General features: G+C 47.6%; 1 long non-coding RNA gene and 1 other non-coding gene across 2 annotated transcripts; one reads left to right on the forward strand and one right to left on the reverse strand.

Moving 5' to 3' along the window:
* Positions 1-1,284: 1,284 nt before the first annotated feature.
* LOC127665736 (uncharacterized) lies at positions 1,285-41,142 on the forward strand. The gene is made up of 2 exons (XR_007973489.1): positions 1,285-1,453; positions 40,834-41,142. It is a non-coding gene; the product is annotated as an uncharacterized LOC127665736 (long non-coding RNA).
* Positions 41,143-43,043: 1,901 nt separating this feature from the next.
* On the reverse strand, positions 43,044-43,174 carry LOC127666385 (small nucleolar RNA SNORA17). Its single transcript, XR_007973602.1, has one exon. It is a non-coding gene; the product is annotated as a small nucleolar RNA SNORA17 (small nucleolar RNA).
* Between the last annotated feature and the right edge of the window lie 28,481 nt (positions 43,175-71,655).

Here is a 71,655-nt window from a genome sequence, read left to right on the forward strand (position 1 = left end):
GCATCGAGACTGTTTCTCTCGAGTGATTTGGGTGTCGCCTTCTGAGGCGTGGGGTGCTGGGACACCCTCGGTTTTTGGAGGTCTTACAGGTCAGACATCATTGGATGAAACTAGATCAAGGTTGGTGCCTTGAAAAGTCAGCCAGGACCTTCAGGGGCCAAGAACAGCACTGTCCTCCAAGAAGCCACCTCCTAAAGGGACTCCTCGCCGAAAGAAAGATAGCCCTGAAAGGGTTAACTCAGGAACTTTGGAAAGGTCATGGAACACTTGCCCCTCCCAGAGGGAGAGGCTAAATTACATTCCTCAGACCACAGGGTGGTCCCGTGGCTAGGGAAGGCCTGGAGTCCTTTAGCCACCTACCTCATCCTCGAGCAGCCTGTTGTGGACGGTCGTTCTCTCACCATGTGCGGGGCGACCCCAGCATGCTGGATATTAAATAAGAATCCTCTTGCTTTTTGCATTGATTCCTGTCTCCACCTGGTCCACTTGGGGGGGGATCCCCAGTAAGTTAAGATTCCCCTGAGTCTTACAGCCCAAGGGGGACAGAGTTCCTAGCTCTGTTATGGAAGCATCTTCGCCAATCTCAGACACAGTATGTCAAAGTCTGTTCCTCCTCTGGCTGTGTGACTGTGTAAGACCCCCAAAAACCAAGGGTGCTCCAGCACCCCACGCCCCGGAAGGCGACACCCAAATCACTCGAGAGAAACAGTCTCGATGCAATAACATGAGGATTTCTTTATTCCAGAATTCTGGGTTCCACAGCCGTACACTGCACAGGGTTAGAGGACTGTGGACCAATTAGTTTCCTATTTTCTTGAATGTCTATAGCTGTGTGAACTCCTCCTGCATAGGGATAATGGCGTAAGCAATTTACAAAAGCAAGATAAGCTTAGCCCATTTCCAGTTACCTTGTGGGGCCAGGATCACCTATTCAAGGCCTTTCTGCTAGGTCTAAACAAAGGGCTCTGAAATGTGACCTTTTACCTAGTTTCTAACAAAGTGAGATAGCATTTTAAACTTCTGACTTCTTGGGGTCATTAGAGTTAGGCTGTATTATTTTCGATCCTTTTAACTGCAGTCAAGTTCTCCCTCTGCCTGCCATGTTGTCTTCCTTTCCTGCTAGGTCTGTGGCTCTGGACTCGCCCATGGCTGGCTCAGGGCTCTGCCTGCTACCGTCTCTCCCCGTGGCTTCCTTTTTGGACAGAATCACAAGCAAGGATCTGAAGGCTGGCGAGCACATGAGACAGTCATGTGCCCATCACCATAAGGTCCCGATGAGCAGCAGGCTCTAGAAGGAAGGATGTGGGTCTCTAGCTGTAATGCTGGCTGACCCTGGGCAGATCGCTTCCCTTCTCTGGTCATCCAGGTCCTCGTCAGCTAAAAGAAGCAATGGTGGCCATTGTTCTTCATGATGTCCTGAGTGTGGCCTTTGACTCCAGTGCAGAGCTGCTGGGTGAGTGTGGGGAATGAGAGCGGCCATCTTAGAGCTAAGGAGAAGCCTTTCCGTGCTCTACCGGGATCCCGCAAATCTGGGGCAACGGGATTTCCTCCTACATAGCAGGGAGCCAAGAAATCAGTTTTATTCTCCTCCGTCTCCATCATAAAAAATGAAATTGCCACCTAACCCAAGGGAGTGCTGTGAGGCTTCATGGTATAACGTTGGCAGAGTAATCAGGCCTTGAAGCCACTCTCTGGGATGCTTGCCTGGGCTTCTGGGTGGCGTGGGAACTGAGTGCTGGCCGGGAATTTCCCCTCTATCTGCTCAGTCCTGGCTTCCCCACCAAGGCTCTTGGGCTGCAAAGCTCTCGCTATTGCCCCCATCCTGCCAAAGCTCCTGCTGTATGTGTAGAGCCTAGATCCTGACTGGTCCTTTCCATGCTATCCACCCTGGTTTGGTACCCTCTGTGGGCCAAAGACCTACCCAAGATCCTCTCTTTCTCTGATGCCTATCCATTATAGAATGTCCAGCAGCAGAGACTCAGTTCAGACGCAATCGATCCCCTCTGGCAAAGAGCTCCAGGTATTAACAGCAAAAAGGGATTCAGCATGCATTTATTGTGGGGGGCTTGGTTCTGGAGGAAAGCAGGGTGCATTAGCAAAGGCTGGTACAGCAGAGCCTCAGTAGAAGGGGGGTGCAGGTGCATCCCTGCACAGTTCAGATGCAGTCAGTCACACATACCCCCACAAGACATCCCTTCATCTCTGGGCAGTTTGTGCAGTCTTAGGGTTGTTCTGAAAAAGCAGTGAACACAAGAACAATTGTGCTAACAAGTGGTTATCCCAGCCTCCCCTGTGAAAACCTGAGTGGCATTCAGCTAGTATGGCCCTGTGGGTCCAAGTTCTGCCCGCCTCAGGGGTTTGACTATGCTTAGCCCACGCTGGCACCGAGGTGGGTGCTGGGCTGTAGGGAAGCTAGGAAGCACTGCTCTGGGGCTGGGGAAGCACTCTCTGAGATGTGGGGAAGCCGGAGCTGGTTTAGGGGTCCTCAGACCTTCGACGAGGCTGGGGCCGTGGGGTTCTCTGACTCGTGGGCATCCGGTCGCTGCTGGGAGTCACAGAAGAGCTGAGACTGGAGTTGGGAGTCTGAGGGCTGAGGACAGCATCTCTTGTGGCTGGGAGTGCAGAGAGGCCTTCTATGGGAGAATTAAGCTGCAACTCGATAGCTGACAGCCTTCTTGGCTCCCCATGGAGGATCTTGACCAGAGAGACAGTCCATGTGTCTAAAATGTTTATTGACTCTTCAAGGTAGAAAATGGATGCATACTGTACCTTACCCACTTCTCAAGATGGACCCGAGATTAAATACTGTTTGCAGGGAGGAATGTCTGGGAAGGGAAGTTTATTGGCTAAGCTGTCAGAGCCTCTAGATATGTCATTAGCATGGAGAACTCTGTTCTGGGCCTATGTGACCACAGGTCACCTTTCCTATGTGGGGAGTGTGGCACATGTTCCAGGCCAGGCATCTGGCAGGGATGAGGGAGTGCCTAAGTCTCAGGTGTGTGCCCACTGAGTCTCTGGGTCTCAACCTGCTCGACCTTACCAACTTCCTGGCATGGTTTTACCATCCCACACAGCCCCACCTGTGAACACCGTCTGTGTCGTGTTCAGTTAGCACAGCCCTACTGCATGTCACATTCCGAGGTGGGGATAATGCAGGGGACAGCTAGGTTGGCTTTGACTGGGGTGGTTTGGACTTCTCACCTGCAGACAATTGGGTTTGATACCTGGGGGAATGATGTCATGTATAAGTAAGTTTGACTATAAGTACTAGAGAAACCCTAAGGATCAAATATTTTAAAATGAAACACAAGACTATTCCTTTTTTGTTTGTTTTTGTTTTTGTTTTTTTGATTTTTTGGAGACAGGGTTTCTCTGTATAGCCCGGGCTATCCTGGAACTCATTTCTATAGACCAGGCTGGCCTCAAACTCAGAAATCCGCCTGCCTCTGCCTCCCGAGTGCTGGAATTACAGGCGTGCACCACCACTGCCTGGCTATTCCTTTTTTTTTTTTTTAAAGATTTATTTATTGTATCTACATGAGTACACTGTAGCTGTCTTCAGACACCAGAAGAGAGCATTAGATCCATTTTAGATGATTGTGAGTCACCATGTGGTTGCTGGGGAATTGAACTTAGGACCTCTGGAAGAGCAGACAGTGCTCTTATCCTCTGAGCCATCTCTTCAGCCCAAGACTATTTATTCCTAAAGAAATATCAGAAGACAGATCAAGTCTTTGTCTCCACGGACAGGGACACATAGTTGCCACTTGCCTTCTTTCTTTTCTAAATAGGACTTTATCCCCAAGATTACTTCATAACTCAAATGGCTACTCCAGTTATAACCATCTTCATTCCAGTTATCAGTAAGAATAAAAAGGAAAGATACGTCAATTCCCTTTAAGAAAATGTTCCCAGGGCCCTGTCAAGATGGCTCAGCAGATAAAGGTGTTTGTCAGTAAACCTGCAAACCTGAGTTTGATCCCTAGAAACCATACCGTAGAAGGAAGAGAATTGACTTCTTTGAGTTTGACCCCTAACCTCCACATATAGGCTGCAATAGGTGCCTGAATGCATGTGCACGTGGGCATATGCACACATACACAAATATTTTAAAAGAAAATGCTTGAAGTTGTAATGTAGGCATATATTTTTCTCAGCCTACTTTAATAAGAGTTCAACCTCCTCTCTAGCCCGCCACCCACCAGAGGTAGGTTATTAGGATACGGGGAAGTAGACCTGTTTAGAAATGGTTCTTTGGGGGCAATTTCAATCTTCATTCTTAGCCTAGGTAATTAGCAAACACCAAACACAAATTAGCAGCTGCAGTCCAGTCCACTTGGCAGACACCACACAGGAATCAGCAAGGGCAGTTCAATCCAGAAGAAACCTTGAGGCTAGCCAACCAGCCCAAGTCTGAGGAAGCTGCAGGAGCCTCACAAGAAATTCTTTGGTGAGTTTCTCTCTGTGAAGTCACCACAAGCGAAGCTCAGCAACACAGTGTAAGGCGAACCAATACACGTGTGTCACCAGGGAAGACTAGAGAGGCAGAGCAAAGCAAACCACTTCCCGAGCTCCCACTCTCTGAGGGGTCATATTTATATTCTTTTTGAACATCACACGTCCTTTCACGTGTCTGCTATAGCAAAACATCCTTTCACCTGTGTCTGCTTCAGTGAGACATTCTTTCATGTGCCTGCTTTAGCAAAACATCTTTTCACCTGTGTGTCCCAGCAAACCATCATTTAACATAACTGACTTCCCAAAGGAACCAGAAGTTCCACCTCATTGTACTTATCTATTCATTAGAACTTACTCATATAGCCCCATCTGCTGAAGGAAATTCTGAGCAATCAAAGCCTTATTTAGAATGACCATGAGGTCAGCTAACTATTCTATAGACGACAGGGAGGGCAAATACTGGGTAGCAGCAAACAGTGGCTGCCGGTGGTGCGGCTCTGTGGAGAAGGCTATGCCCTGAGTGCAAGGGCTAAGAGTTGGGCTGTGGTGTATGTCTAACCACTAACCACCCTCTTGGTAATCTCACCTGATGGTGACACCCCCAGTGCACAGGGACATGGGTCCATGATGCTGATGCCTTAGACTGGATGGCCTCTGTTCCTTGCTCAACCTCCAGCCAGAGGTTGTTCACAGTCTACGTTTGCTTTTCCTGGAAGGGGCCTGCTTTGTTCAGGTGCTGATTCACATGGTTCCCAAGGCAGATCTCAGTTCCTGATGCTGCCTGAGTTTCTCTTTTCTAGAATCCTGGTACTGCTCCTTGCACTGGGCTATTAGCCACAAGGGAAACATCTCTCATTCAGACTTTGCTTGAGCTGTGCCCCTGTGGGCAGGGCTGAAACCACCCAGCACAGGAAGCTCCCTTCTCCACTAAGGCAGACCTCATGATAGGTATTTGCAACTCATTTTGCATTCAGTGCTGTGCTGAAACTCTAGAGGCATAGAATCCATCTTTGTCTTCCCTCAGTGAGGACATAGACCAGAGCAGGTACCCTTTGGGGATATTCTGAAGAAACACCAACAAAGGTTATCCCAACTCCAGACTTCCCACTGAACAAGAAGTTCAAATCCAAGATGTGTGCTCTTGGCACCCAGGTGGTGGTTCTAGTGTATTTAGGAGACTGTGACTCAGCTGTGTAATTCTGGGTAGATTTATTTCGAAGCACCAGAAATGTCCCAGCTTACCATCTTTTGAGGGTGGTTCAGCTTCTGGGGCATACTGAAGACCAGGTGGAGGCAGAAAGAAATTGGCTTCAAACAAAAAGAAAAGCCAAGTACCACCCCAGAGTGTAAAGTTATTAGCATTGACTTATTCAAAAACACTCAGCTGGACGCACTGTGAGTTTTAGAAAGTCTTACGTCTAAATCATTTAAGTTACTACAATAAATAAAAGCCCCCAGTTGTCTCTACAGCTGTTTCCCAACAGTGCCTGATAAGGGGTTTTCAGGAACTTTGTAAGGGGCTGTTCTTCAAAAAGTGTCAGGGGAAGCCTGAGGGCCCTGTTAAGTCCTGTTCTGACTCCCAGGCTTACCGTCCCCTTTCTTTGCCTCCTCCTGGGCACAGTCTAGAGGTAAAGTGGGTCTGGATGTCCCTGGGTTTGTACCTTTGCTCCCTGAAAACAGATCTTAATTATGGTCAGGTTCCCCAAACAGCTGGAAGACCCGCTCTACTGTGGGAGGTTCCCCTCCTGCCAAGGGGCCCTGGGCTGCCATGTAACCCCTGTCGTGGCCCCTAGGAGACTTTTTCTATCACATTTGTGCCTACAGGAAATTCCAGGCTTTTCTGGAGACCATCTTAACTACTCACCATCTTGCCCTTTGACCTGTCTGGCCTGGCTCAGTCCTAGACGAGAGTAAAGTAAATAAATATAATTCTGTTTGATCACACACAAAACATTTATCTTTCAGCAAGAAGCTTCCTGAGGAAGCACAGTGGAATGCCTTGGAATGAGAGACTGCTATGTCAGTGTGGCTATGCTGGGTGGAAGCCCAAGGACCATCAAAGGTCCAAGCTTTCTGTAGCTCCCCAAGCTCAGGAGGAAGTGACTGTGGCTACTGAGGCCAGCCAGTTCCCCCCACCCAGGAGGCACAATTTTTCTTAGGTCTGTTGGCCACCATGGGATGGAATTGTGCAGGGATCCCTGCATTTGGTACTGACTGTGGTGTGTTCCCTGCTTTCTCGGGTGCTTGAGGTGAGTAGGGGAATGCCAATGCTCTTTAGGTTTGAAACAGAAACATCACTTCCCTAAGACGCTTGTCACATCCCTTTTATGTCTCTATTCTTGTCTGGCCTTTGGACTCTAGAGGACACCAGAGGTCCCAGACATTCTCTTAGGAAGCTCAGAAAACCCCAAGACCTTCTGAGAAAAGCATTTATTAGCCAGCTGGTGCGAGTCATGAGTTTCTCTCCTAAGAGGTCACACAATAGACACCTACCCTGAGGGTCCCCGGGGCACCTTAAACTCATCACAATGAACACTGACTGCTCACTAACCCCATTTCTCTTTGTTGTTCCATCCCCGGAGCCTTTCTTCCATTGAGTGTCCAAATTATCCACACCTCACCTATGTCTGTCTGATTAGCTGCTATCACAAAATTCTTCTGACGGCAATTGTTAAACAATACATATTCATTGGTCTGAAAGTTCAAGATCAAAGTGTTAGCAGTCAAGATCAAAGTGTTAGCAGACCGGCTGTCTGGCAAGGGCTGGCTCCGCTCTCATAACCTGTCACCTCCCAAGGCCCCACTTGTTCATAGCAGGAGAATGATGAGAATTGGGTCTAACATGTGAACTTTGGATTGGCACAGAGATTCAGGCCCGAGCCGCTGACCTGAATATCACAATCTGGGCCTATTAGCCAGCTCTCCACCATTAGAACAGAATCAGACAGTGAACTTAAAAAAGGAGAGAAACTGCTGGGCAGTGGTGGCGCACGCCTGTAATCCCAGCACTCTGGGAGGCAGAGGCAGGCGGATTTCTGAGTTCGAGGCCAGCCTGGTCTACAGAGTGAGTTCCAGGACAGCCAGGGCTATACAGAGAAACCCTGTCTCCAAAAAAACCAAAACAAGCAAACAAACAAAAAAAAAAAAAAAAAAAAAAAAAAAGGAGAGAAACTGCTCTGGCGCATGGCTTTGAGGGATCCGGTTAATAAATGAGTGGCCTCATTATTTAGGGTCTCTGATGGAGGCCCTGGATCAGAATAGTCAGGAGCACCGAGCATAGCAAAATCCTTTCACTATGAGCCAGGAAACAAATAGCAAGACAGGAAATGGAAGATGCAGAGGTCCCATAGTCCCTTGAAGGCTCGTACCCAGTAACCTAATGATATCCCGTTAGGCCCCACTTCCTAAAGGTTTCCCCACCCCTCAATAGTGTCATCTTAAGGACAATCCTTTAACAATTGGGCTTTTGGGGACACTTATACAAGTCCCCCGACCAGGCAATTCTCTGATGTTCCAGAAATGTTCTTTGTGAAGAAGCTGTTTCATTTGATTCACTTAAACTGATCTCTTGTCTATCATGCATCCTACCATCCCCCCACCATCTATCCCCCTACCTACCATCCACCCACCCGCCCTGCCCTCCCCACCATCTACCCACCCCACCATCTACCCACCCCACCATCCATCCACTCATCCCACCATCCACCTACTCCACCATTCATCTTCCCATCCCACCATCCTCCCATCCCACCATCCTCCCATCCCACCATCCTTCCCCCCCCCCCCCCCCCCCCGCCTGCCCCACCATCCCAGATTCCTTTGACACTATGAGAGGATTCAAGCTGTGTCTATGGGGACAGCAGCCTTTATGACTAGCCCCCACACCTGCAACAGGAGGCACGTTAGGCCGGGCTGAAGCAGGGAGCTCTCATAAGACTATCAATCACATTTCACCACACACGGCAAACATCTGAACCCTTCACAACAAGAAACCCAGGCCACACAATAATGGTTGGCATACAAAGCAGAGCTCTGGGAGGTGGTAAAATCGGGCAAAATGAGCTCAGCGGGCACAATGTATTTTTAGAAAGTGGGGCTCATTCACTTGAGGAGCTTGAAGGACAACTAATCTGTGTTCAGTTGGGAGAATAGAAGCAGGAGCACTCCCCGTGGCCAGAGCACATGCACCACCAGGAGTGTCTGCAGCATCTTCATCCCCGCTGAGACAGTGTTAGGAGAGACGAGGCTAACCCAGAGCTAACCCCAGTCTGTCTGATGCCAGCTTCTGCCCGGGGAGTGTTCCTTATTTCTATCAGCTTCCTTTTAACCAAGGCAGCTAGAGTGCTCACACACCAGTGACAGTGTAGCTTTCGGACAGTGTAGATTTAGCACTTACAGGGTCAGTAAGGTAAGCGTTCCAAGATGTGTTAGCATTCTGGGAAGCGACCATTGGGAATTTCTAGCGACTGCATCTTAAGATACTTGTTGAGATCTCTGAATGAAGAAAAGAAATAAAAGAGGAGGTCGTGACTGCTCCCAGGTGGAGGAGAAAGCTTATTGTAGATACCAGGGAAGAGCACAGCAAAAGGCAGAGGCAGAGTCATCTGAGTCCAGAGTGAACGCGACCCTGAGCCTGCCTCGTGAGGAGAGACAGGAGGGGAGGCCAGGAGACCAAGAAGGAAGAAGGGGAAAAACAGGTTAAGAAAAAGCAGAGGGAGGCAGGGACCGAGTAACCAAAATAGCTGGATTACATAGGGCAACCCAGCCATTCAGGGTAGGGGTCAGGGTATGCCAGCCAGGAGGACCCTGTAATAGGTAGAGCCTGGTGCATGCTGGGAAACCCTGGCAGCAAGGTCTGCTTTGATATGTTAAATAGGCATCTCAGCTGCTTCTCCTGGGTTTGAGACCTAACAATCTTCTTCCTGTTTATCTTCCCACAAACTGGAACTTTGTGGGAACTCCGGAACTGGACCAGGCTGGAAGTCTGGTGGTTGATGCTGCCTCAGTCTTGCAGGAGTGAGTAGTGTGACCTTGTCAAAGTCACACTTCTCACAACTGTCAGTACCACAGGAACTTGGCATCCAGACACATGCCCAAGGGCTCACAGCAACACTGCCTGTGAGCCTGAGAGCCTGAAGGCGATCACGAGGAAGGGAGTAGAGCGCAGTGTCCCTGTGCGCCACAAGCAGACCCTCGCGTCAGGGTGTGCCTGGTCCTCTCATACCCTAAACCAGGGCTGGTGTAAATGGGCAGTAGTGCATGGCGGGTGTGGCGTGCCATTCCTGAGTTTAGGTTACACAAAGACAGGGGCTTCCTCTCCCCCTTTTCTCCATCTCCCTCCCTCATCACTTGTTCTGGGGGAACTGTCTCTGAGCAGCCCTGAAGGAGTCTGCACACGGCAGAACTTAGCTAACTGCCCACAGCCCTGCAAGCGAGCCATCTTATCTGCGACACCAATCTTTAGCCCCAGTAACGCTTCAGATGACATCAGTCCCTGCTCAGCAGCTCAGCTCCAGGGTGGCCAGAGGCCCTGACCAGACCAGCCAGCACAAGCTGGCCGAGGGTTCCCAGTTTCAGAAGCTGGATGAGATAAGGGAGTTTTCATCTGTTCGGTTTTTTTATTTTTGTACACGTCGCTAAATTTGGAGACAGGAGGGGAATTTGTTAAGCAGCAATAGATGATAATACGTCTCAGGCTATAAATTATGCAGTAGCGAAAGCAGAGGAATAAGTCTGTGTGTGCTGATAAGGAACAGGTACTAAAATGTGTTGTTAAGAGAAAATAAATACGAACTGCAGGAAAACACAGATATCTTTTTAATAATCTAAAACCCCATTACTGGTAGAGAGAGGTGGCTCAGTGCTTAAGAACACTGCTTTTCCTGAAGACCTGGGTTCCATTCCTAGTGCCTATGTGGCAGCTCACTGCCACCTGAAATTCAGTTCCAGGGGATCCGACACCTTCAGGCACCAAACATGTGCGTGGTGCACAGATACACATGCAAGCAAAACTCTCCTGCACATAAAATAAGCCTTAAAAATAAATATTTAATCAGCCTTAAAAAGCACTGCTTATTTATGTACACGAATCTACCTGTGGTAAATAGCTCATTTTGTGGTGCCTGTTGCAATATTTGATTAATCCGCTCTATACCTCCTGGCAGTTGTGCACACACTTCTCCCTACTATCCTAGTGTTCTGGATTCCCCAAAGAAAACCACACACACACACAGCCTTATATTTTAAATACCTTAAACAGCTCCATGACTTGGCCTCTCCCTAACTCCATGTGGCTAGCACACACGCCCCTCTGACATCCCTGCGTTAATACTTACTAAATCTAACTTTCATCTCTGCTGCCCTGAGCCCTGCTTGTTGAGGTTTCCTGTCTCATGTGCTTCTTCAAGGTCAACTCAATAGTTTATGGAGAGCCATCTTTGTCTGTGTGGCTTCCAGGAGGTTGTCATCCTCTCTGGGGTTGGACCCTGTTGGGCAGTTCTCCTGGGGCTGCTCCCCCTCCCCCTCCCACTCCCGACCTACGTGTCCGCTGTCTCTCCCTCCTGCATTTCCCTTGGGCTGTCCACCTCCTCATGGCAGAATCCCCTCTTCATCCTTCTTCAGTTCCTTCCTAGGAATCCTAAAAGTCCTGCCTCTGTCTCTTTGCCCAGCCATTGGCTGCTGGTAACTTTATTGACCAGTGAAAACCCAACTGGGGACAGGCTTCCTTTAGTCCTATGTGTGGGGACACTGCCAACAGGTGTTTTGGGGGTAACACAATTAGCACGAGAACACAAGCCGCCGCCGCTACATGTGCCAGCTGTTAACATTAGTTCTTCTCTCAGCAAGAGAAAAAGAATGCAAAAGGGAATTTTAATTTCTGTTCACTGTATTACTATAGAGATGATATATACATAACGAGAAATTTTATCGTGATGATGTCATGTAATTTATATGCAACAGAAACCTTCTTAAAGCAACGAGGTTAGGGTACATGATCACTGGAATCTCTTTGAACTTTGACATCTTATTGTTCTATTAAGGTAACCATGTGACAACAAAGGAAAAGAATGAAATCACATTCATCACGTCTATGGGCAAACGGAGGTTTGGTGAATCAGGCTTTGACAGTGATGCAGGGGAAATGGGTCCTCTCATACCTGCTGCTGAAGAGTGGGTGAAGCATCCCGTAGGGGAGCTGTCTGGGCTGGGGATAGGGTAGTGTACTAAAATGAAACCTCACATCTCCACTCCCACCTGGCGATGGACTACCTCCACTTAAAAGCATTTGCTTTTAAATATAAGAATGTGCTAGAAAAAAAAAATAAAGCTATGTTTCTTAATGGAAAGCCTATGTTGTAAGATTTACTATGCTGTACTCAAGATAGACATGGCCCAGACTTTCAAGAACAAAAACTTTGAAATATCCTATGTGTCCACAAGTTCATGTATTTTCATTTCTGTAAAATACCCAAAGGCTGCTAAAATATTCAAGCTAGGCTTAGCAAGTCACAAACAATGTGGAGAAACAGTTTAAGATTTCTTTAAAGAAAAAAAGCTTATAGCTTAATGTCACATATTACATGCTATCATCAATAGACACTGTCCCATTTTCCAATGTTTTTAGGAATGGAAATGTCTGTAGCTCCGGAGAAGGGGAAAAGCAGAATATTGAAGAATTAATTAATAATTACGAGGGGCCTAGCCTTTAGCTGTGCTGTTGTGATCTGTCAAAATACTGACTGACAAAGCAGCAGTGAGCTGAAAGTAAGAAATGTATACACTATTCATGAAGTCATTAAACATTGATTTAGGAATAGCTGCTTCCCCCACACTAAGAGACGCATAACAGAAGGAGTGAACACATGGGAATTTTAAGAGCTGCCCCTCTCAACTCTGGGTGGCTGGGCATCAGATTTAGAATGGCCTTAGAAAATAACAGCTGGTCCCTCCACAGCAGGGTGGTGTGTGTGTGTGTGTGGGGGGGTGTGTGTCTGGTACAATTAGCACTGGCTGTATTCTTGGCCCCGATGACTTGGCTGACTAGGCAGTTCCAGTGGACAGTCACGGCTGAGGAGCCCTGATGGAGGATGGCCACACTGAAAGACTCTTGTGATGGAGGGACACCAGGCACCCTAATGATGTGGTACCCTGGACTGGATGCTAGAGCAGATGAGGATGCTACTGATGTCCATATGAGGTCTGTGAGCAGCCTGAGTGCATTCCTGTCCACCTCCTGGCTTGGTGGGTGGGTGTGGTCACGGGAAGGAAGCTGTGTGAGAAGAGTGGGACTCTAGGCCTCTCCTGTAACCTGAATCGTCTTTTGCGCTTCGGGTTCTGTGTTTTAAGCCAGCAGGGGTGGATGCTCCTCAGCGTAATGCTCAGGGAACTTCTTGCTTCCTGGGTGAGGTACAAAGTGGAGCTTCAGGCTGGAGAGGGAGTTCAGACAGCCAGCAGGAAGGAACTCACTGAGGCTCGGCCCATCCCGCAGGCTGTCTGGGGATGGAAGATGACTGTAAAACTTGCCCTGTAGGACTCATCTCCCTCAGGAGTCTGGTATTTAGTTCTGGGAGCTATCCCAGAATTAGCTGCTTGTTCTAGAATGAGAGAGAGGGTTGGAGAGGAAAGGGTAGACCTTGGAGTTGAGGAAGTTCAGTTTTTACCCCACAGATGAGGAGGAGGAAGGCTGAAGGACTGGGAGGCTGGGCCTGACCTGCAGGGTATAAGGGTAGAAGTTGGGTCAGTCTAGGGCTCTTTATGTTGCTATGGTTTCGTAGTTGTACTTACCAGACAAGTGTTTGTTGGGGAGGGAGGACTAGCCTATGGTCTGGAGATACCTCTCCCTTTTTGTGGTTCTGGGGATCAAACCCAGGACCTTGGACATGCTAAGCAAACCCCCTCCCACTGTGAGCTGCACCTCAGCCATTTTAATATTTTATCTTTGAGACAGGGTCTTACCAAGTTCCCTTGACTGGCCTTGACCTTGTACTGTAACACTAATATCCTCAGAGTAGTGAGTCCCCTGTCTTAGTTCTCTCAGTAGCTGGAATTATAGACCTATGTCCCCATGGCCAGCTCTCCTCTGTTTTGCTGAGGAAAGTTTCTCATTTTCCATTCTGTATGAGAGATGGGGTCTGGATACTAGTGGGGTCCAGTCTGCCAGCTGCTAGCATTGTACCCTTCCTGAGTTCTGTGCCCACTCTGCCTGGCTTGCCCAGTGATGGCCGATCTGAGTTATTTGGGAGAGCCAAGGCAAGTCTCTTCTCACAAGTGTAAAACGGACACAAAGGACCTTTGTTGCCAGGACATGTCCCTATGAAGTCCAAAATAGGCCCCTAAAATGGTAGTGTTGGTGACAATGTCTTAAACAGAAAGACGCCGACCAGGTAAACAGATGGATTGGAATTGGGCAAACCCACTGACCAGCATTCTATGGGAATCTTATATGGTAGGTTTCTGTTTACCAGGGACCTTGAAAAGGTCAATACCCTAGGCCAGGGAATATAGCTCCTGGTTAGTCCAATCAGTTTGTAATAGTTTAAAGACCCACACCCTGCTGATGGTCATATAAAATCAGCTTGATTTTCTGCCATTTTGCTTCTCTCTGCCCCCTGAGAGATAACCTCAGCAGTTTAATCCCCAGTAAACCTTTCTACCCACAGAGTGGTCCAATTTGGTGGTTTCATTGCACCCTCATTTATATCTGGTGCTAAAAACTGGGAGGGAAACCCTGGGTCCCCATGGGCCCTGCCCTTCCTAACTAAACCAAGCTGCCTTTTGACCCTGTGTAGAGATCATTGCTGGTGCTGGTTCCTGCCACCTACCATATCAACTCTAAATTCTGTAAGACCCGAAAAACGAGGGTGCCCCAGCGCCCCATGCCTCAGAAGGTGACACCCATATCACTCGCGAGAAACGGTCTCGATGCAATAGCAAGAGGATTTTTTATTCCAGAGCTCTGGGGTCCACAGTCATACACCACACAGGGTTAGAGGACTATGGGACCCCCCTGAAACTGAAGTCAGGGGTATTTAAAGGGGAAAAATCACAAAGTAAGGGGTGGAGGACAAAAATCATAAGGAAAGGGGTGGAGGACAAATCATGCATAGAATGGGGAAGTACAGAATGAGGAAGTCAGGAAATAGTTTATGCCTTAAGGAAGGTTAGAGATTATCTGGAGCAAACGTCCTTGGGGCATTCTATACTTAAACACTGGAACTAGAACAGGGTGGGCTATCTTTCTCAAGCTGAAAGCAGAAAAACAAGTTACTCTGTGCTGGGCAAGTTGTTTAGGGGTCTAAAAACATTGAGTTGGGGGTCTCTCAATTCTAGAGACTGCCTCTCCATCCAGGTCTCCCCTTCACAGCATCTACCCACTTGCCTTTCCTTGCCTGATCAGGGAAGTGTCCTCTCAGAGATGCCTACCCTGTCTCTCTCTTTGTTCCTCACTGGTTCAATGAAGCCTGTTCAACAAAAGTTAAACCAGTGTGCCAGGCAGCCTCCCTATGCCCTCCTGGGTGCCCATAACATTGAAAGGGAAGTCTCTCCACTGTAATTTGGGGCATTGCCCTGACAAGCCTTTTGCCCTTTGGTGACATCCTTGGGTTAGACTCTGTCCCACATCACACCCCTTCTCTTCCCTTGGCTTCACTCCTTTGCTAATTCTTTGCTGCAACCTTTTCAAGGGCTTCTCCATCCCTACTTCAAATGAAACATGGGCTTTTCCCATTCAAAATTAGACTTATAGACTCCCCTCACCTGTCTTCTTAAATGTTTTTGCCTCTGCAAACTCAACATTGAGGCTTACTGCCTGGCTTTTCACTGCGTTATGGCTTGGCCTTGATACAAGCTTGACATTTAGTCTTAATGACCAGGAAATGGGACATTTGATCTCCAAATCTTCACAGACTGTAACAACTTCTGCCACAGCACAAGACAATGAACTGAAAATCTCTTATCTCTCAGCTCTGCTTGCTCTCCTCTTCTAAAAACCCCTTATGGCTAAGCTTTCTCTACTGTCTTGTCCCCACTCAGATCTCTGGGTTCAGTCTTACTGAAATCCAAATGTCTTTTGGGAATGGGTAATGTTGAGGAAATTGTCACGTGCTGTTTTACTCTACTAAAAAGTTGGCTCTGGAAATGGGATTTGGCCTGCCTATTCTAGGCCCAAACATGTTTGCTTAAAGCAGTAGTTCTCAATCTTCCTAGTGCTGTGTCCCTTTAATTCAGTTCTTCATGTTGTGGTGACTCCCAGCCATAAAATTATTTTTCTTGCTATTTCATAACTGTAGTTTTGTTACTGTTATGAATCACAATGCAAATATTTTTGGAGATAGAAGTTTGTCAAAGGGATTCAAGAGGTGTGTCCCCCCTGGGATTCAAGAGGTGTGTCCCCACAGGGGGTTGATTCCCAGCCAATGCACCAAATGTAAGACTCTGAAGAGCCTTAGCTACTGGGGACCCTCTGAATGAACCATGCAGAGCAGGGGATAGATGCAAAAGCAAGAGGAGTTTATCGTTCCAGCGCGCTGGGGCTTTGGAAAATTACACCAGGCCCCAGAGCACGTAGTAATCCCTCCTCCTTCTGGAAGGGAGAGGCTGATTACATTTCTCAGAAAAACTGCCAGGCAGAGTGACCATTGACCACTTGCAGATATGAGAAACCCTTACTATTTCATTCCCTAAGAACCAATCAGTTTAAGGGTCGCACTGTTATGCCAATCACATTGTGCCTAGTTGCTGTTGCTCTATTATGTCCCTGGAAACTGTATAAAGACTCACCAAACAAGCTGCCCAGGGTTTTCCTTTGGGTACAGGACAGCCCCAGCACGCTGGAACAATAAACTCCTCTTGCTTTTGCATCAATCCCTGGCTCCACATGGTTCACTGAGAGGGTCCCCAGTAGCTAAAGCTCTTCAGAGTCTTACATTTGGTGCATTGGCTGGGAATTGCCCCCCCCCCCCTCCATAGGGACACACCAGAGAGTGGTGAATCAGAGGTAAGGCTGGAGCAGGTACCGTGATTTTTGTTTGTCTCACTGTTGGTCAGAGTCTGAGACTGTAGGCCTATTTGAACTTTTGGTTTTCTTGCAAGTGTCTGAAGGACTCAGAGTTCTTGTGTCTGGTACAGTTATTCATGGTGGACAGACATGCCTTAGTGCTGTAACCATGGGGAGTCTGAAGGGTGCTTCAGCCCCACCCCCACCCTAGAGAGAGTTGAGAGGACTCTGCTCCTTCTGGAAACAGCAAGACAGTATTGGCGGGAGCCAAGTCTTGCCATAACCTGGTTTCTGCACTCATGAAAGGGGCAACCTGGGCTGGAGAGGTGAGTCAGCGGGTAAGAGCACCAACTGCTCTTCTGAAGATCCTGAGTTCAAATCCCAGCAACCACATGGTGGCTCACAACCACTTGTAACGAGATCTGACGCCCTCTTCTGGTGTGTCTGAAGACAGATAGAGTGTACTCACATATAATAAGTAAATAAATCTTTAAAAAAATTATAAAATTTATATATAAAAAAGAAAGGGGCAACCTATGTGTTGATTGTCTTTCTCTGTGTTCTTGGACTTGGACTGATGACATTTTTGGACATTTCACAGACTGAATCTACCCTGTTAAACATCCTAGTTAACCACTAGAGGAGAAAACTGGTCAGTGGTAGTAAAGAAGGTAAAGTTAGTTACCCTCTGCTTCTCTGAATGGCCCACCTTTAGAGTAGGGTGGCCACCCATAGGAACGTTCAACTTGGAGATGACCAAAGCAGTAGAAGAAAAGTTTTTAGGCCAGGATCCCTCAGGCACCCAGACCAAGTGCCCTATATAGTTACCTGGAAGAATCTGGTAGAGGACACACCCCCCTTTCATGGATAAAAGCCTTTCTTTCCCCAAGACCCACCTTACAGGTTCTGGCCATCAGGAAAAAGGAAACATGGGAAGAGGGATCTGGACCTGAGAAGAAGTTGATCCTCCAAGATCCTTCAACAGGAGACTTGTTGCTCTAAGACCCTGTTCCTCTATATCCCCCTACCCTTGCCCCCATGACCCTGCCAGCGCCAGCACCAGCTCTGGGATCCTTAGCCCATGTGGGACCGAGGCCATTGCAACCTCCTTTACCTGAGGGAGGAGCAGGAGGAGACCCCCAACTTTCCAGTATCACCATGGGGACCCTAAGTCTGAGAGCCACTTCCTCTGATACCATGGTGGCTCTCCTGCTGAGGGCATATGGGCCTCTAGAAAAGTGCGATCAGGCTACACAATATTGGCCCTTCTCTTCAGCCAACTTATGCAACTGGAAGGCCCCCCCCCACCCTCCCACCCACTTCCCACCCCCCACCTCCCACCCCCCACCTCCCACCTTTCAGATAACCCCAAGGAGACTATTTTATTTACTTACCACCAGGAATGATATCCAACAACTCATGAGAGTGCTCTTCACAACCGGTGAGAGAGGATAATGCAGGAAGCCAGACAAATGTCTCCTCAGACACGGGGGCACCATTGACTGACCAGGTTGTTGTCGACAGCAAACTTTCCCTGACTAGACCTGACTGGGACTTTAATACAGCAGAAGGAAAGGGGCACCTGAAGGTCCACCACCAGACTCTGTTGAGGCCGCAAGGCGAACTCCAAATTTGACCAAGGTATATGAGATTACACAGGAATCAGATGAGTCACGTGCTGCATTTCTAGAGTGACTCATGGAGACATTCCATCAGTATACAACCTATGACCCTAGTAGTGAGGAGCACAAAGCTACTGTGACTGTGGCTTTTATAGACCAGGCTAGTAGAGAAATCAGGAAAAAGCTTCAGAGGCTAGAGGGACAACAGGGTAAGTTGTTGAGGGATTTAGTGCAGGTTGCTGAGAGAGGCTATCATAACAGGGAGACCGGAGGAGGAGAAGGAGCAGAGAAAGAGAAAGGAAGAAGATGAAAGGGAAATGAAAAAAAGAAAAGTGTCAGGGAAGGAATTTATACAGAATCTTGGCTACAATAGTTAGGGAAAGCAGAGAAAAGAGACAGAAAACCCCTTGAAAAGGACCATTGCACATACTGAAAGGAAAGAGGCCACTGGGCCTGAGAGGGCCCAACAAACAGAAGCTGCGGCGGGAAAGCACCCCCAAAAGGCGAAGGTGTTATCCCTGGGAGAAGACAGCATCTAGGAAGGATGGGGTTCAGATCCTTTCCTGGAGCCCAGGGTAACTCTGACAATGGAGGGGAAAACCACTCAATTCTTGATGGATATAGGGGCTCAACACTTGGTCCTCCTACAAGTCGATGGCCCCGTTTCCAAGAAAAGAATATTGGGTAAAAGGAGCCACTGGCACCAAAACGTATTCATAGACTACCTGAAGAACAGTGGACCTAGAGATGGGCCTGGTATCCCATTCATTTATGGTCATCCCAGACTGTCCCTGCCTGTTAGGGAAGATTTACTCTCCCAGATGGAGGCTCAGATACGCTTCCTGCCTGATAAGCCACAACTAGCTGTCCCAAAAGGAGAGCCCACAGGTGGAGAAAAGACCTGTCCAACTGACCCCTGCCAAGAGCCAAGGCTACCTTCACTACAGGCGGGAGCAGTTTTCTCCATGCTGGTCAGAGACGAGCGGGTGTCGTCATGGTGGATGGTACAAATGCCATCTGGGTGAAACCTCTCCACCCCCTCCCCCGGCACATCGGCACAGAAAGCAGAGCTAAGTGTCCTCATCAAGGCCTTGGAACTTGGGGCCAGCAACAAAATTTGTTAGGGTTAGGGTTAGGGTTAGGGTTAGGGTTAGGGTTAGGGTTAGGGTTAGGGTTAGAGGACTGCTCATATCAGAGGGAAAAGAAATGAAAAATGAACAGGAAATCTTGGATCTCTTATGAAGCCGGCAACTTTGAGTACTATTGATTGACCAGGACAACAGAAAGGAAAGACTCAGTGGCCCAAGGCAATACCATGCAGATCAAGTGGCTCAAGAAGTGGTTATGCAGGAGCCTATCCGGGTTATGTGTCTACAAGGGACACTTGCAGGGAAATGGGACTGGACTAAGGGATGGCCTCCCATATATGTGTGTGTGTGTGTGTGTGTGTGTGTGTGTGATTTGATTTGGTTTTTTGGAGACAGGGTTTCTCTGTATAGCCCTGGCTGTCCTGGAACTCACTCTGTAGACCAGGCTGGCCTCGAACTCAGAAATCTGCCTGCCTTTGCCTCCCAGAGTACTGGGATTACAGGCGTGCACCACCATCACCCGGCTGGCCTCACTTATAATATGCTGAAGAAGAGCTCAGATTGATAGCCACCCTACCAACTATTACCTAGAGAAGGAAGTGACAATGTCACACACAAGAAGAAAAAACTATACTCCCCAGAAAGCAAGCAAAAGACTTACAAAGGCAAATGCACAGATGGACTCATTTAGGGGCTAAAAGTTTGTCCAGGCAGTCAAGGAACCTAAAGTATATATAATGGACCTCAGGTTTTGGACCTCAGGTTTTAGAACTGTGTAAAATATGTCAGCAAGTGAATGCTTATGCAGTCAAGAGTAAACAGGGCAAAACACATAGGGTAGAACGGCCTGGAGTATATTGGGAGGTCAATCTTACAGAAGTTAAGCCAGGAAAATATGGTTACAAACACTTTCTAGTGTTTGTAGATGCTTTCTCTGGATGGGTTGAGGGTTTCCCCACCAAGCAGGAAACAACTACCATGGTAGCCAAGAATGTATTAGAGAAAATTTTCCTAGGTTCAGAGTGCCCAAGGTAATTTGATCAGATGATGGTCCTGTTTTTGTTTCTAAAGTTAAGTCAGGGATTGGCAGAGATATTGGGGACTAATTGGAAGCTCCATTGTGCATACCGTCCCCAGAGATCAGGACAGATAGAGAAAATGCGCAGAATCCTAAAAGAGACCTTAACTAAATTGTCCTTGGAGACTGGTGCTGACTGGGTGGTGCTCCTGCCCCTGGCCTCATTCTGAGCCCAGAGCACCGCATACCATTTTAGCCTGAGCCCATTTGAGACACTGTTTGGTACCCCAACTTCCCTTGGTGTCTACTGGGCCCTCCCTGGAGGTATCACAACTCACTGATAAGAATGTCTTCTTGAGACTCCAAGCCCTTCAGTCAATACAACATGAGATTTGGTCCAAACTGTCTGCTTTAAATGCTCCAGGGATGCCAGAGACCCCTCACAGCTTCCAGACTAGTGACTGAGTCTACATAAGGAAGCATTGGGCACTGGAACCCTGGGGAAGGGACCCTTCCTGGTGCTGCTAACCATTCCCATAATCCTCAAGGTGGATGGTATTGTGGCTGGGGTGCACACTTGGCATGTGAAACCTGCAGACACCCTGCTCCCCAGAGACCCCCGCTGGATGGTGCAGAAGTCAGACAGTCTGATCAAGCTCAAGATCACTCAACCTTGATCATGACCGCCTGGTGGTATCTTTGGATTTTGGTTCCTTCCCTGCATCCTATGTGCCTGTTGACCAAAACTTTTACAGCACTCACTGTCTCCATTCTGTTGGCTTTGGGCATGGCTGGGGCAGCCACCAGGACCTCTGCTTTGGTCTTTCAAGGGAAAAATCAAGGGCAGCCATTGATTTAGATATAGAGAGAATAGAAACTTCCAGATCACCTTCAAGAATCATTGACTTCATTATCAGAAGTAGTGCTACAGAAAAGGTAGGGATTAGACTTAACTTCTCCTCCAGCAAGGAGGGCTGTTGCTGCCTTAGCTGAGGAGCGTTGCTTTTATCTAGAACATTCTGGGGTGAGAGAAGGGCTAGGCAAGCAGAAAAGAGAAAGAGACCAAGCCCAAGGTTGGTTTGAATCCTGGATTAACAATTCTCCTTAGTTCACCACCTGATTTCCTCTCTGTTAGGTCCCTTAATCATCTTGGTTTTACTTCTGACTTTTGGCCCCTACACTTTGAATCACTTGGTCGCTTTTGTTAAGGAACACATAGGTACAGTACAGTTAATGATCTTAAAGCAGAAATATAAAGAATTAAATACAGAAGACCAGGAGTATGAGCTATCAGAATACTAGCAATAGCTTCAGGATTGAAGCACGCACAAAGAATGAAGAGGTCAGCTCAGGACCTTTGGAAAATTCCACCAGGCCCCAGAGCACAGAGGCACCGCTGTGCTCCTGGAAGGGAGAGGCTGATTACCGTTGGCCACCTGCAGATATGGGAAGCCCTTACTACCTCATTCCCTAAGGACCAATCAGTTTAAAGGTCACCCTGTTCTGCCAATCATATTATGCCTAGTTGCTGTTGCTCTAGTCCGTCCCTGGAAACTGTATAAAAACTTGCAGAACTTGCTGCCCAGCGCGCTGGAACAATAAACTCCTCTTGCTTCTGCATTGATCCGCGGCTCCTCATGGTTCACTCAGGGGGTCCCCGGTAGCTAAGACTCATCAGCGTCTTACAGAATTACAAGAAACACTGGTCTAAAGCTTTCATCTAAAACCTGTTTTGGATCAGGCTGGCCACCTGAGTCTGTGACTGGGAGAAAGATAACAAAACTGAACAGCTCAGAAAAGATACTGCTTAAGAATAGCTAAGAGGTGAACTATTCCCATAGAAGTTACTGATGGGCGGGAGTGGGGGCGTTGGGGGAGCGGTGGCGGCACACGCCTGTAATCCCAGCACTCTGGGAGGCAGAGGCAGGTGGATTTCTGAGTTCGAGGCAAGCCTGGTCTACAGAGTGAGTTCCAGGGCTTTACAGAGAAACCCTGTCTCGAAAAAAAAAAAAAAAAACCCAAATCCAAAAAAACCAAACAAACAAACAAAAAAAGAAGTTACCGATGGTTAGATGTATCGCTTGGCTCTCGGAACACTACTCCTTTTTCTTGGTTTTGTTTACTCTACTTGAAAGGTTTTTTGAAATGTAACTATTGTTTTCTCAGGACTTGTGAGACCATCAGCATGCTCTTTTTTGGTTTTTGTTTTGGTTTTGTTTTGTTTTGTTTTGTTTTTAAACCAATACAATCCCAAGCAAAGTTAATTTAAACCTTGTAACAAAAATGTTCCACTTTGGTGATTTCATCACCATACCCTAGCTTATAGTTCCCAAGTTGGTACTGTGCCTCTCTCCCCTTTGCCAGAAACCCCGCCCCATTCTGAGTCGGAGGATCCACCTGCTCGCTCAGCTCTGTTCTTCTCACCTGGGGTTGGCGTGGGGAAGAGAAGGCAGGGGGAGATTACATTTAGGCGCACAGTGAAGGTCTCTGACATATCTTTCTTGGGGAGAGGAATCCATGCTGCTGGCACAGGATTGGAACAGGGGTGCTCTAGGTAGCCTGAGTGTGGTTCCTAACTCTGCAGAGAACCCCTGTGCTCCTTCCCTCACTCCGGTTTGTTTCAAATGGCTTTAATAAGTAGCCAAGGTGGAGGACCCCTGGATGGAAGTGAATGGGAAAGGAACATTGTGGCAAGTGGGTGGAATTAATTATGTTTGCTAAGTTAAGGTACTGTCTAGAAAAGCAAGTGGCTGCTTTGCAGGGCTGCCCATTGTTAGCTGATTGGATTCAAATTTCTTTGTAACAAAGGCTCTGTATTTTCTATGTTGTGCTCTCCATGGCTACTTCTGTGGGGTGCAGGGGACACTGTCTGAGTTAGACCTGGATCCCCCGTACAGCCTGTATGGAAGGGGCTATCCCTGTGGAAGAGGCTCCCACTTTAAAGAAAGGGGTTCTGTTGTAGGGATGTCAGGATATTAAAGGCTGAAAGGCTAGCTACACTTAGCATGGTCTGATTCAGAGCACAAATTATTTCTATTCTGGGCTACTCCTTGCATTTCTCTATGATTGGACTCAGTCCATCTCTCCCATGCTAAGCAGAAATGAACATGAACTTTGATGACAGACTGTGAGGATCATTGCTGTGCCCAAAGAAGACACATGAATGGCCAAAGGTGCATGAAAAATGATCAGTGTCCCTAATCAGAGAAATATAGAGATCAGAACCATAATGAGATACTGTAACAAAATGCCCGAGAATGGGTACTTTATAAATTGCAGAGGTTTATTTATTAAAGTTCTAGAGGTTGGTAAGGTCAAGGTCAGGGGACCTGCATCCTGCACATGACTTCTTGGTGTATCATTCCCTGGGGAAGTTGGAAGAAGAAAGTGCAGGGCAAGGCTACTCATCCTTTCCTCAGAAACACACTTGTGATGCTAATCTACTCTTACTATAGTGAAATTAATCTTCGTGAAAGAGGTGGTCAGCTTGATGCAGTGGGAAGAGATGTAGGGAGCTCTCAGGAGGGAATGGTTTGGTAGGAGAAGCAGACAAGCCTGTTAACAATGTCTCATCATGAGTTCACAGGAAACCTGCACTCATCCCAGGGACTCTCTGCCTCTAGGTGGGGGTAGGGGGGGACAGGTCATCTGTTTAGCCTGGAGGTGGGGGTGGGGACTCCCATTCCGGAGCCTCTGAGAGCCAAGCTTGTGTAATCAACTGGTTGTGGTATGGTGTAGGAGATATCTGAATCCGCAGGGATAAATAACTGTCCGTTTCCCTGTCGACCTTGAGACTTTATGATTTTGTAATTCTAAGTGTTGTAAGGAACTTAACAAGGAAATTACTTCCATCCTATTCCAATGATAGTGTCTTGCCTTTCAGCTTCCTAGAGGGAAAGGAGTTTAAAAAATGCTGCGCCCTTGGAATAGATGATGCGATCCGGGCACTCTCATTCCGGGTCAGTTCTCTTAAGCACCATTGTAATTATGACTGAGCAGATGCTCCATCGCGCTGCCTGATAAGTTTGCCGAATTTATCTCTCTCGAGCAGGCGTCCTGGGACGACTGAACACAGAATGTCATTTTGATGCATATTCTTTTTTTGTTTGCTGAACACTTTTTGAGTTTTCTGTTGCAGAAGTTACATTTTCCCTGTTGACTCTGGGTTATTGAAAGTGCTGTGTGGGTTTTTTTTTTTTTTTTAAGAGATTTGTGTTTCATCCTTACATCTCAGAAACAGCTTTGCCAACTCTGCAGCAGGAAGTGGGAGGAGACGTTCTGGATGGTTCTGCCACCAAAGGTACCACCGATCTCTACCTGATTACAGGAGGATGCCCGCCTAAGCACTGGGCACACTATGTGTCCTAGAATAATAGAGAGGGGACAGGTTGTCCAGTGTTGTGACCTTGCTCCATGCTGGCAGGCAGCTGGAGATGTCCTAGCCTGGTTCTCAGGGTGGTGTTTTCAGTAAGGCTTACATCAGAAGTCACGAGATCTCTGAGCAGTCTGCAGATCTAGGGTCGTTCCACCTACTTGCTCCAACTTCTTCCACTGTGATGACATCCATTTGGGGACCAGTGAGCATGCGTCAGCCTGCGAACATGACCTACAGCCCCAATTTTAAGAAATCTTTCTCGTAGAAAGTCTTCTATCTTGAGCAAGCAGCTCATGACATCGTCCCAACATTCTGAACTATTTCCATGCGGAGCAAGGCCTCGTGTTATAATTCAACGCAACATGTATGGCTTTACCCTCCCTCTGCCTGGCACCAGCAGGCTAGGGGAACAGCAACACTGCAGTAGTCCACATATCAGGGGAACAAACGAACAGTGTCCTTAGTGCAAGGGATCCTTAGCCTGTTTAATAAGCAGGTGCTGGTGCTGCAGCACAGGACGACAAAGACTAGCAAGAACCTTCATTCAGTCACTCTTAAGTAGGGAGTCAGAAGGCTGGAGAGATGGCTCAGTGGTTAAGAGTCCCGACTGCTCTTCCAAAGGTCCTGAGTTCAAATTCCAGCAACCACATGGTGGCTCACAACCATCTGTAATGAGATCTGACATACTCTTCTGATGCATCTGAAGTGTACTTAGATATAATAATAAATAAATCTTAAAAAAAAAAAGTAGGGAGTCAGAGAGAGCTGCTCGCTTCTGGCCCAAGTTACTCTTTGCACTGGCCATCAATTATATTACACAAGAAGCTATGGCAAGGAGGGTCATGAGTTCAAAGCCTACCTGAGCTAAAGAGTTCAGCCTGGGCAAGTTATTTGAAATTTTTGTCTCAAAAAACAAACAAATAGACTGGGGACATGACTCAGTTACAGAGTACTTTCCTAATACACCTGAAGTTCCCCAGTCCTACAACAAACTAAAAAAAAATATTGTCTTGATCATGTGTTCCATCTGAAAATATTGGTATTAAAATTATAATCTATATATTGTTACTATTCTCAGCTATTTCCATAGTGGATGTCCTGGTTTGATAAGATACCTACATTCTATAGACTTCTTTAACCACAGCAGAAAAAGAAGCTGTAGTGAAAGAGAGAGGAAAGAGTTCCGGCAGACTCATGTCCTGGCTAGAAGGTGCTAGGACAGTCAGGAAGCCCAACACTTCTCTCTGGTTTATACCATTGTTAAGATGTCCCACCAACTTAAAACACCACAGTTCTTCGAGGGAATGGGAATTTATTCCCAAATGGGCATTGAGCAGATGGATAGTGGAAGGGTCAGCTTACTTACCATAGAGCTCAGGGAGAAAATGGACCACAGGAAAAAACACGCTGCACACACCTGGACAGGATGTAACCAAGGAGACCACGCGTGGAGAGCTGAGTGTAAGTGTGGAAGAGGGGTGATCAGCATGGGGAGGGATCCAACAGCTATGTCACGGAGCTGAGATGGTCACCTGGGATGAGTGACTTGTGTGTGGGGGTGTGGTAGTTAGACTGTGAGGGTGCAAACAGCTCCTGCTGCTGTGGCCCTGGCCTTCAGGCCCACTCAGGAACAAGAAACAAGAACTGTCCTGTCTAAGGAGGGGAGCCAGGATGAGAACCTGCTTCAGTTGTGTCCTTGGAGGGTCACACCTTCAGTAACAGTGTAGGTTAGGAAACAAAATGAAATAAAACTACCTGTCTGCTAGCTCATCAAGATAATAGGAACGCAGATATTTCCTCTGCTGGACCCTTGGTGAGCCAGCTGTCTCACACAGGTTAAGGTTAAATCTATATAACATAGAAGGATGGAGACTTACAAGTCAAAGCCTTCATATAAAAGGGGGCCCAGGCTCTTATCAGTTTGATTTGTCCTGAAAGTGAAAGTCGTCATCCTTTGCTGAAGGAAGGACTTCTCCAGAATCTAGGATGAGAGGAGCCGCACAGAGGGCATGAGTCACAGCAGAGATGAGAACACTGTCCACCAGGTGCAAGAGATGATGGAGGCCTGCGAGGACCAGGACCAGGGAACCTGGAAGCTGGGGCATGGGGAGGTAGAGCAAGAATGTGAGCTTGCGGGGCGGTGGTGGCGCACGCCCTTAATCCCAGCACTTGGGAGGCAGAGGCAGGCGGATTTCTGAGTTCAAGGCCAGTCTGGTCTACAGAGTGAGTTCCAGGACAGCCAGGGCTACACAGAGAAACCCTGTCTTGGAAAAAAAAAAAAAAGAATGTGAGCTTGTCTAAATTTAGTAAAGAATGAGCTCATGAATGGTATGTATACAAGGTTGCTCATAAAAGAAAGCAAAGCAAACACGAGAAAAACCTGGACACAACCCCTGTGCCTGTTTGGAGAGCTGATTAAAACACCAGAGCAAACCAACAGTGAAGAGACATCCTATGTTCGCTAATATAAACCGTGGGGTGTCTCAGTAATTAAAAACAACTTTTATATACTTAGTCATTTGATTAAAGAAGTGTGTGTATGTAAGCGTGTGTGAAAACAATTTATATTTGTGTGTACAGCAACTGAACAATACTTGGAAAACTAATACACGTTGCTGGGTAGGTCATAAGCCTGGAGGAAGAGAGAGTCACTGGGCCTGGCTTGAGTGTTTGAAACTCCAAAGTACATCCACAGAGGCACACTTCCTCCAACAAGGCCACACCTCCTAACAGTGCCACTCCTAGGTGATCAAGCATTCAAATCTATGAGCCTATGGGCACTGTTGTTATTCAATCACCACACACAATGAGATACACTTCACATCTACTAGAGTGTCTAGAATTAAAAGTCAGGCTAAAGTTCAGAATAAATAAATAAATAGACAAATAAAAACCAGCTGATGATACATTGATTGTTATCATAGTCTGGAAAGGAAGGCATGGTATTGGACAGAAATGGGGGAATATTACCTGGTATACAATGGATTTGGGGGTGACAAAATTTTCCTACAAACTGATTGTGGTGAGGATCACACCATTCTACTAACATCTTAAAACCATTGAATTATACCTATTAAATAGATGGATTTTATTCTATATACATTTCTCTCAGAAACTTTTATCTTACAAATTGGCCTGAAAGATATGACCATTGGTTCAATCATGGTATAAAAGTAGCCAATCAACCAATTTCTGATTGAATCTAACACCTACTTCAGAAGCTCGTGTAATGTAAGACCTTCCTCAGAAGCTCATGTCTAATTCTGTAATGTGAGCCTAGAACCCATATCAGGGGAGCTCATAAGTCTAGGGCAGGGGGAGGCAAACCTACTGCTATTTATTTGCTAAATAGAGTATCAAACGGCCCTTTCAATAGTTATTTTATACCTATAGATTAGCACACCTCTCAGTCCTTATCATAAAAGCTACTTTTTGAAGTAGATGGCAATAAAACAGAGATTCATGGCTAACTAGAAAGGATGTGAAGAATAAGAGACTGTGGAGTGCTTGGCCCTAAAGAAGATACCTGCATCACATCTTTTCCCACAAAGTTCAGAGATCATCCCAGCCTTTAGAAGGCAGAGAGGCACAAGAATCTCTGTCAGATTGAGCCCAGCCTGGTCTACAAAGTGAGTTCCATGTCAACCAGAGCTACATAGAGAAAACCCAACCAACTAACCAACCAATCAACCAACCAACCACTAGCCAGCCAACCAACCAACCAAAGAACTGTCAGAGACAGAAGTTGTGAAAAACTATTACAAACCAGTGTTTTGGGGACAAGAGAGAGATTGCACACATGAACTTACAGCAGCTGAGATTATATGCATAAGACCTGCATAAGATCAAGTCAGACAAAATTCCAGCATGAATAAGGGAAGTGCTCATGACATCCCACTCAGAGCTGAGAAGCTATTGGTAGTTGATTGCTGCTGGGGGAGGGGTCAGTTTTCAGGGACCTGGCCTCTGGTAGGTGTATCGTGTGCCAATGGATGCCCTACAGCCACATGCATATTGACAACACTATTTGTGGTGGTTTGAATAGCTTTGGCCCCCCAGAGACTTGTGTGTTTGAATGCTTGAACCATGGGGAGTAGCACTATGAGGAGGTGTGGTCTTGTTGGAGTAGATGTGGCCTTGTTGGAGAAAGTGTGTTTCTGTGTAGGTGAACTTTGGAGGATCCTATGCTCAAACTCTGCCCAGTGTGGAACCAGATCTTTCTCCTGGCTGATTGTGGAAAGCAGTGTTCTTCTGACTGCCTTTGAATCAAGATGTAGAACTCTGGGCTCCTCTAGAACCATGTCTGTTTGCATGCTGCCATGCTTCCCATCATGATGATAATGAACTTAACCTCTAAAAATGTAAGCCAGCCCTAATTAAAAATTAGCCTAAGACACTATTGGACTCAAAAAACAAAAAACAAACCAACAAAAAACAAAAAAACAAAAAACAAAAAAGACTATGTGTGAGTAAGAAGTGGTAGAGGGTATGGGAAGGCTTGGAAGGGAAGAAGTCATGGGTAGGTTTGCTCAAAACACATGTATACATGTATAAAATTCTCTAAATAAAAAAAATTGTTTTAAAAAATGGCCCAAAAATTAATGACACAAGTCTCTAATTCAAGAAACCAGAAAAAGTACAAAGGAGGATATGTAAGAAATAGGAAAAAGAAATTAATAAAGGCAAGGGTATAAATAATGAAGTAGAAATGAGACACAAGAGTGATCTTTGGAAAAATTAATAAAACAGACTTGCCTGTGGTAAGACTGCTCAAGAAAACACGAGAGACAACCCAAAGGACTCTCCCCTGGAATCTCACCTCACCTCAGGCAGGGTATTGCCAATAATGCAAAGCAAGCACGGAATTATTGAAACAAATGTGTGTTCTGTTATCTGAAATCTGAGAGGCTTCTAAGCCTTTTGAACATGGATCAGCTTAATGTAGAGAAATACTGAAGGTGTAGAACCAGAATTAATGAGGCCACGGGAGAAGCAGGAAATAGCTGTGGCCTCCTGGGCTGGCCTGGATAGAGCAACAAGAAGGATTTGGCCACAGGAAAACTCTGCTGGACACGGAAGAGAGGTGCACGAGGATGGACCTAAGTGGATGGCTTAGATGCCACTTTCCTAAGGTCATAGCATTGCTGACGCAGGGATTTCACAGCCACAGCCTCCTCTTCTCTGGCTTGCCCTGCCTCGTGGTCACCATCCAGCATCATTAATGGCTTTTCCCTCCAGTATGCTTCCTGATGTCCTTTTTGTTGAGAATGTTGGTCCAGATGATGTGTCTGGCTCTTTACAATCCCAAGGCTCATGAGTTCCTATTATCTTATTGCCTCATAGCTGCAAGAGATGCGGCAGGTATGGAGTCTTTTGTAGCAATCAGATGGCCCACAACTCAAGTGTCTGGAAATAATCTTGGGTGGCAGTTCTTATGTTGTTTCCTGGAGATTCTCAGGAATCTGTAAGAGGTAAAAGTCAGGATGTCAGCCATGATGCCAGGATGCCATCCTGTGAAGTTCTTCCTGTAGCTGTGTTCCATGTGCCAGAAAGACACAAATCTAAGCAATGTTTGAATTTCTCTCACTATCTAAGCTGTTGTCAGAAAACAGGCATCAGGACAGGCTGTCTGTGTCTGAGGTCCTCGTTGAGGCTCAGGACCAAGAAGGCATCCATCATGGGCTAAGGATTACCCTTAGTTACCATAAGTGGTGGCACTCAGGGCTGGGCTGTGTCTGCTCTACATCTCTGACACAATAGTCACTCAACACTAGTCACCTCAATACCATTTAAAGAGTCTCAGAAATTAGGTGTGATGATACATGCGTACTTCCTAGACTTGGAGGCAGAGGCAGAGGCAGAGGCAGAGGCAGAGGCAGAGGCAGAGGCAGAGGCAGAGGCAGAGGCAGAGGCAGAGGCAGAGGCAGGCAGTTTTCTGTAAGTTTGAAGCCTGGCTGGTCTATATATTGATTTTGAGGCCTGGCTAGTCTTTATACTAAGTTCTAGGACATCCAAGGCTGCATAGTGAAACCCTGTCTCAAAAAATAAAAAAAGAGTTTCAGAAGGATGTGGGCAAATCTCAGATGTGGCTTTGGACAGAAGTTTTGAGTTTTCTGGGGTTATATCAAGTTCTTAATCCTGAGCAAGTCTTATGGCAAAAAAGACAATCGGGAGACAAACAGGAGAGGTATTTGCATACAAGAGAAGAAAAGGCCACCATTTTCAGGTCTACCTGATGATGAATTGCAGCTAAATGGACAGAGAAGAATTAATGGTATTTGGGGAATGAGAACTAGAGAAAGGAAGAGCTTAGTCAGGGCCGCAGTGGAAGTGGCAGGTGGGAGAAGGGAGAGATTCATGTGGCTGGCAGGGCTGGAACCCTAACAATGTGAGGACCAATGTGAGAGCACCCTTACCCAAGGAGTGAGCCCCCTCAGTGAGCTTGTGAGGCCCCCACACAGGTCTCTAGAGTCTCCACAATATTCTTGGAATGGGAAGGGAGAGAATGGGTTGTATGATATTGACAGTCCATTCCAAGATGCATCAACGGCTCCGTTTTAGCTGCTCAAACTCATTATATAGACCAGCCAGGCCTCAAACTTACAGAAAACTGCCTGATTCTGTCTCTGTCTCTGCCTCCTCTGCCTCTGCCTCTGCCTCTGCCTCTGCCTCTGCCTCTGCCTCCTGAGTGTTGGGAAGTATGTGTGCACCATCACGCCTGACTTGAGACAGGAAGTGGCCACCCAGGCTGGGCTGGCCAGAGGAGCATCTTTAAGTCCCTGCAGCCAACCCTGCAAACAACCGTGCTACAGCTGTGTTTGGGGCAATCTGTCTGGAGTGAAGCATCAGAGTACTTAAAACTGCTCTGTGATCCCAGGAGCTTTGGACGAAAGATACCATCAGGAGACAAGGCTTGGCACCAAGGCCTGGTGGGCTCAATGATTGGACCTACCACACAGTCTGTTAGCTTGGCTCTGTTTCTTGTAAACACTGCTGTGAGCAAAAAAGCACACTGATGAATTGTCCCATTCATTTCCTGCTGGAGATCCTATCTGAAAGCACCCTGGAGATGTAGCTGGTTCTCACCATGCCTTTCCTCCCGCGAAGATGCAGAGAGCCATGGGCAAGGAACAGTTTGGTAAGACAAATCCTGTTTTCCATAGATTTTTCTTAAGTATATCTCTTACCGTGCGTAGCCATAGAATATAAGACATCAGACCAATTTAATACCACATCATTTCCTAGCACACATATTTTGGTTGATCTGAGAGACTATACTTAAAAGTTCTGACTATGACCACAGTCGCCATGATGGCTCCAGCCCGGGGTTGTAGAATAGCAGCTGATTCAGATCTGTAAAGCTGCCTGGGATGCCTTTCCTGCTGTGCTGAGCATTGCAGCTAGGAGGCTAGGAGGGGTCTGGGAATCCGGAGAGAGGAAAGAGGGTACATCTCGGCTTTGCCAGCAGCCCTGAGGTAAGATAACATCACATATCAACCAGCCCACAGAAATGATTAATAGGGCTTAATACTGCTTTCAGCTATCTGACCTATGAGAATCTGTCATTAAGCACAGCCAGCTATAGCGTCGTCTCTTAACTGGGGCTGGGTAAGGCTGTGGCTGAGCAAATCTGGCTGAGAGTCTAAGTTGAAGAGAGCACCAGAGCGAGGAGGTAGGGACTTTGATCCACAGTCCACGGTGACCCTGAGTTTGGGTATATGGGTGGTTGCTGGCATGGTCATGTGCTTCCTGGTCACACAATGGTCGGGGTACCCACTGAGAGGCAGGCACTCTCTCCTTCCACTGATTCTCTGAGGCAGGAGATGGACCTGCATTGCAGAGCCCTTGGCATTTTCCTGGGAGGCTGGACACAGAAACAGAGGGAAGGATCTCTATCATGGTCTCGATACCTTTGGGGTGATCCAGCTGCGCTGGGCAGCCTGTCCTCCATCAGTCTTCCCGGGCCAAGTGAAGCTGTCTGTGTCTGGTCAGTTCCCAGATCTCTCTGTAGCCCAAGTGACTTCTTTGCTCTCTCTCTCTCTCTCTCTCTCTCTCTCTCTCTCTCTCTCTCTCTCTCCATTCTTCATCACCGTAGCTGTCCACTTCCTGTGACCCCTTGTATCAATGACAGGATGTGTATCTGGTCCCTCTGCCTGTACTGGCCATCTCACCTCCATGTTGTTCGCACATGGTAAGGTCAGCAAATGTTTGCCCAGTGTGTTAGTTGCTTTTCTGTTACTGTGAGGAGATACCATGACCAAAAGCAACTTAGGAAAGATGGGTTTGTTTTAGCTTACTGCCATGCCACTCTCTCAAACCAAACCTTCCAAAACTGACAGAGGGGCATGGGCCCCTGAAAGCTATATGCTAGCTTTCGGAATTAGCAGCAGCCAGGGAAAGGGGACCTTGGAGTGCCAACTAACTTTGGCCGCTTCTTTAGTTCTTTGGAAGATGTACTGGATACACATGACCAGAGCAACTTCCCTGCTGTGTCTGAGTGAAGAGTGGGCATCCATCTAGAGAGGCTGGTACTGGAGACTGAGAGACTAGAGATGTAGCCTGGCTGGGCTGCCTCTAGAGGATCCTTCTTGAACCTTGTTTCTCCCTTGCAGCCCTTGACTGTCTCCCAGGTCACCATCATCTGGCTCCAACATGCCAGGTATCCTCCCTGCCATTTCTCTATTCTAAGTCATCTCTGCCCAACTCTTTGCTGGACCCAAATAGACTGAAACTCCAGTATCTGCAAAAACTCTTCTATCGTTGAAGTGAATTGTCTCAGGGAATGACAGGGCTTGGAAAGGCATGACTTTTACTTATCTACTGAATATATGGATGGGTGGTGTCTTATTAGAGTTTTCTTTTGTGAAGAGACACCATGACCAAGGCAATTCTTACAAGGACAGCATTTAACTGGGACTGGCTTGTAGGTTCAGAGGTTCAGTCCATTATCATTGAAGTGAGAACATGGGTAGCATCCCAGCAGACATGGTACAGAAGGTGCTGAGAGTTCTACATTTTCATCTGAAGGCCATTAGGAGATGTCTGTCTCCCACATGGCTAGGAGGAGGGTCTCAAAGCCCATGCCCACAATGACACAAGCCCACATCTACTCTAACAAGGCCACATCTCCCAATAGTGCCACTCCCTGGGCCAAGCATATACAAACCATCACAGGTGGTAATATGTGAAAAGCTTACATGTGTCTCAGTAATGTATACCAGAACTCTACCACCCAAACAAGACTTGGGGCATTCCCCACCCACCTTCACTTCACTGCTTCCTAGATTGTTTACACGTACATACATGCATTCATTCATGTGTTACTTTGTTCATTCATTCATTTATTCATTCAATCACATATTAGTTGACTTGCTCTTTTAATGAAAGATTTATTTTACCAACGAGTATGTGTTTGCCTAAGGAGGCCAGAAGGGCACATTGGATCCCTTGGAACTGTAGTTAAAGACCTTTGTGAACCTTTTGTTGGAGCAGCTGGGATCCAAATTCCAGTCTTCAGGTAGAGCTGTAAGGGCTCTTAACTTGTGAGACATTGCTCCAGCTGCAAGTTTTGCTTTTATCTAAAAATTATTATTATCATTATTGTTGGGATCAACGGGCAGTGGCAGCTCCAGAAAGACCACACCGGGCCAAACAATTCCACGTGAGGTTCATTGAGAGGGGAAAGGGCAAAGGTGGCAGCAGAAAGAAAAGACAGGAAGAGAGAGGGGCATTCCTCTTATATATATGGAATGTAAACCCAGTGGATTCTGGGAATATGGAGGCCGTTGTCATGGCAACAGGTCCTAGTACCAACACTCTTCCCTTATTATTATAAAGAGAAGAAAAAAGAGGAGGGGAAGCCGATGAGGAATGAGGGCGCCGCAGCAACAATGTTGTGATCATAAAAAGAGAAATAGGCCTAAGACTATGTTCTACGGCACTGTGGGGGAAGGGGGTCACTCAGCGGGCCCATGCTGAGACATCCCTTCCCCCTGGGGGACCAGACACACGACATATAGCATAGAATAGAGTTTATTTAGGGCATGGGGAGGGGTGTTAAGGGAGTAGTAGAAGCAGAGAAAGGCAGAGAGAGGGAGAGAGTAGAGAAGTAGAGGCTGGCCATTACCATGTGGAGACACGTAGGAAGGGGAAGGGGGAAGGGGGAAGGGGAAAGGGGGAAGGGGAAGAGAAGAGCCCAAGAGGGCAAGAGAGAAGCTAAGAGAGTAAGAGGGGCAAGAGAGAGAGGAGGGGCAAGCAGCCCCTTTTATAGTGGGCCAGGCCTACCTGGCTGTTGCCAGGTAACTGTGGGGAGGGGCATACCTGGCTGTTGCCAGGTAACTATGGGGTGGGGCTTAGATAGACTCCTAATAATTATTATCATTATTTGTTGTGTGTGTGTGTGTGTGTGTGTGTGTGTGTGCAAGGTACACTTGGTAGTAGAGGTATGTAAAGGTGCCTACCTGGTGTTCACACACGTGAGTGTGCACATATTTATAGACCTAAAGTTGATACTGGATGTCTCTCCTTGATTGTTCTTCATTTTTGTTTGTTTTGTTTTGTTTTTTTGAGAGGCGATCTCTCACTGAACTTGAAGCTCCTTTTGGCTAAGTGGGTGGCCAGTGAGCCTTCGGGTCCTACCTGTTTCTCTCCTTACCCCTCAGTGCCGTGGGCTGTCACTTGGCCCCAGGGACAGCTTTTTTATGTGGATTCTCGGGATCCAAACTCAGGCCTTGTGCATCAGGTGCCTTTTGGAGTGAGTTACCCCTGGAGCCTCATTTCTGACACAGTTTTGATGAAGCCAGTTGCCCGTGCCCTCCTGATTTAATTTGATAAATTCATGGGTGGCCAGTTTTCATTTGCACAAATAAGTTATTTTTTTTTCAGCCTGTGTCTCACTGTTTGCTCTAGACATTTGGACAAACAAGATACAGAATTATTCTGCACACAGAGTGGGCAAACTGCTGCTTGGCAAAATGGAGTCCCCTAAGGCAAGGCGTAGCCTGAGGAATGCTGGGCTACACGGTATGGAATAACTGGGACCAGGCACTGTCTGCTGCGTCAGTTGGTCAGTTCACTCAGTGAAGATGCTAGATCGTCCTCCTGAGGCTGGCTGGGAGAGACTGCTATTCGTTTGCTGTTCCATGCGCAGTTGCTACATGTGGGCTGTCATTTTGAGGCTTTGTGTGTGTTCTTAGTTCAGTCAGGAGGGGGAGATACAGACAGACAATGGACAACGGACCAGTCCAGTGCCTTTTGGGCGAGCGCTTGTAGCAGAAAGTGATGAGGAAGAGAGATGTGTCCATTGGAAGTTTCTGAGGTTGCAGTGTAAGAGTTTTCTTACAAATACAGAGTCCCTCTCCTCTAGAAGAGATCCTTGTGCTCTCCTGTCCTCGGACCTGGGTTTGTGTCACATTCCTCATTTCTAGAAGCCACATGGTTGCAGCAGTCATCGAAACTTTTTGGCCTTCAGCTTCCTCTTGTTCGAAACGGGGCAGTTTTATACTTCCTCTCAGGTCTGTTAGAAGATTCAATAACCTGATGATGGTGAAGCACAATTTGTGGGAAACAGTTATGCACTCTGAACAGCTGGGAGTTGGTGGCTGGTCAGGTGACTTTTGGGTGTGTGTATGGTGGCTCCTAAAATATGTCCATGTCCTGGTTCCCTGGAACATGTGGGTGTGACATTATTTGTATCAAGGACCTTTCAAGATGTAATTGAGACAAGGTCATCGAGGATTAATGGGGGGGGGGGCTGTAACATCAACCGTTGCCCTATGCAGACAAAAGAGAAGATGCTGAGAAGGGAGCATGCTCTTTTTGACGACAGTCGCTGAGATGTAGTAGCACAGCCACAAGCCAAGGGATGCATGCAGACGCAGCCCCGGGAGTCCGAGGAAACAAGGAATGATTTTCTCCCACAGCTTTAAGGAGCATGGCCTGGTAAATGTCTTTTGCCGTAAAACCATCCCTTTGCCCTTTGTCATGGCAGCCCTGACAAAGGGATGCAGTTTGTTACCTGCCATCCTGGCTTGTTTTATGTCAACTTGACACAAGCTAGAATCATCAGGGAGGAGGGAGCCTCAACTGAGAAAATGCCTCCATAGCATCTGGCTATAAAGTATTTTTGAAATTAATGATTGATGGGGGAGGGCCTAGCCCATTGTAGGTAGTGCCATCCCTAGGCTGGTGGTCCTGGGTTCTGTAAGAAAACATGCTGAATAAGCCAGTAAGCAGCCTCCGCTCATGGCTGCTGCATCAGCTCCTGACTCCAGGTTCCTGTTTTTCCTGTCCTGACTTCCTTCAATGACAGACTACAGTGTGGATGTGTAAGCCCAATAAACCCTTTCCTCTCTAACTTGTTTGTGGTCATGGTGGTTCATCATTCGAGGAACCCTAAGACACCTGTTTTCTTTTATTAGAGTTTGATGAATAGAAGTACTTTAATTAATGTCTGGAATATCTCTGCACTTCATTTGCCAGCTTATGAACTTCTTTACACGGGATCTCTACTTCTCCTCTCCCCCAAGCTTTTAAAATGTATGAGACAATTGTCAGGCAGCTAATGGCATGATGTTTGGCACAACAAACTGATGTCAGATGACATCATATTGGGGTTTGTCACAAGCTCTGTCTTGATCTTTTTCTACAGAAGTGGGGCATAGTTAGTTCCCTGGGCCCCCGGTAAATTAAAAATGGCGGACCATCTTTAATGAGAGCTTCCCATGGTGCCAAGGGGCGGGGGAAGCATCAAGCAAAAAAAGACTTTGGGAATAATCAGAGTGTGTTCTGCAGATTCTGGTTATGATGAGACAATGTGAAAGCCCGGGTCAGCTCGACCCTAAGGAAAAGTATGGGTTTCCTCAGCTGGGCTGTGCCCCCAGAGAGAACTGTCTTCGCCCCTAGTGATAGGAAAGAGAGTTTGGGCCAGGGTTGAGGCCAGGATAGCTGCTGCCTTCATGAACAGAGAGTTTTGTCAAAATGAAAACAAGCCAATTATCTCATGGTCTAATTTCTAGGAAGGAGACTCTTGCATTCTTGTCAGCTACAAGAGTCGTCCTGGCCATCTCCTTCTCTGACTCTCCCCACCCTCACTCCATCCTTCCAGTTATAGCAGCAGTGTCTGAGGACTGTGAGTGGTGCCACCTCCTCTTGCCTGTGCTGCCATTGTCTAAAAGCCTAGCTCCACCTGGGCCAGAGGGAGGGATCTTGCTGGGCTGTGAGAGCCGGTTTAGGATTCAGGCTGAGCTCTTGGCAAATCGAAGGAAGGCCGCACCATCTTGACCATGCTGCCCTTCCCACCACAGCACGCGGCTTGAAAGGCCTGCTCGCTTTTGAGCAAAACCACTCAAACCACTCTCACAAAACCATGGGCAAAACCACTCTCTGGAATCAGAGAGAGTTGTAAGGTGCATAGATCATGATATAACAGTGTATGTGTGTGTGTGTGTGTGTGTGTGTGTGTGTGTAACCATGAAAGTTGCTAGACGTCTGAGCTTGGAGAAAGATTTCATCCATGCCTGAAGGATCAAGAAAGCCTACCTGGATGCCTTTTTTGTTCCTTCAAAATAATATTTGTTGTGCTTTTGGGTTTGTGCCAGTCACTGTAGAAAGTACCAGCAAAATAGCTGCAGACAAAACAACTTAGCGGCTTCTCCTCTTAGAGCATGCCCACTAGAGGCGAGACAGGCAATCAACAGATGATTTTATGATAATGGTGGGCTACAAATTACGGAGCACCGCTGTCAGAGTCAGTAACTAGATCCTGTATCTGTGGCTCTGCCTCTGCCTCAATTCTGCCCTGCTGGCTGTGGTCCCCACCTCCACTATGTGCAGCTGCAAGAAGTTGTTTTGGTGCTTGGTGTTTTTTGTTCTCTCTGTGTGTGTGTGTGTGTGTGTGTGTGTTTTCAAGACAGAGTTTCTCTGTGTAACAGAGCCCTTCTGTCCTGAATTTGCTTTGTAAACCAGGCTGGCCTCAAACTCACAAAGATGCAATCTGCCTCTGCCTTCCAAGTGCTGGGATTAAAGGCATGCACCACCACCCCCGGATGCAAGAAATCTTAAAAACAGCATTCACACCTCCAACTTTACTTTTCTTGTCCCAAATCACCTTGGCTCTTCTTGATCCTTTGTTTTTCTGGGTTAAATCTAGAACCAGTCATGAAAGTCATATGTTATGGCATGTGTGGTGGTCTGAAGGAGAATGGCCCCATAGGCTCATAGGTTTGAATTCTGTCAATCACCAGGCAGTGGCACTCTTTGAAAGGATTGGGAGGTGTGGCCTTGTTGGAGTAGGTGTGGCCTTGTTGGAGTAGGTGTGGCCTTGTTGGAGTAGGTGTGGCCTTGTTGGAGTAGGTGTGGCCTTGTTGGAGTAGGTGTGGCCTTGTTGGAGTAAGTATTTTACTGGTAGTGGGCTTTGAGGTTTTAAGGGTCCAAGCTGGGCGGGCCCTTGCTCTTCCTGTTGCCTGTGAATCTGGATGTAGAACTTCAGCTCCTCCAGCACCATGTCCCCCTCCTACCACCATGCTCCTGGCCATGATGACAACGAACTAAACCTCTGAAACTGTCATTAAAACCTAGGTGCCATGGTCATGGTGTCTCTCACAGCAATAGGACACTGACTAAGACCGAAGGGAAGTCCAAGAAACCAATGTTTTTTTTATAAATGAAGTACTTTTCATCAAGACAGACCCAAATGTTAGTTTGGTAGCAGGTGGAGGATGAGAGGGGGTGAATGCTCACCTCAGGTTTTGTTTGTAGCTGTAACGATCCACCCAGGACACTGCAGTCGTGTCTAGCAAGTTTGAGAGAAGAAGGAACAGCTCCACATCTGGCTAGATGGGGAGAATGTCTGTTGCCTCCGAGGCTGTAAACGTCCTGCTGTGCTTGGAGCCAGCGAGAATCTGCCTGACAGCAGTGGCACACTGCCATACTCTGTCCTGGCTTTTTTCTGGACATGCTGGACATGCATGGGTCAGGGGCGAACTGGGGATTAGTAGCCAATGTGTGGTTGGCGGCTGGCACTCACTTGGACCCCATAAGACAGAATTCAATCACTGGCCATGCCTCATGGCAAGGGGGCTGGAATATGTATATCACCTATGTCCCTAGAGGATGCACAAACACTATCACTTCTGCCACACTGGGAGCTCTCTTCCCGTGTAAAGATGAATGGTGACTAGCCTGGGTCATCAGAGGAGGGAGGCTGAGTCTAGAAAACGCAAGCTTCTGTCTGAGAAGCACTGGATGCCATCAGTCTTTGGCCATACACTTGGGCTGTTCCCCTCCCCCTTCTCACATAGCCCAGGATGCATGGCATGGAGGTGATCCTACAGACAAGCTCTAGATACAGTGCCCTCTCCCCTCATTTTGGGAGGGTCAAGGAGGACATCTCACTCTTATTCACCGCAAAAAGACACGTAGTAGAAGCCTCTCTTTACTATGAATGGTGGTGAATGCAAAGACTCATGGTTGCCCAAGATACTGAGAACAAGGGAGGGCTGAGGGGTTGTCTATAAAGATGCGGTTTTTTAAAACATTTTTATTGTTTCTTTGTGAATTTTTCATCATGCACACCAAAACCACTCATCCCCCTCCCCTCATACCCACCCTTCACCTTGCAAACTCCACAGCCCAACAGAGAGAAAAAAAATCTTGTTGTGGAAGCTGTAGTTGGTCCCATATTCCCATTTGTTTATTTGGTTGGTTTTTTTTGTTTTTCGAGACAGGGTTTCTCTGTGTAGCCCTGGCTGTCCTGGAACTCACTCTGTAGACCAGGCTGGCCTCAAACTCAGAAATCCACCTGCCTCTGCCTCCCAGAGTGCTGGGATTACAGGCGTGCGCCACCACTGCCCAGCTCATACACCCGTTTGTTAACACTTCTTTGCTTGCAAATGTTCTAATGACTTGTTGGTCTGGTCCGAGGCCTCTGGCTTCTGCTACTCAATTAATATGGAACCTCACAGGGACTCCTCTAGGATATCCTGAAGTGGAAATTTCTTGTTTCTTTGGAAACTCCGTTGTGTCATGTGATGTTTGTTTTGCTGAAGTAGACATGTGAGAGAATGTTTTGCTAAGAGCAGACACATGTCTTTCTGGAAGCTGCCTTGTGGAAGGTCATGTGATGTTTTGCTGGAGTGGGTGCTTAAGAGGGCATGTGATACTTAGCATATAAATGTAACCACGCAGTGAGATGACATTCTTGCATTGGTTCGCCTTGCAATGCTTTGCTGGGCTTCACTGATGGTCTTCGATAATCTTTGCTTGTCCTGACTTTGTAGAGAGAAATGCACCAAGGAACTTCTGGAGGTCCTCCAGCTGCTTCTTGCCACTTCTACTGATGCATGCTGATTTGGTGGAGCCTTGTGGTTTCTTCTGGATCAAGCTGCTGCTGCTGCTTTGTGTTTGGTGACACTGTTGAACTGGATTGCTGATATCCTGACAGTGAAGATTGGAGTTGCCCCAAAGAACTACTTCTAAACAAGTCCACAACCTCTATTTCCTATTAACCTTTTCTTTCTGGTGCATGGATTAGAAAAGAGGCTGAAGCATTTAAAGAACCTTTATTAAAGTAGGTTTGAAAAACCTAAGCCTACAATATCCTGTTGTTGCCCTGTGTCATGGAGACTTTATAGTTTTGAATCTGTAGGACCAGCCCCTTTATGTACTTCAGCAATTCACTGATGGAGCAGATGTTGGGGTGGGTCAACCAAAGCCCTGGATCTGGGCCTGAGATGTATCTGAGCTGGTCGGCCTGCAGGCTCTCACATTCTCATGCCCTTGGGGCTGGCTCACCAGCAAGCCTGCAGTTGCAGAGCTGGCTCTACTGTGCTGCCCAGGTGAGGTACAGTATCCCACCGCCCCGAGTGTTGCTGATGATGAGGGACAGGGCCAGCTCTCTCACTCTCATAACCCTGGGACCAGCTCCCCTGCCTACCATAGATGGCATAGAACCAGGGAGGGAAGGAAGGCATCTCTCCCTCATCTGTGCCACTGTCCAACAGACAAGAGGTATGGCTATCTTGCCTGCGATCATGCCCTTGGGGCCGGCTCATCTGCAACCCTCAGATCTAGGGCCAGGTCTGCTGTGCTGCCCAGGGGAGGAGCAGGGCTCTCTCTCCCAAGTGCTGCATCAGGTAAGAGGGAGGGCTGACTCTCCTGCTCTCATGACCCCAGGGCCATCTCTTCCACCTGCTCTAGGTGGCAAGGGATAAGGGTAAGAAAGGGTATCTCTCCCTCACCATGCTGCCTCACAGCAGACAAGTTGTGGGGCCAGCTCTCCCACGCTCACACCCTTGGGCCTGGCTCACTTGTATCCCCACCCCCATCCTCCCACCTCTGTTAGGGTCAGCTCTACTGTACAGGGCTTGCTGTTTAGCACCTTGCTGCAGCAGCTGAGGGGCAGACCAGCTCTCCTGCTCTTTATCCAGCCAGCTTTCCCAGCTGCTGTCTGTGGCAAAGACATAAGGCAGGGGAGGGGATCTCTCCCTCACTGATGCTACTGCACAGCAGACAAGAGGCAGGACCAGCTCTCCCGTGCTCATGCCTTTGGGGCTGGCTCACCTGCAACCCCCACTCAGGGCCATGTGGTGAGAGGCAAGTGGGGAGGAGGTTATCTCTTTCCCATCCACACCACCTCACAGATGAGTGGCAGGGCCCACTCTCCCATGCTCATGTCTTCAGGGCAGGCTCACCCATAACTCCTGAACTGTGTGGCCCTCACTCTAAGTACTGCAGCTGGATTGTGGTAGGGTCATCTCTCCTGCTCTCATGCCTCCAGGGCCAGTTCTCCCATGATGCCCAGGTGAGTGGTGGGACCAGTTCTGCATATCCTTCAGACATTGACAGCCCAGACTTTGGATGTTCACCTGGCCTTTGATGGTGACAGACCACAGGGTCTTGGACCCAGACATGGCCCACTGTGGCAGCATAGGCCAGGGCCCTACATAGTCTCAGGTGGCATCACTGGGTACTCACATCAAGCTGTTCCTCACTACCCTTGAGTCTCCAGTTCTGCCTCTATTCATTGTCCCCACATCCTTCAGTTTCTTTTTCTCTTCCATTTCTCCACAACTTTCTTGCTCCTCTTAGTGGTGCCTGGGGTTTCTGAATGTCTGGGGACCTCTCTGGCGTGGTCTCAGGAGTGCTATGCTTAGTTCATGTATTGTGGCACTGGGCAGGGGTCATCTTGGGCATGGTCTGCCCTCTAAGGCCTGTGTGGCATCAGATTGGTGGTCATCTCAGGTTAACTCCCTGTCGGGCCACCATGACACCGGTTTGGTGGTTGTTTCAGGCTCACTCCTTGCCAGGCCTGCCCAAGTGGCCCCTTTTGACAGTTGTAGGTCTGAGGCTAACTCCCACCCAGGGCTCATGATCACAGGTGAGGTTCTTCTATTCCCTGGCTTGCTCCCCATCCTGGAAACCCATGCGGGCCTTCCTGGAGGGCCATCTCAGGCTCCTTGGAGGGCCATCTCAGGCTCACTTTTTCAGGAGCGTTAGGTTACTAATCATTCAGATGTTCACAGGTCAGAACCCGAGCACAGACATAGCCTCTCTCCTCTCTGCCACCTACTGACGCACATGTGACACAGCAGCCACACCTGCAATGCCTCTAGGGCCAGAGGCTATAAAGATATTTACAGCACCCATTCTAAGGCTAAGTGGACACTGTGGAGAAGGGACAGGAACTTTGTAAGAGACCAAAGATAGGGCGAAGGCTGTGAATTGTCATCCTCTGAGCGTGAGGTAACCATTGTGATTAAGAATTCACAACCGTGGTACCTGCACCGGCCCCATACAAGATTGGCCCTGGGAACATTCCGTCATGGAAGTAGGAGGAGCTTATAGGATCTTGTGGGGCCATACCCCTCACTGCTGAACTATTGTCTCGGAAAGCTTTGGGGGTGGGGTCACTGTCTTCATATATACACTGAGGATTATACCAGGCTCTAATGAACAGATCCAAACTCATGGTCACACAGATGGCTCTGGTTTAACCCAGTGGGTCACAAACCAAACAACAGACAGTTATGTAGGAAACAAATTTGTAGGGAGGAGTTGGGATAGATGGGGTAGTAGGAGGATGGGAGGTGAGACTGGTTAACCTGCCTCCTATGCATGTGTGGAATTGCCCAAGAACATAATTAAGAGAGGAAAGAAAGAAGAAGAAGAAAGTAGTTTATCCCTAATATCTCAGGCTACCTGATTTGCATAAATGAGCACAAATTTCCCTTCCTCTCACAAGGACAAAATGTGGTCATTCTATGAGTAGAAAATGGACCGTTTACAGCCCATAATCACGTATTCACTGGGGAAAATGTACTAAAATGTACTAAAAAATCATTCCTCTGTTCGTTGACTTCAGTGCCATTTTTCTGTAGTCCTTGTGTAATTACTACGATCTTGCAGTAATGGTATTAAGAATAAACGGGCCACTATTTCTCAACTGTGACACAAAGTCAAGTATGGAAAGTGCCTCATTAGGTCGGGCAAGGACAGGGAGGGGACCTGTTGCCTGGGGAAGGCTGGTGGTGCTTGGGTCCCTTTGCTGACTTATCTGGAGTGAAGGGGTGCAGGGCCCGGGGGTGGGGTGCTCTTCCAGCTCTTGCCCTCCTCATCTACCCGCCCACCATCTCAGCGGGCATGCCCCCTAGGCTTGACCGTCTCAGGAGCTCCAGCCGCACCGACATCCCTCCTTCTCTTGGTAAAATAGGTCATGATGTGCCTGGCCGTTAGAAGGCCTACCAGGGGACAAGGGCTGGGTCTGGAGAAAGCGATATACTGAATGAACATTCTAGAACTTTTCTAACTAGATTCTCAATCCCAGCCTTTTTGCTCTCCTAGATGGCTCTGAGGGGGATCTCTGTTCTTTCTTTCTTTTTTTTTCTAGAATATTTTAAATGAAAGAGACTGTTTCAAAAGAGCAGATCTGTGGCTAATTTGAACTACCTGTGCCTGCTGCTAGCACAGCTGTTCCCGAGGTCCTTAAATTATTCATAAGGAACAGGATAGGCTTGCTGTGGGGTTTGGGGACAGGAAGACTGCATACATCTGTTTAGGTTATACACTGTGAAATCCTGGGAGGTGTCACTCAACCAGACTTCAGTGTGTACCACCCACTCAGACTTAGGCGGGCGGTCCTGCTGTAGAAGCCTGGACGTGTCTAAAGCAACAAGGAGGGGGATGAGCTCCCCCGTCCCCCAGGCTGCTGCTGCTGGGCTCTATGTATTCCAGTCATGAAGGCGTGCTCCACACATCTGCTGTTTACAGATAATGGTGGTTGGATGTCAACCTGGACCTCATCGCTGAGTTTATAGCCTGAGCAAAGCCATGTACCTTTCCTGAGGACGGTGTGTGTGTGTGTGTGTGTGTGTGTGTGTGAGTGTGTGTGTGTGTGTAAATATACACTGAGGGCCTTGATAGGCAAGAGGTTTTTAGTGGATGTGGAGGCCCCGGGAGGGAATGTTGAGGACTGGTACTGTGAGTCTATGTTCAGAGTTTGTAGACAGAGCACGGTTCCAAACTCAAGCTGGACAGTCTCGTGCAAGCTGGCGATCAGACGAACGCTTTCACTCAAGATGATGATACATTGTACCCTCCCTCGTAGCAGGCACTATGCCAGGACAACATCAGCTGATGTTCACCGGAACCCTTTGAAGAAGATACTTCTAGGATCCTCATTTTAGAGAGAAGGAAGCCAATGTCTGAGATAGTTGGGGTTTAACCAAGATCTCACAGCTAGCACACATGGGGCTGGGCTTCAGACCCTGTGCTAAAACTTGTTATCAAACACTGTGCTCTTTCCCTGAGCCACAAGCCTGGCGGTTTGTGTTTGAACTAAAGAACTGATCTTGGAGGCGGAGAGATGGGTTCACAGACCTCTCCCCAGACACCCCAATTTAACCATATCTTGTGATTCCTCAACAGCCATTTCTGTCTGTCCTGTTTCCTTCTACCCCCAGCTCCAGATTAGTTTTCATGTCACACTCTTCCTTTCCACCGAGACTGGTTTTTACTGGGTGAGAGGAGAAAGATTTTGCAAATCCATAATGGTTTTATATTCACCAATTCTTGGGCTTTCCTTTCAGGTTGCTGTCAAGGTCATTATCTCCAAGAAATACTGTCTCCGGTCACTCATTGCCCTGTGCTGACTGAGTAGCTCTTTTGCCCCAAACCTTAGGATGCAAACTGGAATGAACCATGGGTCCTACCCTTAGAGTGCTCACAGCCTGACTGGGGAGACACATCAATGAATTGGACAGTTATAGGACAGAACAGGTGACCCTTAGAATGAGGCGCTCTGGCTTCATACATAAATTGGTCCTTTGAAAATTAGGGTGACAAGTCTGGGATGGAGCCCGACTATTAGTTTCTGGGAGCTGCCGGCTGTGTCTGATGCAGAGAACTATCCTTGGGCGTCTGTGCAATCCTGATGCTTTGAGAGGTGGATGCATGGGCTTGGGAGGCTGGGTGGGAACGCAGGGAGGAATGAGGTCTGGAGAGGATGTTCTGCTGGAAGGCCAGAGGAAATGGACATCCTCCTGGAATGACTTACTCAGGGGGACAGGACGGGTCTTGTTCTACCCCAGATACATGTTTTGTCTGCTCTGCCTTGATGTGCTCCGAACAAGTCGTTTGCTCCTGGGAAATGTGGGCGATCGGCTCAGAGTTGAGCTAAAATCAATTCTAGCTTCCTGATTCACATCCAAAGCAATCGACTCTGGAGCCCAGGGCAGGGGCGGGGTGTGGAGGTAGGGGCTGGGGGGTGGGCGGGGGCAGGGTGTCCAAGAATTCAAGTCTGTCAGTTCGCAAATGAAGAAGCACGAGACGAAGGTCAGAGTGACAGGTGGGTGACTAATTTTCCAAGAACACATAGTCAGTGCCCAGAGTCCAGGCTCAGCCCTTCCCATGAGGCTCTGCGCTGTACTGTTCCAGAACGCTCCACTCCAATACAAGCGATGGAAATCTCTTCTGTGGAATTGTGCTGCAGGAGTCCTGCCTTTCATGGCCCCGAACTGCCGCCAGAATGAGACAAACAGCTCACGGCAGAAGAATTCGGAGCCCTTCCACCAGGAAGTAGAAAGACTGAAAATTAATTATTCCTAGTCTGCCAAATTATCCGGGAGGGAAATTAAGAAGTCTTAGTAATTAACCATCAGGAGTTCACAGTAAACACCGAGTCAGTCTCTCCCCTCTCTCTTTCTCTCTTAAATCGTTAGCGATTGATTCTGAGCACTTCATCTTCCCTGGTGGCTCCAACACAAAATGTAAAGAGTCCTCACACAGGCCTCATATGGTCATACCCATATATGCCCGGGGAGCACACACACACACACACACACACACACACACAGTTTGCACAGTTTCACGTGCCTGCATATCCTCTTTGGTCTTCAAACGTGCTCAGGGAGAAAGCTCTAATAGCAGGTGCTGGACAGAGTATTGTTCAACAGATGCCCGTGCAAAACTCCGAAGAGCAAGCATCATTCTCTGCAAGATGAAACAGAATCCCTCTGAAAAAGAAGGCCCACCTTTGCCCCCAGAGGATTAACTGGATTTTCCTCCGCTGCCATTTTAATTAATACAAGGCACAGTCGGCAGATGGAAGGCTGTGGTTGGAGTGTCATGAATGCAGAATTTCAAATATGTCAACAAGCCTTCATGGACACTGTGATCAGAGTGTTTTGGTTAAATAAACAGGTGCAGCAAGACACGCCAATGGGCACTGAGTGTTTCTGAAGCTCATCCACCTGGAGACGACCTCCTGGCCCTGGCGCCCTTGGCCATCAGCCAGGATAGTTCTGTAAGGACAATGGGGTTAAAAGGCTCTGGCTGCCCATGGCCAGCTCTTCCCATGAGTGAATTCACTGTCTGTGGCCCTCAGAGGGTCCTTTGCCCTGAGGTTTCACCCCCATTACCTTCTCTCCTGCAGGTGAGTTCTATAGCCAGTCGCTGAACTTCTGGAAGGACAGGGCGGGTCTTCTGAGGCCAAAAGCAGAAGAGTTTGCGGACAGAAAGTGCTTGCCCTTCAAGAAGCCCTCCATTAAAGCTAAGAAGATAGACCTAAACTCAGGAAACTCCAGTTCTTGCCAGTTGAAGGCTTTTCTGTGCTTCAAACTCCACAGAGTCAGAGAAGGCCCAGACAGATCCAATAATAATATTGGTGTTCCGATTATGACCCTAAGTTCTCTGAGGAGGGCGTAATCTCTGGAGAAATGGGGAAAGTTCAGCTTAGGGGGATCTTTGGGCCAGGTCTTAGAGGGAGGGAGAGATATCAAAAGAGACACTGAACAGAGGAGCCAGTGGAAGGGCAGGTACATCCGGGAACAGGGAGTGTGTCTGCATAGAGGACCAATAGCTGGTCTGGCAGGGTGTCAGCGTCTCACAGTGAATGGAACAGGTGTAATAGAACAGGCGAAGTTCAAGCATCCATCTAGGGGCCAGAGCAAAGGGTGTGCGGATCCTACAAAGCCTTGAACTGCCTGTGGAGTTGAGGGGTCTTACTATGTCAGAACAATTAGAAGTTGAGAAAGGTCACCTCAGCCGGGCGGTGGTGGCGCACGCCTTTAAACCCAGCACTTGGGAGGCAGAGGCAGGTGGATTTCTGAGTTTGAGGCCAGCCTGGTCTACAGAGTGAGTTCCAGGACAGCCAGGGCTACACAGAGAAACCCTGTGTCGAAAAAACAAAACAACAAAACAAAACAAAACAAAACAAAAAAACCCCAAAAAACCAAAACCAAAACCAAACCAAAAACAAAAAAGAAAAAAGGAAAAAAAGAAAGGTCACTTCATCGAAACCAGCTTTGGCTTATCTGATTAGCAGGAACATGGCGGAGTGGAGGTTCTGGGGAAGAGGAGTAGTGTTATGCCAAGGACCATGTCCTGTCTCAGCAACTCTGCTGATGTCACCAAACCTCACTTCGATATTCTGTTGATATCTGCGGATCCTGGGGGCCATAACAAGAGGTCAATGTGCTTCTTAATAGATGTTGGGAGTTAGCGCATGATGTTCCAGAGAACTTTTTGAAAAGCTGAGGATTTTTCTTAGGCCTTTGAACTAGGAAGACTTCATCTAAATATCTGGCTGGTTTTAATCTTGAAACAGATTCCATTTCACCCCTAGCTCTGGAAGCTCAGCAGGAAAACAATGGCCCCCTTCTCTTGGAGTGCGCACTGCTTTATCACACGACTCAGTGTAGTTTCATTTTAGTCTCTCAATTTGTTCCTTGCTCCTCATCAGTTTCCCCCACTGGAGTTTTTAAAACCTCAAGTAAGCTACCAGGAATCACATCACCACGGGTCAGAGCATTAGAAAAAGTGAAAGCCTGAACGTCACGGGCACTCGTGGTAGCGGACATGAGAATCCATAGGCTCTGGATGTGAATCCTTAGTCCCTGCTTGGCAGTGTGGTTTGGGAAGAACTAGGTAGTGTGGCCTTGTTGGAGGAGGGGCGTCATTGGAGGTGTGTTTTGAGGCCACCTCAATTCCCAGTTAGTTCTCTCTGCCTTCCGCTTGTAGATCTGGAAGTGAGAGAGCAAGAGTGAGGGAGGGGGCGGGGAGGGGGAGGGAGGAGAGGGAGCAGGAGGAGAGAAGGGGAAAAAGGGGAGGGGGGAGAGGGAGAGGGGAAGGACGAGGAAAAGGGGGAGGGGAGGGAGGGGAGGGGAAGGGAGGAGAGGGAGCAGGAGGAGGGAAGGGGAAAAAGGGGAGGGGGGGAGAGGGAGAGGGGGAGGGGAAGGAAGAGGAAAAGGGGGAGGGGAGGGAGGGGAGGGGAAGGGAGGAGAGGGAGCAGGAGGGAAGGGGAAAAAGGGGAGGGGGGAGAGGGAGAGAGGGAGGGGAAGGAAGAGGAAAAGGGGGCAGGGTAGGGAGGAGGAGAGGGAAAGGAGGAGGGGAAGGAAGAGGAAAGGGGGTGGGGAGGGAGGTGAGGGAGCGGGAAAGAGGGAGGGGGAGGAAGAGAGGGAGGATGAAAGAAGGGGGAGCAGGAGGGAGAGGGGAGTTCAAAAGAGCCTGGTGAAATGGCAGGGCTACAGAGGAATGAGAAGCTGGGGGAGGGAAGGCCATGGGCTGGAGAGATTTAGGATTGGATTCAGGGTGAGAAGAGCAGAGAGGACACACACACACACACACACACCACCTGTGATGTACTGTGAGCCTGGAGACCAGTGTGTTCTTTGCTATGCTCCTAGGCATGCCATTTAGCTGTGTCCCGGTTTTTTTTTTTTTTTTTTATCTAAACAACAACAACAAAGAAAATGAAAAGCAGCCCATTTTCATTAGGTCTTTGTGATGTTCAGTTTTAGTGAGTGAGTGGTCTGCACTGATGAAGAGTCAAGATGGGTGGGGTGGGGTGGGGGTGGGCGGACACACACTCTATTTCTTTATCCAGAAGAGGTGCTAGGGAGGGGTGCTGCCTAAGATGTTTAGAAATAAGGTGGAGAGGTGGAGTATGAGTCTGTGTGTGTGTGTGTGTGTGTGTGTGTGTGTGATAGCGTCTGTCCACCGTTGACATCCTGGCCAGTGAATCAGCCCCTAGAACTCATCTGGAAACTGTAACCAACAGCAGGTATCACCCACTCCCCGGGGATCCTCAGCTGGGGAAGTAGGAGGGGCAGCGCTGGCTTAAAGCAATGAATCTTCCCTCCTTCTTTCAGAGTTATTAAAAACAAATTAGATTCTGCCCATTCACTTCAAGGCCAGCAACCAGCCTTCCACTGGTGTGCTTTGAGCTCTCTGCCTCGGAGACCTCTAGTTCTTGGGTTTCATAGTGTTCAGTTTGATGTGGCTGTTTGTGCTAGTGCTGGTGTGGACAGACAACCGTGTGAGTCTCTGTTGGCCTTGGGTATCCAGCCCAGCTCCTCTGCTCCGCCTCCTCACTGCCTGCGCTGGGCTGGGGTTCCAGCTAGTGCAGCTTGGCGCCTCTCAGATCTCACTTTGTGCACAGAGCCAAGAACATGAAGGTCTGGCTAGGCTCTGGAGATCCTGAAAACACTCCTTTGCATCCCTGAGCTCTGGGCTGAGCTGCCACCTCCTGGGGAAGCCTCCAGCTTCATGATAAGGTATAGAATTACTCACTTTCTGTGTGTGTCCTCCAGGGAAGGGTTAAGCTCCTGGAAGATTGTAGGGTGGGGCCTGCCACGTCACCCCTCACTCACAAATGAGGTCAGTACCCGGGAGACCATACTGCTCAACAAACACACTCCGATATGTGAGCAAAGGACTAGCAGAAGTAGTTGAAGCTATTATTAAGCATCTATTTTACTTCTTTGAATTAGACAGAGTAACCTAGGGGTGAGCTGGGGGTGGAGCTGGGGAAGAACTTTTTCCCTGTCATTAATTCCCTTTGTGTGGGTGACTACAAGGCCTGTGGCCTTAGGCTGTTAGGGAAGAGACCATAGAGACTGAGATCACAGCCTACACTGAGCAGGGAGCTGGGTAGGCAGCAGGACACAGTATGGGGCGTGAGTCACTTTATACATATGATCACGAGGCAAACATAGTTTGCAGTGTGTATGCAAGTATTTAAATCTGCAGTTTTATTTCTTTTTTTTTCTTGGTTTTTTGGATTTGGTTTTTTCGAGACAGGGTTTCTCTGTATAGGCCTGGTTGTCCTGGAACTCACCCTGTAGAGCAGGCTGGCCTCAAACTCAGAAATCTGCCTGTCTCTGCCTTCCAGAGTGCTGGGATTACAAGCATGCGCCACCACTGCCCAGCTACAGTTTTATTTCTAATCATTATAAAGCAAATGAAATAGAAAGAAATTTGAGGGGCCAAAAACAAATATGAAAACCTCTGCTATTGATGGTAAAGCAAATTGAAACACAAATTAGAAACCATCTCTACCCATCCCAGCACAAAGCAGATGGCCGGATTGTTCCTGCCCTGGTGTGGTTGGGATGCTCTCGTGGGCAAATGGTGGGAAGGAAATCAGTAAGAGTTTCCAATCAGATCCAGCATGCCAAAAAATGTTTCCAGGGGCTCAAGAGACAGCTCAGTGGTTAAGCATGCTTGTGGCACATTCAGAGGATCTGGGCTTGGATCCCAGCACCCATGTCAGGTGGCTTGCAACTGCTTGGAACTCCAGTTTCTAGGGGCTCTGATGCCCTCTTCTGGCCCCCAAAGGGAGTTGCTTGCTCATGCTTGGGCAACACACACACACACACACACACACACACACACACACACAATCTTAAAAAAGAAAAACCCAATCAGGCAGGCGGCTCTGCTCTCCTTCCCACCATGGGGGCTCTAGAGAGGAGCAGGGTCTCCCGCATCAGGGAGAACAGGGAAGGTGCACGTGGGAGTTCTGAGTTTGTTTCTGGCTGCCGGAGGTCTTCCTGGTTGGTACAGTCTTCACTTGGGGCCATCCAATTATTGATCACCCAACAAAACTCCAGATCTTGCTAGGGACTACTTCTGCCCTACCTGAACGGTGTTTATTGTGTTCTTTAGCTCGTTTCTAGGAATTAAATTAAATAAAGAAGGAAGGCTGCTAAGACTTAGGAAGTTAATGAGGCAAGGCTTGGGACACTCACAACTTATAAGATTTACACACCCCCTTCCCAGGGTTATATGTAGCAAGTGACTGCGAGTGAGCAGGTGTTTCTCTTCAGCGGAGTTGCCTACAAGCTGGCCTTTCTCTGGGATGTAGCTTTTGTCAGTTGTCGTCTTTGCGGGCATGTGCCTTTTAGTGATGTCATCACCTTTGTGCAGTAAAGAAACCACCCACCAAAATGGCTGCTCTGTGGTTAGAGGAAAGGTATTTTATTTTATTATTTTATTTATTGTGGATAAGAGAGGAAAAAAATATCCAGAGGCATCTGGAAGAGCCCAGAGCAGAGAGAAAAGGAAGGAGACATGGCCAGCCTTAGGGAAGCAGGGGTGAAGTGGGGGAGGTGGGGGTGGATGGTCATAAAGAGGATAAATAGCTGTAGGGGAGGGGCCTGGCTGTTTAGGGTGGAAGAGATATAGAATGAGTATTTATGAATAGGTATTGAGGGAGCCTGGAGGCCAGCATTGGCTTTGTTTTGCAAACCACGGGGATATGTCAATGCAGAGTCAGTTGCCCCTTTCTGGCAGGGAGGAACCCATTTCACACATTCTTGGGGGGGGATGCTGGTTGTAGACAATAGGAGGAGGTTCTGTCACTAAGGTCTTGTTCCCCAATTGGTTCTTGACTTGTCAATGAAGAAGGCCAATGTGTATGCGTGTGTGTGTGTGTGTGTGTGTGTGTGTGTGTGTGTGCAATTGTTGGACAGAAGGTTCTGGTGGGACTTCCAGGTCCCTAGAGGAAAAGGAGATGTAGGGAAAGAGAGGGGAACTTTTCTGCTATGCTTTGGAACAAGAAGAAGGCAGCAGTCATGTAAGGTCTTGGGGCAGCTAGGGCCTGCAGCCTCCACTATGGGTGTTGGCCAAGGATGTGGTATGTATGTGTGTGTGTGTTGGGGGGGGCGGGAGTCTAGCTGATGTAAGTCACTAAGTTTAGGGCAGAGGGAGAGATGAAGATAATAAATTGATAAGGCCACAAATTTTCGGGGGTAATGAAAGTGTGTGTGTGTTTTATCCAAGGATTCAAGGGTCGTGGGAGTGAACTAGTAACACGGCCCCTCCAGAAGCAAAGGCAGGAAGGGAAGAGAAGCCGGTCAGTGCTGACAGATCCTGGAGCCAAGCCAGGAGGAGCAAGAGGGAGCCGGGAAGGACTGGTAGCGAGGTGGTCATGTTCCAGGGTGAAGGAGGTGGCGGTGTGCGTTTATTTATTTATTTTTTTAAAAAAGATTTTATTTATTTTATGTATATAAGTACACTGTAACTGTCTTCAGACACACCAGAAGAGGGCATCGGATCTCATTACATGTGGTTGCTGGGAATCGAATTCAGGACCTCAGGAAGAAGAGTCAATGCTCTTAACCACTGAACCATCTCTCCAGCCGGGGTTGTATGCTTTTAAAACCACATGCAACAGTAGATATGTTTAGCCATACTTCTGTGTTAGAGTTTCTGTTGCTGTGAAGAGTCACCATGACCATGGCAACTCTTATAAAGGAAACCATCTAACTGGGGCTGGCTCACAGTTCAGAGGTTTAGTCCATTAGTCCCATGGCAGGAAACACAGCGCATGGATACAGGCAGAGGTGGTGCTGGAGAAGGAGTTAGACTTCCACATCTGGATCTGCAGGCAGCGGGAAGTAGCTTGAGCTTCTGAGACCTCAAAGCCCGCCCCCACAGCGACACACTTCCTCCAGCAAGGCTACACCTCTTAATACCACCACTCCCTATGGGTCAAGCATTCAAACACACATCTATGGGGGCCATTCCTATCCAAACCATCTGTAGTTCACACCATCTATAGACCAGCTTGAGCTGAGACAAGACTGTCATTTCTGGACATACACACACTTCCTGAGACCTAACGGTACCCTATCTGGGGTAAATACACATTAGTTCATGTCTTCCAGGAAAAGGTCACCCAAAAATCGATAAGTTTAAAAAGAACTTAAAAATCCCAGTTCTATGTAACTAATATAATAGAAGCTTGACAACATGGACTAGCCAAACATTTGATCTAGAAAGTCCTTGTCTCAAGAGACAGGGTGGAAAGAGCTGGAAAAGAGAACGTAGTGGTATCAACCCAATCTGCCACCTTGCTTTACAAAAATAAAATCCAAATAAGCTACACATTTTATTCTTTCAGATAGTGGTATTGCTTTTATTTTTCTTTCTTTGTAATTTTCTAGAATCTTTAAATAAAATTTTAAGAAACCATAGTTGTTAATTTTGAGATGTGTGTGAGAAAAACTAGCTCCACAAATTTGAGCTAAATTTGAAGCAAGCTTTAAAGTCCAAATCTGAAGCAAGTCCACTCTGGATGGACTCTGATCAGGGTCACTCCCTGGAATCTCAGTGAGTGGCAATGACTCACTTGTTACAAGGGTGTCTAAAGGACAAAACTACACAGCCACAGTATTTCCCATGTAGCTTAGCTATTTTCCAAAAACTGCCACTCCCAGCATTCCAGGAAGTTACCGGTCCTTGGGCAGATAGGGATTACAGGTTGACTGGCTTTTATATAATAAGGGCTGGTGCGACGGCTCAGTGATAAAGGTGCTTGCGGCCAAGACTGATAACCTGAGTTCAAGCCTTGGAACCTACAGGGTAGAAGGAGAAAACCAAGCCCTGAGAGTTGTCCTCTGATTTCCACACATGTCTAGGCATGCGTGAATATGGAGAGCATCTGTGTATACACGCGCAAATACATGTAAAACAAAACAATATGCTCATTGCAGAAAATTGTAAATTACAGAAAGACATAAAGACAGAAATTAAAAGTCCCTGTAGCTATTGTGGTACCTTTCCCAGTCTGATGTAATGACACTCAGAAAAAGCTAAGGACCATACACACCATCGAATTTTTGTGTTCTGCTTTTGTGGCTCAATAGAATGTTCTAGTTTTCCATCCACACAACGGGTTTTGAGCAACTTCCTTTTTACTAGCTGCATAGCCATCCATCCTGTGGTGATGTCATTATTGGTCTTACAGGTTTCCAGTTTTTACTGTTATTCACAACACATTTAGTTTTCATTTTCTGCATGGGAAGCTGTCCTCGTGCTTGGGGGTGACAAAACAAGTGTCCCCTGTGTTTTCCACTGGGTCTGCAATGAGGTGGGTTAGGAATGTGAAGGAAATACAGTTGCAAGGGTCGAGGACTTAGGGACTAGTTACTTTCTATAACCTGGAAGGCCCTAGTGATACAATCCGTGGTGAGTCTGCAAGCCTCCCACAGCCTTTATCCACTCCGGGCAGACAGACCTTCACAAGCCTATGTGATGTGTTGGGACAAGGATGTGGAGCAATTGGACACACAGGCCTGGTCTGGATAGAAGACATAGCATTGCTGCAAGAAACATGAACTGCTGTGCTGCCTTGAAGGCTTGGTCTGTGGTGCTGCTGCAGGAGACTGCTGAACCTTCAGGGGCGGGGCCTAGTGGGAAGAAGTTAGGTCATAGGAGGTGTGTCCTGTAAAGGGGACAGGAGAGCACTCACCTTATCTTTCCTCTCATTGCTTCCCAGTGGCCATGAGCTGATCGGGCCTGCTATGCCATCTCCTGCCACCACGGACTAGCATTAGAGGCCCAAATGCAGCAGAGCCAGTGAGCTCGGACTGCATCCTTTGAAACATGAGCCCCCAAATAAACAACTTCTCCCTCCCCCCTCCTCCCCCTCCTCCTCCTCCCCCTCCTCTTCCTCCTCCTCCTCCTCCTCTTCATTGCTTTTCTCAGTTTGACCCCAGTGGCTGCTCTCCCCCCCCCCCCCGCCCCCCGCCCCCGCCCCCGCCCCAGCCAGCTGCAGGAGGCCTGTGGAGGGAGCGTGCCCATGCAGTGGGCAGCTGCGAAGGTTGAAGAGGTTACTGGGACCTGCAGAGGTGTCCTTGCTTCCCTTCGTTTTGTTTTTATTGCCAGCTTTATTAAGGTCTGTTTCACAGATCATAAAACCCAGCTATTTAAAGTGTATAATTCAGTGGTTTTAGTAACTTTGCGGGGTGGTGGGCTCCCCCTGCACCACAGAATTTCAGAGCTTCAGGGTGACCCCAAAGGAGAGCCACATGCGCATTCCAGTTACCCACCCCACCCCCACGCCCTTCCCTAGGCACCCACTTGCTGGCCGGATGGTAGGTTACATTCTAAAGGCAGCAAACCTCAGATCAAGGGAACAAGCAGGAAAATTGCAAGGCCTGGGTTTTTTTCCCTAGTAATAGAGTTTGCTATCCCAAAGGCTGAACAGCCAGAGGCTCTGCACCTATTAGGTACGCAGGGGTTCTGCACCTATTAGGGACACAGCTTCTACCTGTGTCCGGTAAAGCATTTCTTTCCTTTGGCTCTTGATGGATGCCTTTCTAATTTCCTCCAGCACCTACCCCATCTAACTGGACGTAGCTGCTGTCTCTGGCTTTGAAAAACACCAGCTGTTGGTTCTCTGGCTGGATGCAGGAATCCCACCAGGGTCTTGCTAAGAACCCAGCGGCCTGCCAGGGAGCTGCAGAGGGTGTGGTGTGACCTTGTTATTTCTATGATTTCTGCCCAATTTAGTCCTAATGATTTTCATGCTCAAAATGAGGAAGGCGTGGCTGTGGGTGTGTCTGTAGGTGTGGTTATAGGTATGTGGGTGTGGCTGTAGGTTTGTCCGGGTGGCAGACATCATGTGCTGGGATCAAGGCCCAGCATGGCACTGAAAGAGGCCAGATCTCAGCAGTGTTCAGCCTGACAGTCTCTATGCACTAGGGCAGGAGATGCTGGTGATGAGATTCTTCAAGATAATATTAAAAAAAAAATTTTTTTTTTCAAATAACACAAGGCCAGTGTAGAAAACTGCACAAAATTAAAGTCAGCTCTGAGGCCTCCCTTGCTGCAGCCCAGGCTTCCTGCCTTTTCCTTTTGTCGTCTGACTTCTGCAGGACTCTGGTGGCAGAGAAGGCATTTGGGAGCCTGGGGTGCCACCTGCTCTCACTGGTCTGGGCTGTCACCCTGGCTGCTTCTGGGATTTAGACCCAGTTGTTTAACCCGCTCTCTAATTTCCCTCTGACCACGGGCCAGGCTTGGCCTACAGGATGGTCCTTCTGTCTGCCACATCATCTGCTGTGTGAAGGCAGGGCCAGCCTAGAGCGATTAACACCGAGAGCTACTCCGGAGCGTCTGGGTAGCAGGTTGCGGCACGTCTCAGGGTAATTGAATTTTGTACAGAAGCTATCTCATTAATCATAAATTAATGACTCTTCCAACTGAGGCAATTAAGAAGACCTAGGATTAAATAGAGTCGTATATTCATTTCACATCTGTCTAATTACCCTGAAGTTCACGGAGCCTGAGAGAATGGGAAAAATAGGCTCTAGTCTTCTCCTTTCTACTCGACGGTGTTCTCTAGGATGGACTTCAGCCCAAAGGGGAATTCAGCCCAAAGCACAAATGCCTTTCTGTGGCCCGCACAATGATGTTAACCCAACAGGTTAACGTAGAGGTCACCTACCCTGGAATCCCCTAATGTACTTTAAATCAGGCCTGTAATCTCACTAGGATGTCTTTCTATTGGTAATGGGAGACCCCAGCATGCTGGACTTTCAGCAGAATAAAACACCCTGCGCTTACATACTATTTGAGTCCAGGTATCATTCTTCAGCGAATCATGGGTCATTACAATAGATCCCAGGGGAAGGCTTCAAAAGCTGCTTGTGGTCATGTCCGCGACATGTCCAGGTCACTGGAGGGCAAAGGTTACTCTCAATGAGCATGAAGTAGCATTGTATCAAAGGTCTGTGGGAGAATGGCTTTGTCAGGGATAGGGTATTGTTACCAAAGAGGGACTAAGAGGGCTCCTGAGAGCTCAGAACAATGGGTGTCTACTCCAGATGCTGTGTCTGTGCCCAGTCACCAGAGCAGGACTTCGTATAAAGAACTGTTAAGGAAAGTTAGCTAGGTCTCCTAAAGGTCAGACAGAGCCCAAATGCGGACGGACAGGCAATTAGAAGCAGCTATGGATGAGGGGAGAGGAGGGCATTTCTTCTAGCTCAGACCCATGAGCAGAGGGCACCAGTCAGCTGTTGCTGTTGGAGGTTCAGGGATTGGGGAGGGGGGGAGGGGGTTGTGGGTGGGAGAGGTTGTAGGAAGGTAGGAGATGCAACTGAAACTGCGGGTGGGGGTGGGGTGGGGGTGGAAGATGCCACTGAAGCTGCGAGGTGAAAAATAAAGCCTGGGATGAGGCCCCAAGAAGCAGGAAGCCTACCGGAAGGAGACAGCAGACAAACAGGAAGAAGCAGATCCCGCCTCCCGCCTCCCACCTCCCGCCTGGCTGCCTCCCTCTGGCGCCCCCTGTTGCAGAGACGAACACAGTCGGCTGTCAAAGAGCAAGTATGGACATGAGGAAGTTGGTCTTCCGGTTCCTCCTTCAGGCTTCTGGCGTGTGTAACCCCCAGAGGAAGTAGTTTATGGGACATCCTGAGGTTAAGGTTGGGGACATGCTGGAGTTTCCTGTGTACCCCTCCCAGAGGCTGGTACTCTGCCCTGGCAGAGCACTGGTGAGTATGAAGGAGGGACTGATGTGGTAGAAGCCTACATGGGCAACGGCAGCCTTCTCTGAACAGCCTGTGGGGTTCCTGTCCCATAGCCCCTAGGGCTGTGATTCTGGGCCTGTGGACCCGCATCGGGGCAAGGAAGGAGGTATTGAAACTTTAGCTTGGACTACCCAACACGGGTTCGGCTCCAACTCAGCAAATCAGCGAATACACTCAAACTCCCTTCCTGTACTCACCTGTTTTTCTGAGTGAGTCACCAACAAGAATTACACTCTACCATATAAGGGCACTGTGTGGCACTGGGGAGGTCATTGAACCTCAGAGTCTCTGTTTCCTCAGAATGCCTTCTTGGTCCCTTGATTCCTGTGTAAGAAACAGGATGAGACTTTGGGCCTCTTTATCTTTGACCCACCATCCGCACCCTTCTTGCAGGAGTGATATTTCAGCATTGTGTGTCATGATTTTGCTTTGAGGGCAATCAATATCAGAGGCAGAGTCACTGGTTTAACTTGGAAACAAAACAAAACAAAACAAAACAACAACAAAACAACAACAAAACAAAACCTGAAGACCCAGGACGATTGGGACTTGCTGGACAGAAGATGGTGGACAGCTGAGGCTGTGGCTGGGTCCCTGGGAGTGCAGGCAGAGAACAAAGGGGGAGAGAAGAGGAGGGTGTGGGGCCTCTTCACATCTACCTGAAGGAGGCCAAAGACCAGGTGTGCACAAAGCCCTGGGCTCCTGATGAATTCCAGAGCAAGTGAGTCTTTGAAGAGACTCCTTAGTCAAGCCTCCTAACCTCTGGCTATTTCAGGGCCTGGTAGCGGGGATAGGAGATAGTATACCTCATGAGGAAACGGATTAGGGTGGCACATGTACTTAAGAAGCAGCTCTGAGCTCCTTTGCTGAGGTGCCCATATATCCACAGTATGGATTCATGTGCAAGACGTTGACTGCCTTCCTGGCTAAACTCAAGTTCTTGCAAGTTGACCCAAGTCTGGTGGTACTTAGAGAATAAGCCCTGTGGGTATCTGAGGACCACAGACAATTTCAGTGAGTGTCAGAAGGGCTTGTCTTCCCATGGCCCAGACCACCATGGTGTGTTTTGGGGGCACTGGTGAGCTGTAAACAGATTTCCCAGAGGCAAGCAGAGGGGATCCGAGCACAGACTTGGTTGTTGGGTCCTGAGGACAGCGGGTGTTCTTAGGCCCACTTGGCATCCTCCCAGCCACCGAGCACCTGCTTCCTCATTTAATTTTCCCCTGTTGAGTGCAGGTCTTGGGTGAAGAGTGATTTGGGATGTTTTCTTCCTTCCTTTCTTTTCCTTTCTTTCCACATTGTCTTGGAAATGGGCCACTATTGTGGACAGATTCCTGGTGAATTTTAGAACAGGACCTGGTGGGTTGGAGTGAGTGTCATTTCTGAGGTTCTTGGGACTGTGAGAAGCAGATCCTCCCACGCCTGCCCATCTTACCCTAATTCTAGTAGTTTTGCTCAGTTTCCCTCCTTTCCTTGGAAGAAGTGGGGTGCTGGCTGGGTAGAGATATCTGAGCCCAGGATGCATTGTCCTAGGGTCCTGACACACAGCACAAGTGGACCAGCTGCCTTTCATTCCCTGCTTAATGCTAACTTGCTGCCCCGTCTGACTCCAAGGATGGGGCCACAGCTTGTTGAAAAGATAACTCTGCTATGTGCTTGCCTGTGTCTGCAACCTGACTCTTACCCATGGATCCCATCCAGAGACATCCAGAGATGTTCAGTTCAATCACCAGGGTAGAAGGGGTAGCAGAAGGCCTGGGTATCATTTCAAGCCTTACAGGCGGTATTAGTGGAAGGCCATATTGGTTCCCCATGGCTTAAAACAGTAGAAATGTCCTCTCTTAAGGTTCTGGAACCCAAGAGTATATGAAAGTGTCAACAGGGCCACAGTGACTGTACCTAGTCTCTTCCCATTATCTGTGGCCACTGATATTCCTTGGCTTGGATCTATGCCAATTAGTTTGTCAACTTGACAAGAAAACACAAGCTAGAGTCATCTGAGAAGCTGGAGGTCAGTTGAGAAACTGCTTTCATTAGATTACCTGTAGGCAAGTCTATGGGACATTTTCTTGATTGACGCTTGATGTGGGAGGGCCCAGCCTACTGTGGGTGGTACCACCTCTACAGGCAGATGGTCCTGGGCTGTATAAGAAAGCAGGCTGAGCAAGCCTGGGGGAGCAAGCCAGTCAACAGTGTTCTTCCATAGCTTCTCCTTCAGTTCCAGCCTCTGCGTTGCTGCCTTGAGCTCCTGCTCTGGCTTCTGTCAATGATGAATGTCTTAGCGTTTTTATTGCTGTGAAGAGACACCATGATCAAGGCAACTCTCATAAAGGCCAACATTTAGATGCTACCCCTTCTACCCTGATGATTGAACTGAACATCTCTGGATGTCTCTGGATGTGATCCATGGGTAAGAGTCGGGTTGCAGACACAGGCAAGCACGTAGCAGAGTTATGTGCTTGTAGGTTCAGAGGTTCAGTTATCATTATGATGGTAGGAAGCTTGGCAGCATGCAGGCAGACATGGTGCTGGAGAAGGAGCTGAGTGTTCTACATCCTGATCTGCAGGCTGCAGGGAGAGATTGGCACACTAAGCCTAGCTTGAGCATAGGAGACCTCAAAGCCCGCCTCCGCAGTGACACACTTCCTCCAACAAGGCCACACCTACTCCAACAAGGCCACAAACTTCCTAATAATGCTACTCCCTATGGGCCAAGCATTCAAACGCAGGAGTCTATCGGGGCCATTCCTATTCAAACCACCACAAGGAACCAAGACTTGGAAGTGTAAGCCAACCCCACATCGCTTTTGGTCATGGTGCTTATTATAGCAATAGAAAGCAAACCGGGCCATGGTCGCATCTTTTTAACCTTCTGAGCCAGCACCACCCCATCTTTCCTGCGTTAGCTTTATTCTACCTCATCTGAGTGTGGTTAGGTCTCCCTTGACCTTCCTCACTAGGCATGAGGATCTCAGAGAAATGTCACCCCACCCCAGCTCACTCCTCAGGTAACCTGAATTACCCTTGTTTCAAGACTTTGAATTCAGTCAGATCCCTGTGGTAACTTGTGTGGGTCTCAGGATTTATGATGTCCAATACTTTGTGGCAGTAAGTTGGAAAGGGACAGTAGGCTTGATGCCTTTGGTGACTGCCAGGGAGCTGCAGCTTGATGTGGTACCATCGATCAGGATGGTAGTGTAGACCCCAGCTCTTTAAACAGCGAGTGTTACCTCGCTGGGATTGCGTAAACTGACTGTGGAGGCCACAACAAAGTTGACTACCGTGAAAGTTTCTTCAGTACACAATGATCAAAAATACATTTAAAATTCAAACTCCTAATGAGCTGAAGATGAGTCTGACCTGCCTTGCATGGTGTGAGGCTGACCACACAACAAATTCTTTGCTCTGTGATGTCATCATATCAGGCGTCACCGACAAACACTGCCTGAAATGCCTCATCTCAGACATGAGACAGTCGCCTGTTGTGAGCTACTGTGTTTTTACTGTACGCAGAAAGTGTTTTGCTCTCATAGCAATACAATGGCTCACTTACAGAAAACAAAAAGACAATTAAATATTTCCCCTCTGCCGTTCTAAAGCACGTAAGTATCAAATTAGTGGACCTTTGCAAAGGATTGTTTTAGAAGGTTTAATTTTAAAAGTTTCTCTTTGAATTGCTGACTTGCATTAAACAAAAAATTACATCTGGCAATGGTGTTGCACACCTTTAATCACAGCACTCAGGAGGCAGAGGCAGAGGCACAAGCAGAGAGGCAGAGAGGCAGAGAGGCAGAGAGGCAGAGAAGCAGGTAGAGAGGCAGAGGATCTCTGTGAGTTCAAGGCCAGTCTGATCTACAAAGTAAGTTCCAGGACAGGCAAGGCTGTTACAAAGAAAAATTCTATCTCAAAAAAGAAACAACCAACCAACCAACCAACCACCACCACCACCACCACCAAGTCTACATAAAAACCTGCCCATTGAACTTTGTCTTGAGACTAGGACAGGATTGCCCGTGGCTTCTGAGATGGCCCTGACCATCTACTGTTTCATACTATGCATTTATACAAAGCATCGTAATAAATACTGACAATTTTAAAATCAAATTTCAATCAACTGTGGGCAATGTTGAATATCTGTGTCAGTAGCAAACATCCAGTCAAGATTTAATTCTTTATGTAAGAACACTCATACCCCTCTCACCAGAATGTGAGTGGTAAAATTACATGCATGCCAAAGAATTGTTGTAAAATAGTCTTTTTTCTTTTTTCTTTTCTTTTCTTTTCTTTCTTTCTTTCTTTCTTTCTTTCTTTCTTTCTTTCTTTCTTTCTTTCTTTCTTTCTTTCTTTCTTTCTCTTCCTCTTCCTCTTCCTCTTTTCCTCTTCCTCTTTTCCTCTTCCTCTTCCTCTTCCTCTTCCCCTTCCCCTTCCCCTTCCCCTTCCCCTTCCCCTTCCCCTTCCCCTTCCCCTTCCCCTTCCCCTTCCTCTTCCTCTTCCTCTTCCTCTTCCTCTTCCTCTTCCTCTTCCTCTTCCTCTTCCTCTTCTTCTTCTTCTTCTTCTTCTTCTTCTTCTTCTTCTTCTTCTTCTTCTTCTTCTTCTTCTTCTTTCACAATTTATGTTCAGTGTTTGGTTGTATACTTATTTTTAAAGGCTTACTTACCCAGGTTCACACAATTTCTCATGGGTCCTGAATAGGAAGATTTTAAAAAGCCCTGATGTAGAGGAATCTTAGAATTCAGGTATACTTTTTACAGAGTTCATAAGGATTTTGTGCCACTGTAAAGTTGAAGGGAAATCATTAAGTGAAGCCCTGGTGGGGAAGATTGCCTGTGTTTTAATTTCTCTGTTTTTAAACCACCTACATAGATGGTAATTAGTCAATACTTAATTAGACCTTACTGATCTCTTTGCTCACTTATGGCTGAGTCCCTGATAGGCCAGGGTGTATTTCTAGATGAGACCTGCAGAGAGGAAATTTAGTTATAAAGCATTCTAGGGTGGGTTCTGTGGAAACAAAAACATAACTCTCACCGCAAAGGGGATAAGAGACTATTTCTAGAGCCCACTATGAGAGACACCGGTGTCAGTATGGAGAGCACAGATTTAGATTATCCCAAATACCACATTCCAGCATGGTGTGTCTGAAGTTGGGCCTTTTTTTTTTTTTAAGTAATAGAATGAAGAAAACCATAAATTGAGGCAGTTTTCAAATATCTTGGTGGAAATGTTAGGTAAGTGGTTAGAGCAGAGTGGAGAGACCTCTATTTTAGGCCTCAGATGTTCTGAGCAGATTCTTAGACTTTTGGCTGGAGGAAGATTGTGCTCTGTTAATAAATCCCTAAAACACTGATCTCTTAGTCACAAAGATGTTAAGTCAGACACAGACGTGGGTAAGCAATAGCCATTAGAGTGGATCAAGGCAGTCCAAGATAAACTGTAATTAGTCTGTGAACCTGTAACAAATTCCAACCTCTCCACTGTCATTAAAGTTCTAATCCATTAATAAGCCCCGAGGAAGGTTCGAGCTCTTTTAGGAACATCTGTCTACACCCCTTATTCAGTGACCTATGCCCTTAAGAGGAAAATGGATATGCACGTGTGCTTGTGTGTGAGAACATGGTGAGAAGACACCATTCTCAGGGCAAGAGAGGCCTCTCACACCCTGCTGACGCTATGGCCTGGGTACCCACTGTCTCAGTTTGGGTTTCATTGCTGTGAACAGACACCGTGACCAAGGCAACATTTAGTTGGGGCTGGATTACAGGTTCAGAGGTTCAGTCCATTATCATCATGGTGGGAGCATGGCAGCACACAGGCAGACATGGTGCTGGAGGAGCTGAGAGTTCTGCATCTTGTTCTGAAGGCTGCTAGAAGACTGGCTTTCGGGCAGCTAGATTGAGGGTCTTAAAGCTCACACCCACCATGACACACTTCCTCCAACAAGGCCACACCTCCAAATAATGCAACTCCCTGGATCAATCATATTCAAACCACCACACCCACTCAGTCTCCCAAGCAGAGAGGACTGTGGTATTGTTTTATGAGCCCTGAAAGACAAATGCACGGAATTCTTCCCCCGTCTGTAGTCATTCTTCTGGGCTCATTTAATCCACACACTAAATGTCTCTTGTAGTTCTTCTAGGGGGTGTCTCTGAGTCTTTAGCCATCTCTATATATTAATCCCAAAGATGCTGTGATACACCTGTATTCTCTTTCATCATTTCCTTAAAGGGACAGGATAAAATAGACAGGAGCTTTTTGTTGTTGTTGTTTTGTTTTTTGTTTTTTTTTGTTTTTAGATTTGTTTGTTTGTTTGTTTGTTTCCGAGACAGGGTTTCTCTGTATAGCCCTGGCTGTCCTGGAACTCATTCTGTAGACCAGGCTGGCCTTGAACTCAGAAATCCACCTGCCTCTGCCTCCCAGAGTGCTAGGATTACAGGCGTGCACCACCAGCGCCCCGCAGACGGGAGGGAGCTTGTTTACAGGGATGCCTGCCCTTTAACGCTGGGTAAACAGAAAGAAAGAAAGGAAAAGTCAGCCTTGCAGTCCCCACAGGGTATAGTTCTTAGTGTGTACAGATGTAAATCATGGTCTCGGGGTCCGTGCTGGCTGAGGGACTCTGCCTGTCAGCTCATGGCCACGCCCTGAAGGTGATCCACGCTTAAGGAGTCTTGCTGCCTTCCCGTGATCCTTTGTGTGGGTGGACTGTGCTTCTTCAGTGCAAGGCTCTTAGCGTCCTCAAGCTGTGGAAAGTCCCTGGAGCATCATTATAGTCAACACCACCTCTTTCTGGTTCTCTGCTCTGGGAGCTTCTTGGGTGATGGGTGGCTCCATGGGCTCCTTCTTGCCTTTTGATTCTCCTTTCTCCTCTTGTTTCAACTCTGGACACCTTTATATTACACTTCTGCCTCACTGTGGCTTTGTGAGTTCCCCAGCACTTCAGCCTTCTCAGGAATGTCTGCTTCTGTTGTAGAGTGCTTATCTGACCTGATCATTAATTTTCAAGAATCCGTTTTCAGATTGTTCACTTCTGTAATTTCCTCTTTAGTACATAGGTGTGCATGTGTGTGTATGTGCATGTGTGCGTGTGTGTGAATGTGTGTGTGCATCTGTATGTATATGCATGCATGTGTGTATGCATGTCTGTATGTGTGTATGTGTGTGCATATGTGTGCAGGTATATATGTATATGTGTGCATGTATTTATGTACATATGTGCATTGTGCATGCATATGTGTGTATACATGTGTGTATATACACGTGTGTATATATGCGTGTGTGCATGTGTGTGCACAAGTATGAGTGCATATGTGTGCATGTGCACTTGAGGTTAGAGGTCGGCATGTGTGTCTTCCTCCGTCTGTCTCCATTTTACTTGCAAAGGCTCTTGGTGAACACAGAGCCATGGTTTCGCTGCTAGCTAGCTAGCTTACCCTGGGAATCCCTGTCTCCGCCTCCCAAGCCCTGGGCTTGCAGGTCAGCTGCTCTGACCTCCCGGCTCTTGTGAGCACGCCGAGTATCTGAACCTCTGTCCTCAATCTGCAAGGCGTTAGCCACGGGGCCATCTCCTTCAGTACCTTTTGAATGTCTTCTATTTTTTACCTTTTCTGATATCTGTTTGTTTGTTTGTTTGTGTCTTTTGTTGGTTTGTTTTTGACCTGCCAATATATCCTTGATTTAACCCCTTTAAAATGCCAAATAGAAGCCGGGCGTGGTGGCGCACGCCTTTAATCCCAGCACTCAGGAGGCAGAGGCAGGTGGATTTCTGAGTTCGAGGCCAGCCTGGTCTACAGAGTGAGTTCCAGGACAGCCAGGGCTACACAGAGAAACCCTGTCTCCAAAAAACCAAAATAAATAAATAAATAAATAAATAAATAAATACATAAATAAAATGCCAAATAGAGCTATTTGCGTCAGTTCATGATCTCATTGCTGGGATCCCATACCTTAAAGAAACAACTTAAGGGGGAAACTATTTATAACTCCTGATTTCAGAGAGTTTATCCCCAGTCTGTTGCTTCTGGGGCCATGGTAAGATGGAACATATTAACAGGACAGGACATGCGTGTGGACACATGGAGAACGCTGCCCACCTAATGAGGGAGGAAGGGAAGGAGGGAGGGGGAAGGAAAGAGGGAAAGAGAGAGAGAGAGAGAGAGAGAGAGAGAGAGAGAGAGAGAGAGAGAGCGCACTACCTAAATATGTCCCAGCACAATGACCAGCTTTCACTGCTAAGGAAACTGAGGCACGGGAAGGGGGAGTGAATGAACCAAGGTCACACGGTGGGGAAACAGTGTAACCTAGGGCAAGGCTGGACCTGGCTCTCCCTAGTCCTACACTCAAGTCTTCTCTCTAGGCCTTCTTTCCTGAAAGTCTGTGTAGTAGGGGAGGGGGAAGCAAAAGGGATGACAGTTCTGTTCTGCTAAGCATCTGACCTACAGAGATAGAGGATTCCTTGGTCCCTTCAGCAAAGCCAGAACGTAGGAACATGAGTCCCAGTCTCTGGAGGTTGGAAGTTCTGGTGCTCCTGAGAGAAGTCACAAGGACCCAGGTCCTCGCACTCACGGATGTAGATTGCTGTGGTAAGCAAGGTGGGGTCGACCTGGAGGCAACAGTCAGTCACCACAAAAGGATCTGAATCGTCTGTGCAGGCTGACTGACACATTCTTCCAGTGGAGCAACTAGAAAGGGGTCTGGCGTGAGATACATTCATGACGTAATCGCCACCAGTCTGGATGTGGGAGGAAGCAGGTGGAATGAGAAACAGGTCACTGTAGCATTGATCCTGATGAAAATTCTCAGTAGTTTGGTTTCTATCACCATAAACACCATGACCAAAGGCAACTCAGGGAGGAAAGGGTTAATTTCACTTTACAGTCTGTCTTGCAGGGAAGTCAGAACAGGAACTCAAGGCAGGAACTGAAGCAAAAGCCACGGAGAAACGCTGCTTACTGGCTTGCTCCTGGTGACTTGTTCTAACTGCTTTCTTACACAACCCAGAACCACCTGCCTATGGTTGGCACCTCCCAAGGTGGGTGGGGCCCTCTCACTTGGATTGTTAATCAAGAAAACGCTCCACAGACTTGCCCACAGCCAATCTGATAGAGGCAGTTTCTCAACTGAGGTTTCCCCTTTTCAAGATATCCCCAGGTTCTGTCAAGTGACAAAACCTAGCCAGCCTAGAAGAAGAAAATAAAAAGGAATCCAGTTTTTAAAATATGACATTTCCGTACACACAGGAGGCTATTTTTATTCAGTTTTATGATCGTTTCAATTCTCTGTAGACAAAGCATCCTCCTAGAGCCCAGGAGGAACTTGTGGTATTTCCCCGCCTCTCAGTCCACAGCCTGCAGGGCTGGCTTGTCAGAATCTGCCCTCCGTTAAAGGGCACCTTGGAAAGCAAATGTTGACTGTTGTTGACTGTTGACTGTTCCCAGTGTGGACCGTGGGAGACGGCAAGGGCAGACACTGGTAAACTGCTGCACTTCAGTCTGCCTCCTCAGGTGGCAGGCCGGGCTCCTCAGTGGTCCAGCATCTTGGGAATGCTGCGTGAGTCAGTGGAGACAGAAGGCCCTCGCCAGAGCTAACTGTTTCGGTCAATACACCTGTGGCCAGAACCTACCTCGACAGAGCCAAGGGTTTAAGACTGAAGAGGCAGATCCTCTGCAGAGAGGTGTGAAGCATATTTGTGGGTGGGTGTGATGAGTGATTCTTCATGGTCCTGGACGGACAGACAATGGGGCTGTCTTTGTCATCCACATTTAAACCCCAGTTAACCTGAACGCATCCCACTCAAAAGGTCAACACCAAGTGAACAATTCCATGATAACAGTCAATCTGTGACTGCTCGTTGAGAAATACTTATCGTCAGTTACCGAAACCCAGCACTGCCATTAGTAAAGCTGAATATTTCTGTGGACCATGCCAATAAATAAACCAGCCGACTTTAGTGTTTGTTTGGCCTGCTGGGCTCTGCATTGGCTCGGGGTGAATTGGTCGCTTGGTTTTCTGAGAACTGGCATTTGCTGGGGTGACCTGGACTCACCCTTGGGATGGAGACGGAGAGGGGTGGTGTTCCTGAGTCAGAGTCCTAGGTGATGAGAGGGGCATTGTGCTAAGAAACTGAAATGTAACTCACCACTAAATGGTCCTGTTGAGCCTCCTCCAGATTCCCCTTTGCTAGTGTGGGAAGCATCTGGCTGACACCCCCACCCCCACCACACACATATACACACACACACAGACACACACACACACACACACACATACACATATACACACACACATACACACACACACACACACACACACACACACACTTGGGTGATATTTGTCTTATCTATTTGTAAACAGCTCAACAGGACAAGTTCGTCAGGGTACTAGGAACGGTCAGGGTGTGACGGCACGTGGGCGGTGGCTGTGCCACCTGCTAAGGCTGAGCTTGTGGGGAAGACTGGAAGCTGGGCTGCTTTGCTGACATGTGTGAGCTTAGGAGCCACCATGGGTAGGTGTTAGCAGGAGATCCTGGAGAGTGGGGGCCCAGTCGGTACCGCCAGTGTATCCACAGGGTCATGGAATGGATACTTCCGGGTGCTACAGGGAGTGTATTTGAATTGATGAAGCAGGCAAGGCTCTGTAGTGTATGGGCCTCTGTACAGTCAGAAGCCTTTCCCACCAGGCTCTGTCCAGGCTGTGGTGCTGCGAGCCTGCAGGGATTACAGCTAGAGCTTTGTTAGAGGTTGGTCAAGACCTTGTATCTGTTTAGATCTCTCACACTCCCAGGTTGTGCCTATCTCATTAAAGTCTAAACATTGCTCTTGCTTGCAAGTCAGTTATAAGGAAGGCCTTCTCAGGGAAAACAGAAATCTGTCGCTAGAAGTCTTCTGGATTACAATGGCACTAAGCATATATACTCATTTGAGCCCCCAAAGAAAATGGGTATTGGTTGTTTTACCAGTCACTGAAGCGGACTGAAGAAATGGTCAGAAAGAGAAAGAACAGTTTCCATTTTCCAACTAAGCTCCTGCCCAGGGCCAGGCTGCCAAGGATGCCTGGCTGAATCTGGTGGGAAACAGCCAGCACTGACGCCGGTGTCCGGGATGCCGGACGCCATGATGCCAGGCGTCGTGATCACTGTGTCTGGCACCCTGGACTGGATACACCCCTTTGACAGTGTCACAGGCACAAATAATGTTGTGCTGTCACCTTTCCAGTGGGTCCCAGATGCTGGGCCACAGAAACATTGGCAGTAACAACTACCATGAAATAGGCAGAGGTACACTGTCCTTACTCCCCACTAGAGATCACCTTTGTTGCTGTTTTGTTTGAGATAAGGTGTCCGATACCCTCCCCCCTTTTTCCACTGAGGCTTACCTTGAACTCCTGATCTTCCTGCCTAGGGTAAGGTATACTGCATGCCTAACACCATTTGGGGTTTGTTTCAGTTACTTCTTTTCCCTAGAGCATGTGACAAGTTCACATGGGCTGACCTAGGAAGGGATGAAGGACATCTACAAGAAGTGTCCATTGAGAACGTCCATCATCGAAGTAACAAAAGCAAACTCAATCTTAAAGACAATAGTCCAACTTAACATAAAATGACTGCAGGCTCTAAATAGAAAAAAGATCTACAAATGGCCAAGCATCACAGGATCATGAACCATAGGGAAGAATATGGCCACAGTGATGATTTCTTAAATCATTTCATATTCACTCTGGTATCTATAACAAGACAACAGGCCGTGAGAAGGTTTGGCAAGGCTGTGGGGAAACTGGAATCTCCATCCATTGCTGGAGTGGGGTGGGGGTGTAAAAATGAAACAGCCATTTTGGAAAACAATTTCCATTTCAAGAGAATGCATGGAGTTATTTCATGACCCATTGTTTTAATCCTCAGGCATCTATCCAGGAGATATGAATATATTTGTTATTTTGGCTAAAAACTTGTACATGAATGTTTATGGAAACATTATTCCCAGTGACCTAAAGGTGAAAACAACCTAGCTGAGGGATGGAAAAACAAAATATGGTCTCTCCATGCAGTGGAATATTACCTGACTCCAGGAAAGAGCACAGTGTGGTACATGCTGCGGCAGGCGGGCCTTGAAAGCTGCAAAGGCAACGCGTGTGAGTCGATTTCTGTACACTGTCTAAGATATGGAAATCTACGGAGACAGCAGATTAGCGGGTTCTCAGGCTGGGAAGAGGTGTGGGTCTGAAGTGAATTCCTAAAACATGTAGAATTTATTTTTAAGAGAATAAAAGTGTTCTAAAAGCAACTTAGCAAAATTTGCATATAGCTGTGGATTTACTAAAAATGATCGATCTGTTCACCTTAAAGGGAGGGATTACATAACATGTGGACCGTAGCCATTGCTTTAAACGGGAGAGATTCTTGCTGGTTGCAGAAAAGCAAGGAGAAAAAAAATTACACTAGACTCAACATTTTTATTCTGGCGCAAAGTCCCTCTCGTATTTTTTCCAGATAAAATTTTAAAAAAAGTTTCATCTTTTTTTAAAAAAGGAAAGTGCCTATTTACTCTGCAGTATTTTTGTAATATAAATCTCTCTCTCTCTTTTTTTTTTTTGTTACTTTTGGCAAAATACAGTTTTTAGTGACTTAACAGTATCTTCACCAAGCGGGCACTTGGCAACTCGCCGGGACACTCGATTCTGGTTGGTCACTTCCATTGTCTCTCCATTTCACTCGGTCATTATAGGCCTTGATGAACAAAACCTTTGTCTAGAGAGGGGATCCAAGGTCTTAAGATTGTTCCTTGATGGATTCAGTGCTGGGCGATTAGGGGGGGAATGTTTGCACACTGTGAAGACTCAGAGAGAGAGAGAGAAGACAGACAGAGAGACAGACAGAGAGACAGACAGACATTTATTTTTATGTGTATGAGTGCTTGCCTGCCTTCATGTATGTGTACTGTGCCTGCAGAGACCCCTGGAGTCGGACTTACAGGCAGTTGTGAGTCACATGGCTGCCACATGGGTGCCACATGGGTGCTG

This window comes from Apodemus sylvaticus, chromosome 15, assembly GCF_947179515.1.
Source record: "Apodemus sylvaticus chromosome 15, mApoSyl1.1, whole genome shotgun sequence".
In the NCBI taxonomy this organism is placed as follows: domain Eukaryota; kingdom Metazoa; phylum Chordata; class Mammalia; order Rodentia; family Muridae; genus Apodemus; species Apodemus sylvaticus.